This window comes from Tenrec ecaudatus, chromosome 1 (genome assembly GCF_050624435.1).
Source record: "Tenrec ecaudatus isolate mTenEca1 chromosome 1, mTenEca1.hap1, whole genome shotgun sequence".
Taxonomy (NCBI): Eukaryota; Metazoa; Chordata; class Mammalia; order Afrosoricida; family Tenrecidae; genus Tenrec; species Tenrec ecaudatus.
The window spans coordinates 311,751,325-311,807,448 of record NC_134530.1 but is presented as its reverse complement, the minus strand read 5'-3'; the positions used below and the strand labels follow the sequence as shown (position 1 = coordinate 311,807,448).

The 56,124-nt window shown below is 42.6% G+C and overlaps 1 protein-coding gene and 1 pseudogene across 1 annotated transcript; one reads left to right on the top strand and one right to left on the bottom strand.

The window, feature by feature from the left end:
- Positions 1 to 24,845: 24,845 nt before the first annotated feature.
- LOC142437635 (large ribosomal subunit protein uL30-like 1 pseudogene) lies at positions 24,846 to 25,588 on the top strand (annotated as a pseudogene).
- Positions 25,589 to 32,310: 6,722 nt separating this feature from the next.
- Positions 32,311 to 48,885, bottom strand: SLC17A2 (solute carrier family 17 member 2). Its single transcript, XM_075540730.1, has 11 exons — positions 48,858 to 48,885; positions 42,612 to 42,844; positions 40,292 to 40,525; positions 40,119 to 40,206; positions 38,362 to 38,448; positions 35,810 to 35,928; positions 35,567 to 35,728; positions 34,927 to 35,059; positions 34,691 to 34,838; positions 33,738 to 33,828; positions 32,311 to 32,445 (listed from the first exon to the last, which is right to left on the bottom strand). Exons 1-11 carry the CDS (start codon positions 48,883 to 48,885, stop codon positions 32,311 to 32,313), a joined length of 1,458 nt encoding a protein of 485 aa, XP_075396845.1.
- Between the last annotated feature and the right edge of the window lie 7,239 nt (positions 48,886 to 56,124).

Genomic DNA, 56,124 nt, shown 5'->3' with positions numbered 1-56,124 from the left:
CTACTTGAGTCCTTAATATCAGCTGCTCATTTTCCCCCTCCCTCCCCACTCCCCCTTCCCTCATGAACCCTTCATAATTCATAAGTTATTATTTTGTCACATGTTACACTGTCCGACGTTTTCCCCCACCCTCTTCTCTGCTGTCCATACCCCAGGGAGGAGACTATACATGTAGATTCTTGTAATCAGTTCTCCCTTTCTACCCCACATTCCCTCCACCCTCAGGCATCGCCACTCCCACCACTGGTCCTGAAGGAGTCATCTGTCCTGGATTCCCTATGTTTCCAGTTGCTATCTGTACCAATGTACATCATCCGGTCTAGCCAGATTTGTAAGGTAGAATTGGGATCATGATAGTGGGGGGAAGAAGCATTTAAGACTAGAGGAAAGTTATATGTTTCATCGTTGCTACCCTGCACCCTGACTGGCTCATCTCCTCCCCACAACCCTTCAGTAAGGGGGTGTCCAGTTGCCTACCGATGGGCTTTGAGTCTCCGCTCTGCACTCACACGCATTTACTTACAATTATATGATTTTTTGTTCCTTGATGCTTGATACCTGCTCCCTTCGACAGCTCGTGGTCACACAGGTTGGTGTATTTCTCTATGTGGACTTTGTTGCTTCTGAGCTAGATGGCCACTTGTTGATCTTCAAGCCTTTAATACCCCAGATGCTATATCTTTTGCTAGCCGGGCACCATCAGCTTTCTTCAGCACATTTGCTTATGCACACGTTTGTCTTCATTGCTCGTATCAGAAAGGTGGGCACCCACTGATATAATGTTTAGTTCTTTGATGTCTGATAAGTGGTCCCTTCTGCACCTCATGGTCAGAGCGGCTGGTGTGCTTCTTCCGTGTGGGCTTTGATGCTTCTCAGCTCAGTGGCTGCTTGTTTATCTTCCAGCCTTTAAGACCCCAGACGCTATATCTGGGCACTGTTAAGGCTTAATAGAATAAAATAATTTGTCTTAAGTGACTCCATTTTGAAAAGCTTAAGTGCCATCCCCCGTTCTAAGAGAGGTATGTTATTTAAGAAAAGCAAGTCACTGTGACCTTGCTTATATTCGCTTGTAAATGTAAGCAAGAAGTTTTGCAAGATCATCTGGTCCAAGATAAGCTGAGCAGGACATGCCGAACTACCCGCATCCCTGTTATCTTGTGTAAACACCCTTTCCCATTCCTTGCTCTACCCCCCTCGCCTTGCTGGTTTTAAGTGTATAAAAGGGAAAGAAAAATTTTGCCGGACGCTTCAGCTTTGGACCCTGTGTGGCCATGCTGTAGCCCAAATCAGAATTTGTCTATTTGTCTATTGTCTTTCTGTAATAAAGTTTTGCTTTGTTACTTTGCAGCTGCTTGTGGGTCAGTGGTCTATGTTGGGTGCGACTCCGTAACAGGCACCATCAGCTTTGATATCTGGGCACCATCAGCTTTCTTCACCACATTTGCTTATGTACATATTTTTCTTCAGCTATCGGGAAGGTGTTCATCCTGGAATGCCAATTTAATAGAACAACATGTTCTTGCATTGAGTAAGTGCTTGAGTGGAAGCCCAATGTCCACCTGCTGCCTTAGTACTAAATCTATAAATATATGCACATAGATTTCCCCACACTCTTATATAAATACATATACATATGTACATTCCAGTCGTTAGACCTCTATAAATACCCTTTGTCACCTAGTTATTTCCTCTTTTTTCTTTTACTTTCCTCTTGTCCCACTATCATGCTCAGCCTTCATTTGGGTTTCAGTAATTTTTCTCGGTTACCTTGCCCTTGCTGAATCCCTACCAGGCCTCTCACACCCTCCTTGCCACTGATTTTGGATCACTTGTTGCTCCCCTGTGCCTGGGTTGGTCAGCTCCACCTCCTTACCCCCCACCTCCCCCTCTCTCATGTCCCCCTGGAACCATTGGCCCTGTTGCTTTCTCGTCCAGGCTATTCATCCAACCTATCTTATCTAGATAGATCTGTAGAGGTAACAATATGCACCAAAAATCAAGTCATAGCAAGATAGGCGATGAGTGAGAACACAGCTATGACAACAAAAAAAGGAAACCAATTACCTGTACAAGAATAAATTAATTAAAAGAAAAATATTTTAAAGCAAGAAAAACCTGTAAGTAGGTCAAGGTCTGATTTTTTATCTCTAGGTGTGTCCTTCAGTCAGGTACCCTGGGGTACCATGCTCTAGTCCCAGAGTCTGTCCTTTGTACTCTCTCGGGGGCTCCCTGCTCTGCTCCCACGGTTGCTGTGCCGCACACATTTAATGGTTTGCTTCAGTGTCACAGGGTCAGTCTGGGCCAGTCCCAACACTGAGTCTCCAGTATTGTCCCCCTTAGGGCCCTGGGCCAGCAAGGGATGGCGTGTCTTGTAGCGGAATCAGCCATATTGTCCACTCTGTGCATTGGCTGTTCAGAGCAGGGATATCATCCTCCAAGCCTGATGGGCCAGGATGTGCTCCACTCTCTCTTGCTCCCCCTTCATTTGCTCCCATTTGCTCTGATCTGACATGCCCCTCTCCCCTAGCTGCAGCTTCAGTGCTGTCCTCTCAAGTAAATTCTTCTGGGGGGAGGGGCAGTTGCAGGGACTGTAACTCTTATGTGAGTAGAAAGACCCGTCTTTCTTCCACAGAGGAACTGGTGGCAACACGTAACCACTATGCACCAGAGCTTCTCAATATGACAAGACAATTCCACACAGAAAACAATGCTACACAATCATACAAGGTTTTATTGACCAGGCAAAAGGCATTCCATTACGTGGATCATAACAAACTATGGATAGCGTGGACTTCCACAGCACTTCATTGTGCCCATGCAGAACTTGTACCTATATCGAGAGGCAATTGTGTGAACAAAACAAGGATATGCTGCATGGTTTAAAATCAGGAAAGGTGTATGTCAAGGTTGCATCCTCTCACCACATGTTTTCAATGTATCTACTGAGCAAGTAATGAGAGAAGCTAGATCATATGTAGAAGAATACGGCATTAGGATTAGAAGAAGGCCTGTCAACAACCTGTGATATGCAGATAACACAACCTTGCTTGCTGAAAGTGAGGAGGACTTGAAGCAGTTGATGATAAAGATCAAGGATTGCAGCCCTCAGTATGGATTACAACTCAATGTAAAGACCAAAATCCTCACAACTGGACCAACAGGTAACATTGTGATTAATGAACAAAAGATTGAAGTTGTCAAGGATTTAATCTTGCTTGGACCCACAATCAATGCTCATAGAAGCAGCATACAAGAGATCAAAAGACATGTTACATTGGGTAAATCTGCGGTGCAAGACCTCTTTATATTACTGAAAAGAACGGATGTTACTTTGAGCACTAATGTGTGCCTGACCCAAGTCATGGTACTTTCTTTTTCTTTTTTTGGATAGAAGAATAGTTTTATTTTATTTTTTAATCGTTTTATTAGGGACACATACAACTCTTATCACAATCCATACATACATCAGTTGTGTAAAGCACATCTGTACATTCATTGTCCTGGATTCCCTATGTTTCCAGTTCCTATCTGCACCAGTGTACATCCTCTGATCTAGCCAGACTTGCAAGGTAGAATTTGGATCATGATAGTGGGGGAAATGGGGGGGTTGTGTGGTGGCAGAGGAAGCATCTAGGAACTAGAGGAAAGTTGTATTTTTTGTCATTGCTACATCACACCCTGACTGGCTCATCTCCTCCCCAAGACCCTTCTGTAAGGGGATGTCCAGTGGCCTAAAAATGGGCTTTTGGTCTCCACTCTGCACCCCACCCCCTCATTCACTATGGTAAGATTTTTTTTGTTCTGATGATGCCTTATACCTGATCTCTTCGACACCTCGTGATCGCACAGGCTGATGTGCTTCTTCCATGTGGGTTTTGTTGCTTCTGAGCTAGATGGCTGCTTGTTTACCTTCAAGCCTTTAAGACCTCAGATGCTATATCTTTTGATAGCCGGGCACTATCAACTTTCTTCACCACATTTGCTTATTCACCTGCTTTGTCTTCAGCGGTTGTGTCGGGAAGGTGAGCAATTGCCTCATATGCATGTGAAAATTGGACGTTGAATAAGGAAGACCAAAGAAGAATTGATGCACTTGAATTATGATGTTGGTAACAACTATTGAAAGCAATGGACTTTCAAAAGAGCAAATATGTTTTGGAAGTAGTACAGCCAGAAGGCTCCTTAGAGGCAAAGATGGTAAGACTTCATCTCACAGGCTTTGAACATGTTGTCAAGAGACATCAGTCCCTGGAGAATGACATTATGTTTGGTAAAGTGCAAGGGCAGGTGGGGGGGGGGGCGGGCAGGGAAGCAAGGCCCTCAATAAGATGGATTAACACAGTGGCTGCAACAACAGGCTCAAACCTAAGAACCATTGTGGGGTAGGCAGAGGATTACACAGTGTTCGACTCTGTTGTACATGGAGTTGCTATGAGTCAGACCTACTCAATGACACCTAACAACAGCACATTTCTTTTCCTGTAAACACCTTATTTTATGAAGTAGACCGGAACATTGCATATTATGTTAAATCTGTCATCTTAGGATGTCACATTAGATGAGATGAGATGGTCTATGGCCATACCACCCAGAATGCTCCCTATCTCGTCAGATGATATGAGATGTGAGTCCATTTATCCACGTCCACATTGATATTTTTATTTTTAGGATGTTTTGAAGTTGTTTTCCTATAGATTTTGCACATTTCTTGTTAAATTTACTCTCGTTTAATTTTCATTTATTGCTCTTGAAAATGAGATTATTTCCCAATGTATCTTCCAAATGGTTTTTATGCTGAAAAGGAGACAGCGAAATCAGGTTATATTAATTTCTCAAGAGATAGCATCAAATCAAGAGTAGGTTACAGAACTGTCACCAAGGATATGGCATACATCTTAACATAGACTTTAGTCAAACCCTGGAGTTTTTGCTTCTCAAAGTCAGCTATACATAGAAAATTTCCCAAAAGAAGCCGATGCCTAAGGCCAAAAGGTCTAATGGGTTATTGTTTGACCTGAAGGGAATTCAAGGGAACCAGTTCCTTTAAGACTCAAAAGGAGGGTTAGGGTTAGGGTTAGGGTTAGGGTTAGGGTTAGGGTTATGGCTAGGGCTAGGGCTAGGGCTAGGGCTAGGGCTAGGGCTAGGGCTAGGGCTAGGGCTAGGGCTAGGGTTAGGGTTAGGGTTAGGGTTAGGGTTAGGGCTAGGGCTAGGGCTAGGGCTAGGGCTAGGGCTAGGGTTAGGGTTAGGGTTAGGGTTAGGGTTAGGGTTAGGGCTAGGGCTAGGGCTAGGGCTAGGGCTAGGGCTAGGGCTAGGGTTAGGGTTAGGGTTAGGGTTAGGGTTAGGGTTAGGGTTAGGGTTAGGGTTAGGGTTAGGGCTAGGGTTAGGGTTAGGGTTAGGGTTAGGGTTAGGGTTAGGGCTAGGGCTAGGGCTAGGGCTAGGGCTAGGGCTAGGGTTAGGGTTAGGGTTAGGGTTAGGGTTAGGGTTAGGGCTAGGGCTAGGGCTAGGGCTAGGGCTAGGGCTAGGGCTAGGGCTAGGGCTAGGGCTAGGGCTAGGGCTAGGGCTAGGGTTAGGGTTAGGGTTAGGGTTAGGGCTAGGGCTAGGGCTAGGGCTAGGGTTAGGGTTAGGGTTAGGGTTAGGGTTAGGGTTAGGGCTAGGGCTAGGGCTAGGGCTAGGGCTAGGGCTAGGGCTAGGGCTAGGGCTAGGGCTAGGGCTAGGGTTAGGGTTAGGGTTAGGGTTAGGGCTAGGGCTAGGGCTAGGGTTAGGGTTAGGGTTAGGGTTAGGGTTAGGGTTAGGGTTAGGGTTAGGGCTAGGGCTAGGGCTAGGGCTAGGGCTAGGGCTAGGGCTAGGGCTAGGGCTAGGGCTAGGGCTAGGGCTAGGGCTAGGGCTAGGGCTAGGGTTAGGGTTAGGGTTAGGGTTAGGGCTAGGGCTAGGACAAAAAAAAAAAGAAAAACAAAAGAAGACTCAAAAGGATACGTAAGGACAGATAGCCTGGAGAGATCACCCCAGTTCCATGAACTCAGACATCTGAATTTCAAGAAGATACAAATGATTTTGTCACCTCTTACTCTCAAGATGATTCCTTCTATGGGAAAAACTTGAAACCATTGATTGTCTTCCATGTACACTAGCATTTCTGTCATATTTTCCTTTGTATGTCGTCACTACTTTGATTTGAGCTTTGTAAATTTTCTTACAATCTATTGATCAGGCATTCTTTGCTTCTTCCCCGTTTTTCTCCATTCCATCCCTACTTCCTTTCTTCCTTGCCATCTGCTTTGAAATTTCTGGGGACATGGAGAAATTTAAAGAAAATTTTCTTTCATTTTTATGCTTCTTCAAAGAATAATATTTTATCAAATATTTCTGATGATACTTATTTTTATATATCTGTACTAATTTTCTTCTGTTTGGTGTAGGGGGAATTAGTGCCTCTGTTAAATTTGGTGCTCTATCTTTGAAGGTATTCAGTTTTGTCCATGATTTTTCTTGCAAGTATTGAACTGTCCAATAGAACAGTATATTATACTCCTTCAACGCAAGAACACTTTGTTCTAATAACTCTGGTATTCCATGATGCTCACCTTCCTGCATGATCACCGAAGACAAAATGGGTGCATAAGCAAATGTGGGGAAGAAAGCTGATCATGCCGACTATCAAAAGATATAATCACTTAAACAAGTGACCATCTAGCTGAGAAGCAACAAAGACCACATGGAAGAAGCAGACCAGCCTGTGTGATCATGGGGTGTCGATGGGATCAGGTATCAGGCATCAAAGACTAAGAACAAAAAAGTCATCCCAATGTGAATGAGGGTGAGTTAGTTATTGTGCCAACATGGCCGATAAACACATGTGGGGTTAACTGAAGAGCTGAAGGATAAATGGCTCAGTGAGCCTCTCCTTTCTAGTTCTCGGGTCTCTTGCTTTGTGATGGTCGCACCAGGGTGCAGCTGCCTTAGCAGTTCCCTGATTCAGCTTTCAAAGCTGATTTCCTGCAAGACATCCCCAAGGAGAAGTCACATGGACCTACCCTGATGCAGTCCTGGGTGCTGGAGCAGCTGTGAGGAGACTCCTGCCAGCGCTAAGATATCTATACATTCATTGACTTGGCTTTCCTCCTGCAGTCGGCATTACGTCTGTTTTGTGAGATGGAGGACTTTGTTAATTGGTGTTGGACATATGGTTTAATCAATGCATTAATGTTGGACTTGTGGGCTTGGGAATCCTTTCCCAGAAATTGAGAGATAGCCTTAGCTGTTCTGAATTCCGTGAAAATGAGTGGAAAGGCAGAGCAAGTTGTACTAGCTCTTTCCACTGAGGGGCATTCTAACGCTGCAATTTAGGCAAAGGGTGCTTGCCAAAGGGAAATACTCAAGCAATTTCAGCCTAATGTGCTGGAAACATGTGTAACATTTTTATATTAGAAACATTTCCATATTGGTGAAATGCCACTCTTTTCTTTTTTCCTAAGCAGCAAATTTTCAGGCACATCATTCATCCTGTAGGCCTGCCTTGGGTTTTAATCTGGACGAAGAGATGGCTAAATGGACCCTGGTATCTGATGTAACCATGAGTTTCCATTATGTGTTGAATTACTGGTTATTTTCTTTTATAGTTTTTGAGTACAATTCATAGGACAATTTACTCCCAACAAAAATTGATGTTCAAATACATCTATTAAGTTTCATATTAAAATAGAACTTCCCCCAGAAATAATAATGGGATTAGTGATACCATGAGGGTAGGGGGAAGGCTGGGGGAAAAGAGGGGGATTGATTGCAATGATTGGTGTATAACCAACACACACACACACACACTCACACACACACACACCTGAGGGGGAGGAACAACAGAAACGTGGGTGAAGGGAGACAGTGGACACTGTAATATGAAAATAATTATAATTTACTAAGGGTTCACGAGGAGGGAGGGGTGGGAAAGGGAAGGGAAAAAGAGGAGCTAATACCAAGGGTTCAAGTAGAAAATGTTTTGAAAATGATGAGAGCAACACATGTATAAATACACTTGATACAATGGATGTATGGATTGTTTTAAGAGCTATAAGAGCCCCCAGGAAAATGATTTATTTAAAAAAAGAAAGGGCAAGCTTGGAGCTTCCTTTGTGAGTAAGTGTGGTGGAAAGTTTTGTCTTATCACAAAAACAAACAAAAGGAAGGAAGGAAGGAAGAAGAGGAAGGAAGGAAGGAAGGAAGGAAGGAAGGAAGGAAGGAAGGAAGGAAGGGAGATAGGAAGGTTGAATTTCTGGAGACGGATATCATGCTTGGTAAAGCTAAGGGTCAGCATAAAAGAAGACCACCCTCAACAAGATCAATGAACAGCATGGCTGCAACAGTGAGTTCACACATTTGTGAGTATGATGCAAAAATGAACCGTGCTCCCCTCTGCTGCACTTAGAGTTGCAATGACTCAGAACTGATTCAGTGCATCTAGTGACAGTAATTGGCATTAGAGAACAATGTAAAAATGATTCTCACCATAACTCATGTTTTCAGATAGTTGAAACCCTCTCTTGTACGTGCTTTATACATTTTATTTCCATAAATAATGTCTCCGCTTCCCATAGTTAATACCCTTTTTTGGCCTTTGGAAAAGGACACTCTGGCAAATGATTGCTCAGCCACACAATCAAGTCTCTCTTCATTACCCTATGGATCTAACTTCCCTGTATGCCCATTTCTCCTCTGGACTCCAAAGTCAAGAGTGTTGAAGTGTGTCTTCCTCCTCACTCAAACCACAAGGCGATCTGTAAAAAGAATTGATCCTGGACTTCTAATTGTTAGATGACGGTAGTGATCAAAGAAGCTTAAGATGGTCTAGATTGGTTAGGTTTCATAAAAGCAAGTTTTAAAGTATTCTTTTTGACCACACAAACGTTTATGAAACCAATGTTTATTACAATGATGGCATGGAATAATCTGCACAACCTGTTCGATAAGCGAGTGTCCAATCATCATCTTGCACAGATTTCTTATTCCTGGCAGACACAACATCCCAGGAACTAGATTCTGTTATCCTGGGAGATGATGTCAGGCAAAATCACATCAATCTCAATCGAGTGTACACTGGTCTGTTTAGGCATCAAATTGCCCTCTAATTTGCCGAAGGCTATGGATGACAGTGGGAGCCTGAAATCCATCTGCAAGGGACCCAGTATAGATTAAGCCTCTGGTGGATCCCCTTGGACCCCAGTCGAGGAGGAAATAAACCTTGCTATCAGTCAGAGATTATTGTAAACCTGATTATGACAGACGGGATTAGGTCATAATATGGTGCCTGGTCATTAGATCTCCCTCTTGACCCATTTGAATTCGTTCAACTTTTAAATATTTCCTGTTCTTTTTTTGATATAAGTTTTCTCTGGTTTATTTTAAGATTTTCATTGGTCTTTTCTTTTTCTTTGTTTCTTTCTATATATGTGCTGTTTTCCTTTTTTGTTGTTGTTGGGTTGGTTTTAATTGGGGGTGGGGTGTATTTTCCACTGCTTGAAGCATAGGATGGTCAGATGGACAGAGACAATGCTTGGTGTATGGCTTATCATGGATAGGGAGGAGGGGGTGGAGGAAAATGGGAAGGAAATATGAATACAAGGAAGGGGAGGATGCTCTAGAGCTGAGAGTGATGATGGATACACAACTCGTTTTAAATACGACTGAACTGTGAAAGTGTATGATATGTGATATATATCATAGGAAAACTATTGGAGAAAAAACATTTAGGGTGTCCTCTCTAAAATTATACATTTCTAAATTTTTAAAAATTATACTAACAAAAATAGTAATATCTTGAAACAATTTTTTAAAAAGAGTCAAGACCTAAGATGTAACCTGATAGTGAACAGACCAATAATTTCACCAATAAAGACCCATTTGGGACATTGTACTACTAGTGGACAGAGTCAGGCTTTGGCAGATCTGGGACTGATAGAGGCCCTGGTACCATCCTGCTCTGGGCTGTGACCTTTTCTCACAGAAGCCTGGCTGACTGATCTAGAAGGACATCTCAGAAAAGCTGACTGCCTGCAGGAGAACTTGAAACCAGAGGGAAACAGACTACTCTTCCCATACTAACATGTTTCAGGGTGAAATACAATGGTGGCCCGCTATGCTGAACTCTGATCAGACAATCCTGGAGTGAGTGGGAAAAAATTGTGGAGCAAAACTAAAAAAAAAAAAAAATTAGATTTACTAGCCTGCTAGAAACTGGTAGAACCTCTGAGATCATATAAGTTGTGGTCAATTAATGTGGCCCTTCTAGCCATGGTTCCTTATATGATTTTTATGATTCTGGACATTATATACCTGCAGATATAGTGTCATGTTGTAGGGCATTCTTTACTCTGATGATTGATAGGAGTTAGATGGGATTGAGGCCTGACTTTGGTGGAGGGTATAAACTAGGCCACACCCTTTGCTGCCTTGATGACATCATTAAGACTTTGCCTTAGTAGCAGGTGTGAAACAGGCCACAGCCTTTGATACACAATGGTGTCATCTTATAGTTCTATTCCTATCACCTCGCCTGGAAGGCCAGAATTCGATTTTCCTGCCTGAGGTTGGGTAGAATCAAGAAGACCTGCTATGGCTTTGGGACATTTTTGGCTTCTGGCTCTGCACCCCACATTTGGCTCGCCTCTACCTGACCCTCAGATTTTGGATGGAACAGTACCCACCACCACATGAGACACTTCCTTTGAGTTTTGTGAGTTTGTGTGGGATATTACAGCTAATCACAGAATGCAGGGATGTGAGAAAATATATTCAAGAGTAGAGTGGGGAGAAATTGAGCAGAGTAGCATCTTGGGAGGGATGGTCACTTGGTACCTCTTCAGTCTCCACCTCCTTGGGATTGGCCAGGTATGAATTCTTACAAAATAGATTATTGCCACAGGAAGGTACACTGGTGATGCAGTGGTTACACATGGGGCTGCTAACTGCAAGGTCAGCAGTTTGAAACCACCGGCCACTCCTAGGAGAAAGAAGAGGCGTCCCATGCCCATAAGAGGCAGTTAGCCCCTGGCCTATGGGGCTGCCATGAGTGGAACCAACTCCATGGCAGAGAGTTTGGTTTGATTTTTTTGTTTGTTTTGTTTGTATCAGAATGGTAGAACTCACCGTGACACCCATGATTGTGTTAGTCTGGATAGACTAGAGAAACAAATTCATAAACACGCATATGTATATAAGGGAGAGGTTTATATACAAGAGGAATTGAGAAAACATCCCACTCCCAACCCACTCCAGTCCAAGGCCATAAGTCTGATATTAGTCCAGATGTCCAATACCAATCTATAAAGTCCTCTTCAGACTCACAAAACACATGCAATGAAGCCAAATGCAGAATGATCACAAGCCAGTGGGTAGAAAGTCTTTGGGTCCGGTGGCGTTGTAAGCATCTCAGCTCCAGCAGGGGTCTCTCTGTGCCTTCTCCAGCTTCCGAGGTCTGGTTGCATCCACGTGGCTTGTCTTCTGCTAAGTCTCCCAGGGAGTAGCAGAGAGAGAAAGGCGTCTTCCGCCTCCAAGGAGGAAGTGCCAGATTTCCCAGAATTCTCAAGAGAAGGCCATGCCCACAGAGAAGTCTCATTGGCTATCTCCAGATTGACAGTCTAGACTCCACCCCTACACTCTTAACCCTTACCTTGACACCAGATTGGGTGACTACCACAATGACCCACTGGGAAATACCATTTCTGGAAAAGGGGACTAAACGGGAAACTGAGCAACCTCTGGTTTCTGAATGGGTAAAGAACACCCAGGGGTTGAAACAGCTGTTATGTTGCAATCCATGACCCAAGCAAGCGCTCTTCATGAGATACAGGATTGGTGAGAGGAGCTCTCACTCGTGAGGAATTGGCTCGTTGCATGCATATGAAAATATGGAATGATAAGGAAAGGGCAAGACACACAGTTCCTTGGTTTCTCTTATTAAAACTGCAATGGCAGAGAAAATAAATGGAGGGGTAAATTAGAGCACAGAATCAAGTCCAGAACCAGTTTGGCCAGACCTATGACCTCTACTTTCAGGCAAACTCAGAAAGGAAAAATTGTGTTAGTACAACAGGAAGTACCTGTCCAATTCCAGTCCAAGAGAGCGAAGAAAAACTAAGAAATCATTAAAGTCAGGGAGTATTATGTAAAGGAGTTGTTTCAGCTTATAAACCGGTCTCGTCAGCCTCCTGAAGCACCATGACTAAACTGGATTGTGTGCGTGGCTAAGTGAGGGACGTGTCTTTGGTTTGGAATGGTCCTGAATGCAGTCCTTAAAGGCAATACTAAATTCAGTGACAAGGCAGGCCAACCCAGAAGGGAAAGTCAGCCTGGTGGACTGGATTTAATGTGTGATGAGACTCATTTGCCCTGAGAAGGGAAACTGACCCTCTTCCTCCTTAAATGCTCTCTAGGACTCTCCGGAGAAAGCATCTAATGTGTTGCTGACAGAAGCAATACTGGAATGGATTTGTGGTCATTGGGATATCCATCCAATGAGTCTTCCTCTTACAAAAGTCATGGCAGACTCTGTAATTAAGGGAGCCCCTTCGACATGGGCACCACGCGTAACTTCACTACTGCTAGACAAAGTAACAGTCTGAGAAGCAGGATCAGATTTGTCAGCAAAGCCTCTTCTGCACGGGTTTTCCAGATGCAAGAAACATAAGGATAATTAACAGGAGGGCTGGGGAATGAAATTGATAGGAAATTGGGAAAGAACTTACCCCGTAGAAAAGAGATTTTTGGATAGCTACTAAGAAATGGGATGAATATAGTAGACATGGAAGGACTGATATCCAGGTTCTAATACAGCATGACAGGAGGTTGGATAGGCCAATGGAAACTTCTGATGGTCCTCCAATGTTAGGGATGTCTAAACAAGTCCATTCTATTCAGCCCAGCCAGGAGGTATTTAATGATGAGAATTTCCCCCTGGCAATGGGTGAAATAGAGACTCAGCTGGGTGATGAAGGTAAGGATTGACCAGGGGTCAAGTCAGAGGACTTGACTCGAAGCCATATGCAGATGTGTGGGTAAAAGAGCCTGGAGGTAGTGAAGTGATCTTCTCGGGGTTCCTAGACACAGGAGCCCAATACACTGTAATCTCCAAACCTGCCAATAAACTACTGAAGGGGCCTAAGGTTAGACTTGAGGCATATAGACATGCAACAGTTGATGGAACGATGGTGAAAATTTGAATGGGAATTTGAAATTTTAAACAGATCATGAATGAAGTAGTTGCCTCTCAATTATTAGCATAGATATTATGTCTAACTGGGGAACATCTCCTTTGCCTGATATTTTATGATTGAAGGAATGTAAATCTGCCCTTGGTCCAGGAGTGATTGGACATACTAAATAGAACCATTGCAATAGGCTGAACCCACTCAGATGATTAATCTGAAACAGATTCAATAGGATACCTAATGGACAAAAAGAGATTATCGCTTTGATGCAAGACATGATAAAGGCTGGACTGTTGGTACCAACAAATTCTCTGTACAACTGTCCCGTGTGGCCTGGGAAAAGGGCAGATGGCTCCCAGAGATTGACAGTAGATTACTGAGGCCTAAACAAATGATGGCACCTATAGCTTCGGCTGTTCCAGACATGGTTTCAACAGTGTGGAAAATACAGCAAGACTGGCACTTAGGGATTGATCTTGCAAACGCCCTTTCCTCCATCCCTATCTCAGAAGAGTCCGTCACAGTTTGCTTTCACTTGGTAAGGAGGACAATATACTTTTACCACATTGGCTCAGGTTTAACTACATAAATTCTTCAGCCTTTTGTCATAGTTTGGTTAGCAGAGACTTGGACTTGGCGCAGATCTCAAGTATAGTGATACGGCGCAGATCTCAAGTATAGTGATATGGCGCAGATCTCAAGTATAGTGATACGGTACATTGATGGTATGATGTCAATATCAAACACAGAAGAACAAGCTGGAGCAGATTTGAAAACTAGTGGTTCGCATGACCAAGAAAGGTGGGTTAATGAATCGGCAAAAGGCTAGGACCCTAATCCAAAGGGTGATGTTCTCGAAATGACATGGACAGGACAACTCGTGGCGTTCCACAGGCAACCCAGAAGAAGATACTGTCACTACCTACCCCCAAGACAAAGCAGGAGGCCTAGCCTTTGGTTGACCTATTTGGATTTTTGGAGGGCGCATATTCTACACCGGAGAACATTGCTATCTTTTATCCCTAAAACCACTAAGAAGAAACCCGCCTTTGAATGGGAACTTGGCCAATAGCAGACTGGGGGATTTGGGCAATAGCAGACTATCTGAGCTACAGAACGTAGTCTCACTCCCCTTGCCTTTAGGCCCTGACAGTAAACATTCAGACATGATCCCGGATGTGTCTGACACATGTGCTGCTGCAGACTGGAGTGTATGAAAAAAGCCCGAGAATGTTGTCCAATGATGACCGTGGGATTCTGGACTAGGAAGTTTCCAGAAGCTGCAACACGATACACATCATTTCCAAAGCAATTACTCACCCTGTTGCTTGATATTGATTGAGACTGCCTCACTAACAGAAAGGCATAAATCATGAGACCAGAGACACTCATAATGTCTTGGGTGATCTCAGAGAAACACTTAAATAAGGAAAGTTGTACCCCACATTGCTCCATAATACAATGGAAATGTTTCCTATAGGAACAATCTACAGGGGGAATACAGGGTGGTAGTGACCATATCCACAGCCAGGCAGCCTCCTTCCCCATTGGTCCTGTCCTGGGTCCACCCGAGAAGTGGACAGAGCCTGCTGCCATGTGGACTGTGCAATATGAACAACTTTCTGCGGAGCAGCATGGTTGCTTGGTTCACAGATGGCAGGTCCAGAGTACATAGACAACATGGGACATGGAGAGCCGCTGCCTTAAGACCAACAGAGGGGAAGACCTTAAAACAAGAAGGCAAGAGCCGGTCAGCTCAATGGAATGAGTGCATTCCCTTTGCCTAGCTGTGATGGAAGACTTGGACACTGGAGAGAGTCCATAGATTTTTACCAATTTGTGGGCAGTGGCCGATGATCCGGCTAGATGGTGAGGCAAATGGCCAGTGTAAAACTGAACTATTAAAGGAACACCTGTATGGGGCAAAGGCCTAAGGAAAACACTGGGAATTTAAAGTTGCATCAGAGTAGAACATGCGGATACCCATCAGAACCCACTTCCTGGATCAGACGGGGATTGGAACCAGCAAGTGAACACGTGAGTACACTCCCTTGAGGTAGCCAATTGGGTCCATTAGTTGAGTGGACATGAGGGACAATGCACAGATGGGCTGAATATAGATACATCCCTCTTACATTCTTTGAGGCCCAAAATGCCACTGAGGACTGTTCTGTCTGCCAGCAGGAAAGACAGAGGTTGCAGATGGCTGTGAGGCAGATTCCCTGGGGGAAAGGCTCTGCACGTAGCTGGAGTGTCAGTTATATCAGACCAGGTGGCTACAAATGGGTCCTCACAGGAATAGACACTCTGGGCTTAGTTTTGCATATGCGGTAGCACATGCAGCTGCCGAAGACACTATTAAGGGGTTAGAGCAAAAAAATACGGTATCAGTTTGGGGTCACCAGGTTATACCTCCTCAGCCTAAGGAGCACACTTCATAGCCCACAGGGTGCAGCAGTGGGCCCAGAAACATCATATAGCAATAGAGATACCGTATGTTGGCCAACCCTCAGCAATGGTTTGAGATAGAATTGGGATGGGCATTTGGAACATTTGTTATCCAAAATGGGAGGAGATAAAGGCTTTCATGCCTTCAGGAGTGTGTGCTCCCATGCACCCTAAGGTATAGACTCCTATGGTTCTCAGGGGAGTCTAGAGAAGGGGGAAGGGAATGAGGAAATATGCTGGTGCTACTGTACAGTTCTTCCCCATATTTCCTGGAAATAAATTTTTTTCCCTGCCAGATGCTATTGTCCCAGAGTCAGGGATACAGTATCTAGGGTCAGGAGCACGAGCGATCCCTCCATAAGAGACTGTAACCATAGCCCTGAAGCTGTCGTGAGAATTTCCAAAGGATGGGCTGGATTGTACCTTCTTTTCATCTGGCAAAACAAGGGATTGTGAATAATGTCGTGTTGCCAAGTAGCTGAGAGAGTGCACTAGGCTTGTACCTATGTAACACCACCCAGGATGAATGAGAATGGACCGAGATGCACTTGCTTTCATTGGTCTTGCTACCAGAAATTTTAACTGGTACAGCAGCCCAATCTTAGGTCCATTCCCAAAATAGAAATATTTTGGGAGTAAAAATAAAGGACAAATAGAAGGAAGGATAATGAACAGCTTGTGGGAAAGGGATGAATTAATGGGTTATGCATCAGAGGAATAGCTAACATTATGCAAGCAAAGGTATATGCTGCTGTCAGTTCAAATATAAATGGGTTAATGGCCAGAAGCGCCCGGGGGTAGCCTGCCTTGTGGTCAATTAATGTGGCCCTTTTAGCCCTGGCTCTGTATATATTAGGGTTTTGGACTACATACACAGATACATATACAGTCTCATTTTGGAGGGGAATCTCTACTCTGATGGACAGAAGTTGGGTGGGATTGAGACCTGGCCTGGGTGGAGGCGGTCGGCAGAGCCACATCCTTAATTTCCTTGAGGGCGTCTTGAAGATCAAACTTTAGTTCTGGGTGTGAGCCAGCTGACACCCTGGGTTTTCCTTGGATCTATAATGGTGCCATCTTTCCATTCGACTCACATAGCCTCACCTGAAAATCCAGGCTGCTGTTTTCTGGAATGAGCTTCGGTAGAAGCAAGAAGACCTACTGTGACTTTTGGACAGTCCTAGTTTTCCTTTGAAACTGCATTTGGCTTACTTCTGCCCGACCCTCTGATTTTTGACTAAATAGCATCTCCCACCATGTGAAACACTTCCTTAAAGCTCTGTGAGTTTCTGTGGGCTGTCGCAGCAACTGGAAGAACCCAGGGATTTGAGGGAATGCCCTCAAGGGAGGAGTGGGGTGGGGACTGGAGCAGAGTGGCATCTTGGGAGATTTGGACATTTGGGACATCTTCAGTCGGCAACTCCTTGGAACTAGACTGGCATTAATACCAACTCTTTCAAGCCTGGAGTTGAACCAGGGAACAAAGGATCACTTTCAGCCAAGCAATGGACAGGCCTATACAGTGAGTAATAACACCAATAGACTCCCTATAACAATCAACCTTAAGACACCAAATGGGGCAACCTTAAGACACCAAACGGGGCAACATTTGTCCCAAAACAGAATTCAGAAGGGAGGAATGGGCAGCAAAGAGGAATAAACAGAAGCAAGGAACCTGGTGAGGAAGTGGAAATATTACTATTATATTGTAAGGATTGCAACCAATGTCACAAACCACATGTATGTGAAATGTTGAATGAAACACTAACTTGCTCTGTACATCTTCATGTAGGACGTTGGAGAAGGAGGAAGAGGAAGAGGGGAAGAAGAAGAACCGAACTGAAGAAAATAAAAATAATTTAAAAATAAAAGATTGTCAGACAGGGCAAGATATGACAAAATAATGATTTGTAAATTATCATGGGTTCATGAGGGAGCGGAGAGCGGGGAGGGAGGGGAAAATGAGGAACTGATGTCAGGGGCTTAAATGGAGAGCAAATGTTTTGAGAATGACGAGAGTAATGAATGTACAAATGTGCTTTACACAATTGATGTATGTGTGGATTGTGATAAGAGTTGTATGCATCCCTAATAAAACTATTTTAAAAAATTAAAGGATTGTTATCACTCTCCAGGAAATTAAATTGAGGTAAAACAAAAGTGTAGCTCTTCAATCATAGTAAGACGTGACAAGGCCTATATAAGGTGACTGATCCTGTTGGGAATATTTGTAAAAGGTTTCCTTGGGATGCTGATATTTGCATTAGAGCTTTCCAGGTTGGGAAAAAAAAACTTGTATCATGAAAAATACATATGGAAGAATATGCACTTTGGGAATCAGAGATTATGTATTAGGAGTAAAGCTGTGATACCTACAAAGAATTAGAATTTGCAGATGCTTCTAGATACTGATGTTTGGAGGAACAATGACAGTTGTTGTGCCATAGAGTCAATCCCAATCCATGGTGGCCACTAATGTGACAGCGTAGAGGGCTCCATAGTGAAGTATTTTTTCGGCTGGTGCTGCTGTGCGTGTTTGTCCCGGAAAAGGAGGAGTCTGAGAAAGAGGCAGCCTCTGAAGAAGACATCGCAATGCATAAATAGATGTAGAAATAAAGAGAACAGTTGGCAAAGGGTATGAAATTCTCGTGAAGCTCTGAAGCAATGACCCAAGAATTGGGTCAGCAGCAGAGGCTAATTTGGGGCCAAATTATATCATAAAAGTAAAAACAGGATAGAGCGTCTCTAGCAGTGAAGCAGACAGCAGAGTGCAGCCAGGGTCCTCCTTCCTGGCATCAGAAACACCAGAGAACCAGGAGACATGGTGGATATGATTGATCCAAGTCTAGAGCCTGTTTGCTTCAGTGTAACCCAGCAGTTGCTCATGGAGACCCATCACTCTAAAATGTTGGTCCTGTGTTTTGTTGAGGCATCCAAAAAACTGACAATCTAACCTGTCATTCACTTTAGGAGAGAACTACAAGATCATAAGAAGTTAACCTAATTATTCATGCATATACAAACACTTGGAGAGCCTAGCAGCTCCAGCTGTTTTTATCCAGTTGTGTTTTTAAAGCTTTAAATTAATCAGTCATGTTCTAAAGTTCAAAACCACCAGAAGCTCCTTGGAAGAAAGATGGAGCTTTCTACTCCCACAAACAGTAAGTCTCAGAAACCCACTTGGATCAGTTCTACCCTGCTTTAATGGTGTTGTCTGAGTCAGCAGTGACTCCATGGCAGTGAGTTTGACTTGTTTGCATTTTAATCAGCTTTCATTGCGAGTTAAATGCCAAATAATAACTTTCTGTCTTGTAAGTAAGGACCCCTGAAGGCACACTGGTTAATGGGTCATCGGTTCAAATTCTCCAGCTGTTTCCCAGGAGAAAGATGTGACAGACTGCTTGCAGAGACTGGAGAAACCCTATGGAGTAGTTCTACTCTGTCCGATAGAGTACTGACTCAACAGCAATAGGATTTTGTAATTTCCTCCATTTTCACTAAGGGAAAGCTTAAGTCTGAATAAATATTTCCCCAGCTATTTCATATACAGCTCACAAGTGCTCTTTAAACACTGTATATAAGTTAAGAAGGCTCTTCATAGCCTACATACTGTGATAAATCAAATGTTAGCAATTTCCACAAATATGTTGAAATATGCCTGTGTTAGGCCGGGTTCCCTACAGATCCCAAACCAGTGAAGCTTAAATGTGTAATTATATAAAGAAAGGGCTCACACAGTTGTAGAACAGGGACCAAGGTATCCACTGGTCATGCTCCAAAATTCAGGCTCAGAGCCAGGAAGGGGGGGTATACACCTAGGTGGGCGGTACACCTGGACTGGCCCCATCTAGGCCAGGTGAGCTTAATTCAGCCAATGGGGTCAACCAGTACCGTTGACCACGCCTCCCAGCAAAGGGCCTGAAAAATCGATTTCTCAAGCAGCTCTTTGGCGGCCTTTTGGTAGTCTTCTCAGGCCTCAGTTTCTCCACGTGCAGTGTGAAGTTCCCTGAGGGTGCCTGTGTAAAATCTAAACCTCCTTCTATATTTTATAAAACTCACCTGGACCACAAACCAGGCTTTGGAGTGAATTCTTTCTTGTGTGAAGCCAAGGACCAATGAAGTTTCCACTGGAGAAACCTAACAGAAGCAGCTAAGTTCAGCCTAGTTTAATGCCTCCCCTGATTTATGTACTTTCAGTGACTGATAGACCCCAGGCCAATGGATACAAAAATCTAATGATTCCAAGGTCAGCAATCCACTAATGTCTCCTGGGATAGTCAGGCAATCTGGCAGGAGTAGACGGCAGAGATGCAGGATCCAAACCCAGCAGAAGAGAAGCTTTGCCATAGAGTCTGCTTAAAAAGGCACAGGGCACACCCTCAAGAAGTCTATTCCAATTGCAACAAGACTGTGACCAGATCTAGGGGGCTGCACTCCGGGACTTCAGGGGAGATGGTCACTGAGTAACACATACCAGAGGGACTGTGCAGAAATCAGCACAGGAGAGTTACTCAGAGGGAAATTCCACACTGCCGGTTGCAAGAGAAACATCATAAAGGTACAGAGGCACAGATCCACTAGGTTTAAGGGCCTGGGGGCTTTTGGCTTACCACAGTGGATGCCGATTAGGGTTTGACCTTAACCCCAGTACTGTCTTGGCTGGAGCTGGGATAATTTGGAGTCCACACAGGGGCTTTATCTCAACACAGCCAAAGCTTGTCACTGCTTCAGGGCAGGGATTAAACCGCTCCAGCCCCACATTCAGGGATTGGGGTTCACCTATATTGTTACTTTTGTTTCCTTCACTTCTCTCCCCCCACAGTCTCAGCAGGCTTAGCTCTTTGTTTTCCCCCCTTTTCTTTTTCTTTTCTTTTCCATTTTCTCTCACACATCACTGCCAACTTCCCAACCACTCCCCTTAGCCAAGGGCATTTATGCCTTCTCTCTACCTAGCTGGGAGTGCTCCACCCTCTCCAGCTTAACGCAAGGCTGGGGGAAGGCCTTCCCACCTTCCACCAGGGGATATCCTGCCCAACTTCTTCCCAGGGGGGTAAATCCTGCCTGGGAGAGCCTATCTGTCCTCTCTGGTCCCATGTGACTGCGGGAACTTACTCCCACCAGCTGTAGTGCTTCACACAGCCTAAGGCAACTCATTCAAGGCTTGCCAACATTCCATGCTGCTGCGGGAACATCTGCCCAACCTCCTCAGCAATCTACCTGACCAGGGAAATGCTGCCCACCATTCGAGGTGTTCTATACCAAAGCAATAAGCCACCAGCCTTCTGTGGCACTCCTGTTTCAGTGGGCACTCCAGCACACCCTCTGCAGTGTTCCAAGCTGCTGTGGGCCACACCATCATGGCTTCTTGTGAGATCACCCAGTACAGCACCATCTTTGTGGGTCCACAACAACCCACCCAGCTGAGAGGTCCATCCAATTTACCCTCCAAATAACATAATACTGATTGGCTAGGGAAAGAGTGAAACCACAGGAGGAATAATTGGTAGGCCAATTCCACAGTGAAATTAGCCGCAGGCAGTTCGAAGAAGCATTCCTATGAGTCACCCAGAGAGAGGTAGTGCTCTTTGACTCCCTGGCTGGAAAATTGCACCTGGCTCCTCTAAACAATGCAACGCAAACTGCAACCAGCCCCAAAGACCTCAATGATAAGAAGGAGAAAAATAAGGCAATAGCAGAAGATGTCCTGAACCTAACGACATAAATAGAAAAAGCAGACATTGATCTGCCACAGAAAGAAAATTTCAGAATGCTGCTTGAAGTCATACAGGATATTGGGAAACAATACAGAAAATGGATAAAATGATAGAGGAGATAAAGTTCATACACCAAATACAAGAGCTTAGGGAGGAGATAACAAAAACCGGTAGCAGACTTATGGACTTCGCCAATCGACTGGAGAACCAGTGACCTAGAGGACAGCCAAGCAGACTTTAGGAAACATGAACAAAAAAGTAATAAGATCATCAGAGAAACTGAAGAAAGCCTAAGAGTTATGTCTGATGCTATGAAGAGGCATAACAACAGAATAATTGGATTACTGGAGGTAGACATAACAAAAAGTCATCTGCAAGAGTGGCAAGATACAAGAGCAACAAACAGAAGTCTATCGGGCTGCTCTACACATCAGACAAGATCACAGAAGAGACGATTAAAAAGGTAGTACCGTTTACAAGAGTCAAGCACAAATAGAAATATATAGAGATATACCTGACTGAAAAAAACAAAAGATTTGTATGAGGAAAACTATAAAACACTACTACAAGAAACCAAGAGTTATACCAACTAATGGAAGAACATCCCATGCTCGTGGATTGGAAGACTCAATATAGTAAAGATGTCAGTTCTGCCCAAGGCACTATATACTATATAAGTTCAATACTATCCCCATACGAATACCACCATCCTTCTTCAAAGAATTGGAAAAACTGATTACCAACTTCATATGGAGGGGGGAAAGCCCAGAATTAGCAGAGAACTCCTCAAGAAGAAGGACACAGTGGGAGGGCTTGCTCTATCTGACTTTAGCACATACTACAAAGTCACAGTAGTCAAAACAATGTGGTACTGGTATAATGACAGATATTCAGACTCATTGAAAAGAGCTGAAGACCCAGAAATAAAAACATCAGCATACAGGCAACTGATCTTTGATAAGAGCCAAAAAAATATCAAATGAGAAGTAGATGCCCTCTTCAATAAATGGTGCTGGAAAAAATGGATATCTACCTGCAGAAAAATGAAACAAGACCCTTACCTCATTCAATGCACAAGAATAAACTGAAGGTAGATCACATACCTTGAGATAAAACCCCAAACAATTAGGGCCATTAATGAGGGAATTGGGACAAACCTGAGAACCTTGGCTCATGGAATGCATAGGCAATCTGAAATAGGGAAGGATACAAATACAGAGGAGTCACAAATAGACAAGTGGTATATCCTGACTATAAGATACCTGTGTACATTGAAAAAATTCACCAAGAGAGTAATAAGAGAGTCCACTGACCGGGAAAACATCTTTAACAATGACACATCAGACAAAGGCCTTATTACTAAAATCTATAATACTTTGCAAGCTTACAATAAGAGAAAAACTAACTGCCCACTGAGGAGATGGGCAAAGGACCTGAACCGAAATTTCACAAGGGCAGAAATCCGAATGGCCGATAATCATGTTAGAAAGTGTTCCTGATCATTAGCCATAAGATAAATGCAAACTAAAACAACTATGAGATATCATCTAACACCCTCAAAGGGAGCCCAATTCAAAAAATCAGAAAGCAACAAGTGTTGGAGGGGCTGTGGGGAGATAGGAACTCTCATCCACTGCTGGTGGACCTGTAGGTATGTATAGCCACTATGGAAATCGATTTGATGATTTCTACTGGGCATATACCCAGAAGAGGCAAGAAACAAACTACGGCCAGACATCTGTGCCCCATTGTTCATTCTGGCACAGTTCACAATCTCAAGGAGTTGGAAACAAACCAAATTTCCACCAGCAGATGAATGGAATAAAAAACTGTGGTACATACATACAATGGAGTATTATGCATTGCTAAAAAGCAATGATGGACGCATGAAGCATATTGCCACATGGGAAGAACTGGAGGAAATTTTGCTAAGTGAAGTAAGCCAAGCATAAAAGGACAAGTACAACATGAGTCTGCTGAGGTACATTTATAAAAAAAAAAAGAAAAATGCAAAATGGGCACAAGGAAAAAGCTACTGTATACAAACACTCCTGGGGTGTGGTCCAGGTAGTATGGCAGGGGCCAGAACAAATCCAGGAGTACATATGGTAGTCAACTAAAAATGAGGGATGGGGGAGAAAAGGGAGAAGAAAAAGGAGATGTGTGGCAGGGGAATAGGGCACTGACCCACCCAAGATGATGGTATTGTTTGTGTCTCCACAGGGAAAGAGGGACCAGACTTAAATCCAGTGTTCTGGGATGCGAATGCAGCATGCTGGCATGGAGAGAGGAGTCACTGGAGGGGCCTTAGTGCTCGGCCCCCATGCCAGTTACGAGGACAACTGCCCCTCCCCCCAGAAGAGTTTACTTTAGAGGTTGGCACTGAAGCTGCAGCTAGGGGAGAGGGCCATGTCTGAGCAGAACACATAGGAGCAAATGAATGGGAAGGAAGAGAGTGTAGCACATCCTGGCCCACCAGGCCTGGAGAATGATATCCCTGCTCTAAACAACCAGTGCATAGAGTGGATCCTATGGTTGATCCCATTAAGAGACATGAAGTCCCTCTCTGACCCATGGCCCTACGGGGGACAACACTGGAGACTCGGTGTCGGGATTGGCTTGGGGACAACACTGGAGACTCGGTGTCGGGATTGGCTTGGGGACAACACTGGAGACTCAGTGTCAGGACAGGTCTGGACTGGCTCTGCGACACCGAGACAAAACACTAAAGGCATGTGGCAGAGCAACGGGGGAGCAGAACAAAGAGCTCCTAAGGAGTGCAAAGGATAAACTTGGGGACCAGAGCGTGGCACTCCATCGGACTTGACTGGAGGACACGCCTAGAGGTCAAAAATCAGACCTTCATCTATTTACAGTTTTTTCTTTCTTTTTGAAATTTTAAAACTTTTTCTTTTTTAAAATTAATTTATTCTTTTGAGGGTCATTGGTTTTCTTTTTTGGTATCATCATTGTGTTCTCTTTTGTCGCTTTGTCTTGCTATGCTTTGTTTTTTGGTGCATATTATTATTTCTGCAGATCTACCTAGATAAGATAGGCTGGATGAACAGTCTGGAGGAGAAAACAAGGGGATCCCTACTGGGCATATACCCAGAAGAGGCAAGAAGCAAACCACAGCCAGACATCTGTGCCCCATTGTTCTCACAGCACAGTTCACAAATGCAAGGAGTTAGGAACAACCCAAATTTCCAACAACAGATGAATGGATTAAAAAACTATGACAATAATTTATGAATTATGGAGTGTTCATGGGGCAGGGAGCGGGGAGAGAGAAGGGAAAATGAGCAGCCGATATTAAGGGTTCAAGTAGAAGGCAAATGCTTTGAGAATGATGATGGCAACAAAGGTACAAATGTGCTTGACACAATGGATGTACGTATGGATTGTGATAAGAATTGTATGAGCCCCCAATAAAATGATATATTAAAAAAATTACCAAAAAACCCAAATCTATGGTACAGGCCTCAACGTTGGAAAGATGGAGGAAGAAGAGCCAAGGAAAAAGATCCCTTTGGTGCCAGAAAATCTCCTGAAAAAAAGGAAGGCTTACCAGGTTCTCAAAGCCACCCAGGAGCTTTTGGAAAAGAAGAAGCAGAGGGAAGGGAAAGACTTGAGGTTCAAGCGACTGGAATCATTCCTGCTTGATTCCCGGCAACAGCAGCGGGACAGGGTCTGCATCAGACAACTGGAGGGGAAAGCACATGTCTTGGAATTGGCTGCCCAATGGACATTCCCTGGCCTTTGCTGTACGCATCTAAAGGATCAAGAGGGTGAGTTTTCTGATGAAGAAGACCATTGCGAGACTTCATCTGAAGAAGATCTTCAGCGGTGTCTTTGTCAAAGTGACACCATGACCCTGAAAATGCTGCTTATGGTGGAGCCCCATGTGACGTGGGGCTTTCCAAACCTGACATCTGTCCGGGAACTCATCCTGAAACACGGGCAAGCCTAGGTTAAGAAAAAGACCATCGCACTGACCGACAACACAGTGACTGAGGAGCACCTGGGGATGTTTGGTGTCATTTGCTTGGAAGACCTCATTCCTGAAATAGCCTTCCCAGGGAAGTATTTGCAGGTGGTCTCTCAGTTCTTGCACCCGTTCCATCTCTCTGTGGCCCGTCATGCTACCAAGAACAGAGTGGGCTTCCTCAAGGAGATGGGCTCACCTGGCTATCGTGGAGAACCATCAACCAACTCATCTGGCAGCTGAACTAGACACAGACTATCTGAAAGCAAAGTGCCTGGGTGGAGGCTCGAGCTTATGTTTCCTGAATAGACACCCCTGGTCTTCAAGGAAATTCCTTTCCCCTGTCTTCAGCAACTGCAGGGGAGAGACAATGGGTAGGGTGCATGGCAAGCACCTCTCTTAGCCCAAGGAGAAATCCCAGTGGTTTTTGCTTGACCACGGCTCCTCCTGAAATCAGTGAAGAACTGACAGCTGGCCTTGAGGAGGAGGGAGTTCTGCAGTGCCTTATCTTCTGTCGGGAGTTAATGTTGGTGAATACCCAAGCTCGGTGATCGGGCTCCCCAGGCCTCTGTAGCAGTGGAGCAAGCTCAGGGACATACTTGACTTGAGGGTGCTTAGGGCCTGGTCTTAGAAAGAACTTGAAATACAATGACAAGTTCAAACAAACAATGGTACATACATACAATGGCTAAAAAGCAGTGATGAATGCACGGAGCACATTGCCGCATGGAACAACTAGAGGAAATCATGCTAAGCAAAGTAAGCCAAGCACAAAAGGACAAGTACAACATGAGTCTGCAGAGGTAAGCTTAAAAAAATGCAAAAGGGTCATAGGGAAAAAGCTACTGTATACAAACAGTAGAGGGTGAGGTCCACGTAGTCTGGTAGGGGCCAGACCAAATCCAGGTATACATATGGTAGCCAACTAAAAAGGATGAGGGAAAAGGAAATTAGTATTGAGGGAGCAGGGCAATAACCCACCCAGGGGGAGGGTATTGTTTATACCTTCACAGGGAAAGAGGGACCAGACATCAACCCAGTTCTCCAAGATGTGAATGCAACATACTAGCATAAAGCAGGGAACCACTAGAGAGGTCTGAAGGGCCGGACCCAATCCAAACTATGTGGACAGCCTCCCCTCCCCCGAGAAGAATTTACTTCAGAGGATAGCACTGAAGCTACAGCTCAGGTAGAGGGACATGTCTGATCAGAGCACACAGGAGCAAAAGAAGGGTGAGGAAGAGAGAGTGGAGCACATCCTGGCCCACCAAGCCTTGAGGAAAATATCCCCACTCATAGTGGCCAATGCACAGAGAGAACCATATGGTCGGTGCCACAACATCCCTCATTGACCCATAGCCCTACAGGGGACAACACTGGAGACACAGTGTGGTCATTGCACCTGATCTGACCCCACCACACCAACGCAAAACACTAATGGGTACACAACAGAACAGCAAGGGGAGCAGAGCAAGGAAGCCCTGAGGGAATATCAAAAATAGACTTGGAAGCCAGGGCATGGCACCCCATCAGACTCAACCAGTAAGCATTCCTACAGGTCAACAAATAGACCTTGAGCTATTTACAGGCTTTCTTTTCTTTTTTTTAAATAATTTTGTTGTGTTGTTTTGTTTTCTTTTGTGACTTTGTTTTGCGCTGTCTTGTTTTGGTGCCTATGATTATCTCTGCAGGTCTATCTGGATAAGATAGGTGGGATAAACAATCTGGAGGAGAAAACAATGGCACCAATGGTTCCGATGGGGACATGGGAGAAGGGGAGGTGGGGAAAAGAAGCAGTGTTAACAAACCCAGGGAGAAATGATCCAAAATCAGTGGCAAGGAGAGTATAAGAGGCCTGGTAGGGCTTGATCAAGGGCAATGTAACCGAGAGGAATTACTGAAACCCAAATGAAGGCTGAACATGATAGTTGGACAAGAGGAAAGTAAAAGGAAACAGAGGAAAGAACTAGGAGGCAATGGCCATTTATAGAGGTCTAAATACAGGCATGTATAAATGTAAATATAGTTAAATATAATGATAGGGAAATATATCTATGTACATATATTTATTTATAGGTTTAGTATTAAGGTAGCAGATGGACATTGGACCTCCACTCAAGTACTCCTTCAGTGCAAGAACATTTTGTTCTATTAAACTGGCTTTCCATGATGCTCACCTTCCCGACAAGATCACAGAAGACAAAGCAGGTGCATAAGCAAATGTGGTGAACAAAGTGGATGGTGGCCGGCTATCAAAAAGATGGACAAAAGGGTCTGGGGTCTTAAAGGATTGAAGATAAACAGGCTGCCATCCAGCTCAGAAGCAACAAAGCCCACATGGAAGAAGCACACCAGCCTGTGTGATCATAAAGTGTCAATGGGATCAGGTAACTAGCATCAAAGAACAAAAAAATCATGCCATTGTGAATAAGAGGGAGTGCAGATTGGTGACCCAAAGCCCATATGTAGGCAACCGGACATCCCCTTACAGAGGGTCACAGAAAGGAGACTATCCAGTCAGGGTGCAGTGTAGCAACGATGAAACATACAACGTTCCACTAGTTCTTAAATGCTTCATTCCTCCCCCGCTCTATTATGATCCCAATTCTACCTTACAAATCCAGCTAGACCAGAGGATGGACACTGGTACAGATAGGAACTGGAAACACAGGGAATCCAGGACAGATGATCCCTTCAAGACCAGTGGTGAGAGTGGCGATACCAGGCGGGTGGAGGGAAGGTGGGTAGAAAGGGGAAATGATTACAAGGATCTACATATAACCTTCTCCCTTAGGGATAGACAACAGAAAAGTGGGTAAAGGGAGATGTCTGACAGTGTAAGCCTTGACAAAATAATAATAATTTATAAATTATCAAGGGTGAGGGAGGGAGGGCAGTGGAGGGAGGGGGAAATGAGGAGCTGATACCAAGGGCTCAAGTAGAAAGAAAATGTTTTGAGAATGATGATGGCAACAAATGTACAAATGTGCTTGACACAAAGGATGTATGTAGAGATAGTGATAAGAGTTGTATAAGCCCCCAATAAAATTATTTAAAACAAAAAAGAAAAGAAATTAAATTCTTCTCAGAAACTGTTTAAGGCTACATAGTTTTATAAACCAATGCTATAACACTTTCAAATAATAAGAGTAATGATTTTTAAAATCCCATTGTAGTTCATTTTTTCAAGTATGTACTGAAGAATAAAAGTGCCCTCTTCTTTTTTCTTGAAATCCGTATAAACCTCATCTTCAGACATGACAAACACACACACATACACAGCAACCCTCATAAGCTAATATGAAAGTCAACATCTGAAATATACTGTTGGCAAATTAAATTCTGTTCTATATGAAAAGAATACACAAAGAAAAGTAATTACCCATAATTAAGAAATGCATTGATAAAATTCATAGTATTAACAGTGAAGAGAGAAAAAGCAAATCATTGCATCATTAGATAGATGTTAATAAGCTAGTTGAGAAAAACTCACTAATTTGCATGATCATTAATGTCAGACGGAATTCTTTGGAATGTGACTTTTGGGTTAGAGATGCTTCTTAGCAGCTCACAGTCGTACCGAGCCTCTGATGCCATCAGAAGAGGTGGGTGGTAATTATTCCTGAAACTATCAACTAGAAAAAGTCAAACAGAGCCTCTGAGATTTGGCCATTAACTCATAGATACAAGCTGACAGCAATTCCAGTCAGGCAGCTGCTCAGAGAACCTGGAGTAGTGGACAGTTGTTAATCTTTGTCATGGCAACCATGCTAGTCATGATTTATTGGAAGCCTGAAACTTGTCAGTGTTAGTGTTTGGGAATTTGCTTATCCATTATACGACTCCTCTTTTTCATTTAAAAATATTATTGGTTTATTTTTTCTTTCTACAAACTCTGCTTCCTCTCTAGAATTAAATACCTAGACAGCAGAGGAAGACTATTGATTCTTAATATCACCCTTGACTGGACACTGCTTTTCTTAAAAGAAAACAAAAACTCCATCAACTGATAGGGACCCCATTTATAGAAGAGGACTGGAACTGTACTCCCCATCCCCTTGAGTCAATTCCAACCCATAAAAGACTCGACGGGACATGATAGAACTGCCCATAAGGTTTTCTAGCAGAATGTCACATCGCTCTCCCTTGACGTGACTGGTAGATTTGTAGAACCACTGCACTACCAGGACTCATTACCACTGTACTACATAAGGTTTGCAATTTACATAATCTTTCAGAAGCCGATTGCCAGGACTTTCTTCCCAGGTGCCGCTGGGTAGATTCAAACTGTCAACCTTACTTGCACCCCCCCAAAGACTCGGCTTTGAGTACAATCTAAAGCTTACCTCTTGACTTGAATTCAGAGATGTTCTACATCTGCTAAACTCGTGCCAAGAATCTAGACCCATTGTTCTACTGGGTCCTTAGGTGTAATAAAAATCTCCTTTCCCCTGGAAAAGCTGCAGCAGATTCAGCGTCATTTCTGTGAGTGGAGAGAACCTGTTGTCAGTTGCTGTCAAGTCCATGCCAACTCATGGTGACTCCATATGTGCAGCATAGAACTGCTTCAAGGGGTTTCCAGGCTGCGGCCTCTCAGGAGGATTTCGCCAGGCCTGTCTTAAGAGGTGCATGTAAGTGGGCTTCCACCACAAACCCTTTCACTAGCGCTCAAGGGCTGAGCTATTTGTTCCACCTGGGGCCTAGAAGATGTATTTCCCATTTTAGGTGCCGGAGTTCATTCCTGTTGAGGTTGATGAGGACCGAAAGACAGGGCTTTCTCCCGTTAAAGAGTTATGGTCTTGGAAACTCACAGGGGCCAGTTTTTCCCATCCTATAGGGTTGCTATGAGTTGGAATTGACTCAATGAATGTGAGAATTTGAGAACTTTGGGGAAATGAGAAAACTACGAGGAAGGTCAAATGATCTTTTTTGTCCTTCAAAGAAATGTTTGTGTGGGGTAAGCTCCGCAAGTTACCTAAGCAAGGGGGAAGGAGACTCCAACTCCTCCAACTTCTCCACCTGGGGCGTGGAGGTGCCTATCTGCCCAGTGATGGATCTTGGGACAGCGGGGTCAGACATGCCGCCACCTCCCATCACATCCATCTTATTCTGCCATCAACCTCCCCTCCACAGCGCTCTCCTTCTCCGCTGGGTCCAGTAACTCACGGCAACAGCCACACAAAACACACAAACAATACTCAAAATCATGGGGTTTATTAGGGAAGCTAACGGGTTACAAAATATTAAGGACATTTTGTAGTTTGGTATTTGTTCTTGTGTCTGTAGGACCTCTTCTCGGCCATCTTAGAAGACATGCTTCTCTCTGGTTCTTAGCCTTTGGCCAGGCTGTCCCCCTGACCTCTGCCCTACTCAGGCAATATTAAAAATCTCCAATAAGGTTGATAAATAACCACAGGATTGCACTCTGTGAGCCAGTCTCCTGCCCAAAGACAATCAGCTTTCCGCAGTCTGTGGGCCAGGAAGCCTGCTGCTCTGTCTCAGTCTTGGCATGACCCTTCTATTCTGTCTCATGGTCTGGGCACTGCAGCCTCTGTTGCTTCCATCAGTCAGGCAGGGATCTTGCACTTGATCTTCTGATAGCTTTTCTTATTGCTGGTCATGGGATGCCTTCCACCTGCTTCCGACTTTTACATTCGACAGACTGGCGAAACGGCCTCATCACCAAGTCAGAGTCTTGTACGCTTACTTACAGGTTCCTTACAAAGAATATGGTTAGAAGAGCGATACCACGTGATTTCACTTCTCCATCCTCGTCAAGGGAACTCCTCAGGTATGTGTGAAGACTTCTTAGGTGGTGTCCCATGTTATTCACACTTCAGTATTCCTCTCCCATGACTAAATATCCATTTCACCTGAAAATCTTGTTGCCATCTCTCTCTCCTCTTTATTGCATCGTGTAACCTATCTCACAGTCCCTTCGGGAAGTGTCCGCATTTCCTCCTATCACATTAATATTTTTTTAGAGTACAAGCTTTCCGATTGTCTGTTGTTTGTTTGTTGTGATGGGCTTATTTGTTACTAAAGACTCCAAGCCCATTTTAGTTTTACTTTCCCTATAATTTTGTGCTGTTTTGTTTTCTAGTTCTCATTTATTTCCTCTTTTCCTAGTCATTTTCATGCTATTAATTTTCTGGAATTTAGCTAAAACAAGCCAATATCTGTGTTGCCTAGTGGAAATAATTCTAACCTCAATAATTTGAAAAGCCTACGTGTACTGCCACTGAATGGACTCCAATTCCTACTGACCCTGTAGGACAGAGTGGAACTGTTTCACAAGGTGTCCGATACTATAAATCCCTACAGAACCAGACTGCCTCATCTTTTTCACATGGAGTCCCTGCTGGGTTTGAACCATCGGCGTGCAATTGGGAGCCCAATACTTGACTCACTGTATTTCCAGGACACCTTAATTTGAAAAAGTATGCTTAATTTTTGTCTGTCAATTTTTATATAATTTGATCACAGAAATAAACACCCAAGTCTCCCTACATATGTTTTTGAGAAATCACTCTTGACATGCCAGTTACATGGAATTTAGCCTTAAATTACTTTTCTGAGCTCAACGGCATGTGGCCGACTCCTTTGTGTGTCTAAAGCCATCCCTATACTGATGTTCATATAGACTTTGTTCATCTTATTTCTAAAGAGGAAAACTCAAAAGAAACAGGAATTTACTTTTCAAGTTTGTCCAGTCGTTCCCAACCTTGGCGGCATTTTAGAAATCCTAAAACTTCATGTGATTAGATCCCATCACAAAGCAATTCAGTCATAATCTGTGGCATGGGACTATGCATCAGTATATTTTAGAGAAATCTAACACAAAAGCAGAGTTGAGGACTTCAGGATCTATGGCCAATTCTGTGACAAAAAAATTGGCACTTATCATAGTGGGAAAAAAATGCTGAAAGTTAATGATCAGTTCTGCCCATCAGTTTAGCATGTGATATCTTCACAAGCGGGTAAGGTTCTCCTCTTTGGCCCAGCCCTGGATTTTCGCTTGTCCAAACACGAGGTAAAAGACCAGGCCAAACATGTTGACAGCAGCTGACAGGAAAAAGACATTCTTCCATCCAGAGGCAGCATTCTAGACACACACACACACAAAAAAAAACATAGAATCACTAGTTTTCATCACTAGTTTGGGAAATTCTTCATTTTGTATCCTGCAACAGCCAACCACAAAGAACAGAGGAAACATTACGCACTAGCCTGTTAAGATCTAAAGTCATCAAAGATAGTTGCATGAAACTCTTGGAATCAAAATGGCTCTAAAATGGTCCATTGGGTTCGGAATTAGGTTAGATTTTCCTTCAAACCCACACCAATTAACTCCCATTATTGTTTTCCTGAAAATCGGCATCTCATCCTTCCTGGCAATATTAAATTATTCTTATATCTAAAATGACATCTTTCAGAGCTCATGTGTGCATTTGCTCTGACTTTGTTTGGTTTAGCTTTGGTTTGGTAATTAGCATCAATCAGAACAACGCCGTAGAGCAGTGGTTCTCAACCTTCCTAATGCGGCAACCCTTTAATACAGTTCCTCGTGTTGTGAGGAACCATAAAATTATATCTGTTGCTACTTCATAACTGTACTTTTGTTACTGTTATGAATCAGGCAACCCCTGTGAAAGGGTCATTCCAACGCCAAAGGGGTCACGACCCACAGGTGGAGAACCGCTGCTAGAGGAAGAAATCAAAACAACGGAGTTCATCTCCATTGAAGCATTACAATCACAGTGGATTACTGAGAATTTGGTAAAAAATTAACTCCAAAGTCAGAGCACAGAAGGCTACACACTAAAAACAAAACTTTTCCATTTTTAGTCGACAGTCCTTTCACCCCAATGTGGTTCGGTCTTTCATCTGTCCCACCAGTCTACACTTCTGAGCCAGGCTCATGCTTCATGAGCCCAACAGTGTCCCAAACCTATTCTCTTTTCACCTGTGGATTAATTGCCTTTAAACTGGCCCCTGGACACTCTGTTTCCTTTTTAAAAAATCAATTTATAACTAATCTGAGCAGATTCTTCACGACATTCTCCTTCTGCCTTTATCACTTGGCATCCATGGACATGTATAATGGCTCATTGAACTGTCGCCACAACTATTAACTCTTTCCCCCATTTGTCTCTCTAGGATGGCATACATGGCTTCTCCTCTACCCAAAAGATTCATTTCCATCAATCTAACAATTATTCACTTGTGGAAATTCAGTTTACATTTTTCTTCACCTTGGAAACTTGATCTCCTACAGTTTGATATTGGTGCCCCTATGAATAAAACAATTGGGTTGCATCCAGGATGATTTTCCCCATCAGACCCTATAGTTCTGGACCATATCATGCATCCTCAGGACAATAAACTGGACTCAACCTGACTGATAATGAATCCAGTAGCAGTGGATGAGATGATTCCTGCAATGAGTCCAAATCCCCTTGAGATTCCCATAAGGAAGCTTGAATATCTGTGGAGAGAGAAGTTTTATGTAATAAGATGCCATCTTCATGGTATCTGCAGCAATGCAGTATCAAGGTAGTTGGCTTCATGACAAAGTCATTTTACCTAATACAGTTTTTCATTCACTTGAAGATATTCAAGGAGCCCTGGAGGCCCAGTGGGCTAAGCATTGGGCTGGTGATCAAAAGGTTCAAACCCACCAGCTGCTCTGGGGGAGAAAGATGAGGTAGTCTTCTTTTATAAAGATTTATGGCTTTGGAAACCGTGTCCTATAGGGTCTCCAGGAATTGAAATCAACTCAAAGGCAATGGATTTGGGTTGTGTTATTGTGCTTTTGTTGGTAGAGCTGAAATCATCCATCCAATGAGTCAACAACCAGAGAACAATTCCGTTTCCTCAAGGGAGACAGACGGCTTACGCAGAACTTAGCCTCGAACTGCCTAACTGCATATTCTGGCTCTGCCCCTGTGTCACCTTAAGCAAGCAACTTAACCTTCTGGTACCTCAGTCTTCTCCGATGTAACATGGAACTGACAATACAGCCTATTTCTTGGAGTTATAAGGATTAAATATGTCAATGCATATGAATCCTTTAGAGCATGATTTGGCTTTATGGTGCTGAGTGCATACACCTTGGAAGCTTTCTGAAAACATGGGGACCTTTTCATCTACATGATGACTAGCCGAGCCTGGGAGGTGTTGTTCTAAAGAAGATACCTTAGGTTATGATCACATACTGACATCGCTGTGTACTCAGCAAGCGGCCATCATTCAGTAGACGCCAATAACAGGAAGGAGTCACAGAAAGAAGATTGTGCTCTAAGACCTTTTAAAGAGTCTGGAGGATGAAGAAACAGTTAAAGTCTTACCTGGGGGCAATATCTAAGGTGTTGATGATAAACCCTGAGTCACACAGGTTGCTGGTTCCAGGAATAAGTATCAGCAAAATAATGGTTGTAATGTTACTCGAAGCCACAAAGGGCAGGGCCATGGCACACAGCGATGGAAGGAGGAGCCCTGGGCAATGAGGACATGCCATCAGGAACCCGCTTTGCCCACCCGTAGAAAAGGGAATTGATTACCAGGCACATGGGCCGGTCCTTACCTAGGGATGAAAAAAGTTTTCGCACGGTGATTAATCTGAGAAGATTCCTGGACAGAAGGAAATCTGCCAGCTGACCTCCGAGAATTGTACAGCTTGAGGCAGCAATAAAAGGCAGAGAGGACAGAACCCCATTCTGAAGGAAAGAAAATTACACAGTGAGGAATTGCACCCAGAGCACCAAAGGGTCACCATTACACAGACCTGTCATGGGGCCGTCCCTGATATTCTGAGTCACTTTAGGGAATTTACATCCTCTTCCACACTTAAAGGTCTCAAGTAAGAGGACCAGCACCTGAGTCACACTGGTTCCCCAGGAAAAGCAATATTTATCCCTAAGGGAAATTGAAGAACCATCCAGCATGGCAGCGTAGCATAGCAATTAAGAACACAGGTATTGGAGTGGTTTTACAATTTTAAAAGTATGCAAACTTGGGCAAGTCATCTTATCCCTATGTGCACATTACTATACCGATGCAATTGGAATCATCTCAGTGCCTCTCTCAAGGTCGCTGGGAGGGTTAGCTGAGTGGTTCTGGGCAAAGCACAGAAAACAGTGGCCAGAATATGGTAGGTAATACAGAGCTGTGTCTCCCGATTGCTATTATTTTCATTTTCATAGACATATAAGAAGCATACTTACATCTTTAATGTTAACATGTAGCACGGAGCTGATGTACGTTGGTAGGTATGTTATGATTATGGTGCATAACCAGAAATGGCTGAAAAACCCCATGAAAATGGCCCAAAGTGGTAGGCATCTGACCATAGCCTTTATCGGGACAGATCGTCTAGGAGAACTGGGCTGAGAGGAAATAACTAATCAACGTAAGTATTAGAACAGGCCAGGGCCACCGCTCCTGGAAGACTGTATAGTGCACTGTACCTGTTGAGCTAGAGAAGATGTGATATGTTTCTGTTCCCTGGAACTAATGCACGGGTGATGCATGGGGTCGTCATAGATCAGTGTGAACCACAGGAGACAGCAGACACAGCCAGTGCTACCTGGGAAGCAGAGATCCAATGAGTTTTCAGGCGAATTTGTGTTCTGGGATGAAAGTTATCCTCTAAAGTGTCATGCTTGTCCCCACCTACATCATCAATTCATGGTGACCCCGCCATAAGAACGTGCATTTTCCCGTTACTACCTTTCAACTCTTCAACAAAGCTCCCCATGCTATTAAAGCTTCTTGGATATCTCTCAAATCTAAAGTCTTCATTTGTCAGTGTTACCACCCTCTGGGAATAGCAGGAGCCTAACATATCACTGCTTCTTATAATGAAAACTGAAGACACATTCAAGATGTGTTTTACCAACTTTGATATTTCGACTGTGTACCGTGACTAGGCCAGGCAATTCCAATGTAGTAGTAGAGGCTCTCCAGATGCTTAGAGTAGGGAGTAAGTATGATTCATCAAAAGTCAGAACTATTTGTGCAGTTCTCATTTTTGCTCTGGGCCCAGTTACAGCGCTGCCTAGAGCCACCAGGACTATATCAAATCAAATTGTGTTAGACTAGAATAAGAAAACTATCAATCCCCAGCATTCTTCATCATCTTCCATTAAACAAAGGACATATTCTTTCATATGGGAAGGATGTGGGGAGTGCAGGCATCAAAGGATGTAGGCATCAAAATGGATCTCTGAAACTTGTCTTACTGAATGAGCATGATTGAAATTTTTGCTTGTGGCTAACCCTCATTACTTTCTCTTTTTTATTTATTGGGATTGATACATTTATTAAATCATTCCATAGTTCAGTCATGTCCAGCAGAATTGTACATTTGCTACAACAATCAGTTTCCAAACAATTCTTTTTCTAGATGGACCTCTTGACATCATCACCCCACACCCAGATCTGTGTTCCGCTCCCACCATAACTCTTATTCCACTTGCTAAATCTATAGATTCATCGGTCCTGGTTTTTATATACCAAAAATTAAAAACAAGCCTCATTGCTTTCTTCAACAGTGTTCAGACACTTAAGTTTTTAACCTGTATAAATGAATATCTTGGGTATTTTAGCCTCAAAAGATTTATATATATATGTTATTTCTCAACAAGCTGATAATGGTCCCTCTAAAATGGACCAGGGATATATGTAACTTTACAAATAAAAATGAATTTTGAGGTCACACGTAATCATAAACCCTAATCAAAGAACAATTAGTTCTTATGATATGAACCTGCTCAATACTTGCTCTTATGAAGTGATCAGTGAAGAATGAGTGCTATAACCAAGTGTGGTGAAGAAATCACAGGGTGTCTGATTATCTTAAAGAATAGCTTCTTGGGTCTTAAAGGCTTTTCTTAAAACAAGCACCCATCTAAGTGAGGCGTCAGGAGCACACCAGCCTGTGTGATCCAAGGATTATACATAATAAAATCCAAGATCAGAGGAGGGAATCATATTAGAGTTTAAAATCCGAGCACCTGGTTTTCAGTAGTCTACGGATGACACTGAAAGCCCAAATCCATTTGAGAGTACCCATGTGGATTAGGCCTCCATGGGAGTACCTGAGACCCTTGACTAGGGATGTGAATAGTCTTACCCTCACACAGAATGCATTGGAAAGTGGATTGCAGCAGATAAAGTTAGGTTAAAATTGAACATATTATCATTCGTTTTCTCTTTTGACCAATAGGTAATTTGTCTTTGTTTCTATTATCTTCTGCTTTCTTTTGGATTGAAGTTTTCTCATGTGTTATCTGTTGGGGGTGGGGGTGGGGGTTTGCATGCTTTTCTTTATAAGAAATCCAGGAGAGGGAATCCATAGACAAAGTAAGTAGCTTAATAGTTCCTTAGCGTTATGACAGAGGAGGTTGAAGGGTAATGGGAACCAGAATGAAGAAAACGTTAGAACACTGATGGTGGTGGTGATTGCACAATTCTCTTAAATATATTTAAACCACTGAATTATGGATCACTACAAACAAAAGAATGGATAAATAATATGAAAGACTGCTCAGTAGTCAATCCCAATTCATGGGCCATGTTTTCCTACTTTCTGCTTTACAACCTCTTTTTGGTTTTCTTTTGCAAGGAGCTATTGTACATATTGTTCATTGGAAAGAAATATTATTAATTTTTAAATTATTTATTAGAAACCTACAAAAATCATATCTATGTTCCAAGATCTACTTTGCATTCTACTCCTGCCACCCCAAGGGAATCTTTCCTGATTTATATCCCATCCCCAACCCTCAGTCCTTCAGGCAAGACCCCCTCTGAATTCTGAAGAGAAATGCCTATGACCTCTATTTTAGTCTTCTTTGTATCCTAGGTATTTAGTTTTATGTCTCAAACCCTACCAACTCCTGTTTTAATAACACCAGGTCATTTTCCTCGTGTCTTTCTTTATCTTGAAAGAAAAAAAAAACTCCAAAAAAAACGGATGTCTGATAAGCGAAAGCATTAGAATTTGAGACAGACTCACCAAAAATATAGAAGATAAAAGGCCAGCCCAAGGCCTGGCTAATTAGTCCCCCCACACAGAGGATGATGAAGGATCCAAATGCTACCCCTGAGAAGAAGGGAGAGGAAACAAAAGTACGCCAACATCAAACCTGAGACAGAGTGAACATTGCCCCAACAGTGAAGTTGTACACTTACAATGACCTAGTGGTTAGAGATTTTCTTCTTGCTCACTAATATCCCCCAGTAAAGTCATATAGAGTCATTAGAAGTAATAACCAATATCCCTCAACTCTTCAATGGCTCCCCACACCGATGTGATCACATTCAAATCTCTTAGTTTGCCATGCATTACAGAGTAGAATTGGTCCTTAGGGTTTGCTTGTCTGTAATCTTTATGGAAACAGATCAGCAGGCCGTCTTCCACAGGACTTCTGAGTGGGTTAGTAGTAAAAGGCAAGACGTCTGCATTTGTATCTCTGTAACAACAGCCCAGATGATTAGAATTCCCTTATGATTAGAATGACATTTGGGCAGAATGCAGTGTGAGTTTAAGGGAAAGAAAGGAAAAGCCAAACATCAAACCAGATTCGCATATATAGGGTCAATTCTGATTCATAACAACCCTATAGGACAAGGTGGAACTGTCCCGGTGAGTCTCTGAGACGGCAACTCCTTACAGGAGTAGAAAGCCTTGTCTTTCTCCCATGGAATTTGGCTGGTGGTTTCAATGCTGACCTTGTGCTTAGCCGCTCAGCATGTAATTACTGCACCACCAGGGGTCCTGGGAAAGGAAAGACTCATAGAAATTAATACAAGACAATCCCAGCCACCACGAAGCTGTCATTTCAGTTGGAGAGGAAAGTGTGACTGAATTCATTTTAGAAATATAACACATGTAGACCTTGACTTGTGAGCACATTCTACAGACTCACACAAAAGGAAATGTGTTTTGCATAGCAACATGGCACACAAATGCACACAAACATTTGTACACGCAACCACACATACCCATGCTTCAAACAAAAAGCTTGTGTATAGAACATGGAATGAGAAACTTGATGAAGCCTTAGCTCTGTTCTTCAAGTATGCACTCTCAGGACCACCAGACAGTAACATTGTGGAGTCCTGAATGTCATCACAAATGGCGGAAAAGCATCCAGAATGGTAATGGAGAGAATGTCCCCAAGGGCCCAACTTCCTGGTTTCAAATACTAGTCTCACCGACTATTGTCTATTTGAAGCTGGGCAATTCACTTCATCTGTACATACTTTACGTTCCTCCTCTGTAAAATCAGATTTTTTTAAGTGCCGACCTCAGCAGCTTGTTGTGAAGACTACTTCAAATGATAAAGAGATCAGAACAGCAAAGAGTTCAGACCAAAACTAATTTTTCAAAATCTATTTTCCAACTCGATGTCTTCCCTTACTACTCTGAATTTGGATAATCTGAATTCTCACACCCATGTCCTTGCTAAAACAACTTTCACAAAGTTTGCTTAACCTTTAACCATTTGTGCAGATGCTTACAGTTCTCAACTGTTTCTTACAAGTCTTTTCCGACTACTCTAGCTCACAAAGCAGCCTCACAAAGGTGGTCTTCCCTGCGTCTGCATCTCAGTGGCTTACAGTCCAGATGTATTTTCCTTATTAGTTATATAAGGGCATTGTTGAACTTTTTGCATAGCATTTTTCTCCCTCTACCCCAAACTACCCAATTCAGAGAAAGAAAGTTATGGTAGGGATGAAGCAGCCTGCAAAGCTGTGACTCTTCCTTACCTGACCCTGCAATGCTGGTGAGCTTGCTCCGTTCCAGTGGGGGAGCCCATTTTGCCCAAATTGTAAACTGACCTGTCCATGCCATTCCCTGAAATGAAAATTAATAAGAATTTTCATCTCTAGTCAAATTCGGGAATGTGTATCGTTCTCAGAACGAGAAAGTTTCTGGGTACCTGAGCCATGCCTTGAACTGTGCGAACCACAATAACCAAAATCACTCCAAAGTTGGCTGCCAGTGGTGTAAAGATGGTAAGAAGAGAAGAGATCAGCAAACCAGCACCAAGCATATGCTTTGCTCCAAAGATTCCTGCTAAATATCCACTTGGAATCAGAGTCAATAGTATTCCGTAGTTGATGGAGCTGAAGATGATGCCCTGCGTTTCTGGGTTCCATTCATATACAGAGGGCTGGGGAGAAATATAGAGAAAGCATGCATTGGCTAAGAAGCCCTTTTATGAAAATTCGCATTACAGCCAAGAGTTGTTTGCAGTTGATATGACCCAGTGAAAAAACACCTGGTTTTGCTTTACTATATTTTCAACCTATGTTAAAATCCTTTATTTTCAAAACAACCTCTGATTTACACCCCTCAGAGGGAGTGAAAAACGGAGGACATGAAGAAGAAAACAGACAAAATAGATGGATCATAAAAATGAAAAACTCACTGCAATTGAGTCCATTCCAATTCATGGTGACCCTATAGAGCAGGGTAGAAAGAACTGCCCCTGTGAGTTTCTGAGGTGGTAAGTCTTTATGGGAGTAAAAAGTCTCATCTTTCTCCCTCAACTAGCTGGTAGTTTTGAACTGCTGACCTTGTGGTTAACAGCCCAATGTGTAACCACTACACCACCAGAACTCAAGAGATGCATAATAGTAAGAAACAAACAGGAACTTCTGAGAGATGGTTCATCTATGAAAAAAGTTTCTTTTAACTACTCCCCTTCTTGCAAAAATTGGGTGACATGTTGACTCTCATTGTGAAGAATAATGAAAACACAATTTTACTCACTGAACAGTAACCAAAATAAGTCCTTAATTTAAAAAAAATGCATTTGTGAATTCTGGTTTGTCCTGGCAGAGCCAACTTTCTAAAGCACACATTCTGAAAGAGTCAGACCACATTCTTTTTATGATATGACCCAATAAATGAGCTTTGGTAGCCCATTACATATATGTCATCAATGCTGGAAGTTAATATCGAGAACCAAAAATTATATAAATGAAAAATCTATTTTAACTGCTCACAGTAACTACAAATAATACAAAGTATGTGGATCATGTTAGATTGAAGGCTTTATGAAAATTAAGTAAAACACATCAGAACATTGAGAAAAGAGAACAATAATTTTGGAAGATTCAAAGACGAAAGTAGCATTTGAACTGTCCTTTAAATATGACTACACTGTAGATAAAGGAAAAAAATTCTAATTGGAGAAGACAATGTACTGGGTATTTAACCTTTGAAGTAATGCCAACAGATCAGAAACTAATAGGGACTCTCACTTGGCCAGAGGAAAATTTTTGGGGGGTCATTGAGAACAGAAGTGACTATACTGGGAAATGGAGTCAGATTCTGGAGAAGGAGTTTGGCGACTGGAAGATGTTCCAGATTTCTGAGCTCAGGAGTATGGATGTGTAGAATGGATGATGAAAAAAAAACAGAAGATAAGGAGGTCATTATAAATGAATTGGATCAAAGACAATAAAAACATAAATTATGGATATAACACTGGAAATATTAAAAAATGGTGGTATGAAGAGTAGTGTTTGAAAGGGATAATTATAACTCATGCAAATATAAAATAAATATTTTAAAGAATTTTAAACGTTCTCTAATGAATGGGTAAACCACTAAGATGTTATAGTGGTTCAAAGGAAACTTCGAAGAACCAAGCACATGTGAACTGTTAGGTAACTCTGAAACTGATCTTAAATAATGGGGGGGATCAGCAAGGGGGTGGACTATCAACTGATTTATCAAAGAAAAAATTCATTTACAAGGCTATCGACATTCATTTGCACTCTTCTTAGTTATACACAGTCAGCAAAATTGTGTAATAGCTCAAAGACAATGAAGGCACAGAGTCTCCCACAGAATCAGATAACCCAGCAGGATGTGCTTCAACGTCAAGCTTTCTACAATAAATTGTTAAAATTAAAAAAAAAGAGTTATATGAGCCCCTAATAAAATGATTTAAAAACTGAAAAAAAAAGAAAATATCCAGCAATCTGTTTGAATTTTTTAAAACGTTTTCTGAATTTTTAATAAAATGTCCTAGAAGCCCCCTACCTTATGAACATAAAAATCGTAGGAGAAAATTATTTTTAATCACAGATATAAGCAATTTCTCAAAGAAAAATAAACTCACTTATTTTGGGCTTGTCATTAAAAAATTCATGCTTTTATTCTCTGCAGAAAAGATTTGAACCTTCCCTTTGAAATATGTTTTCCCTTATTTCCCTATTTTTCCCTTCTTCTTACATAAAACTTACCCCTGTGTGAAATTCCTCGAAGGATTTGCTGGAGTTCTTTTGGGTGTCTGCAGAAAGTCCCACTGTGGAGATGGTAGAAGCATTGGGCTGTTCGGTGTAGACCCTGGCATGTTCGGTGCTGTTTACCATGGCAATTATAGCGATGCTCAGACTCACACGCTGCGTTATCATGGTAAAGTTTGAGAAGTGCATGATGATAGCCAGGCCATAGCGTAATGAACACAGACATGTACCTACAGGACAAAACACAGGAATATTCCATGAACCTCTTGACGAAGACCACTTCTTTCTATTTCTTCCACCACAGCTAAATCCAAAAGAAGATCAAAAGATGCGGTCCCACAGTCTTTTTTTCATCAAAATGACTGTGGATTTCCTTTATCACATATTTTTTGTTGGCTTCAAAACAAAAGAATATAGGGCTCAAAGTTATAAAAACTTCTTAAACATCACCAGACACCTTCAGGGACTGAGTGTCTGGATCTAGGAGCTCAAAGCCAGGGTTTCAGGGGACATTTAGGTCTATTGGCAGAACATCACCCACAAAGACCACGTTCTACATCCTATTTTGGTGAATAGCAACTTGGGACTTAAACCTGTAGGAGTGGCCAAATCTCTTGGTCTCTCCCCATTGAGAGGAAAGAAGAGTCAAGCAACAAAAGATGCAGGGAAATAAATAGTCCAATTGAACACTAGGGCCATGAAAATATAAGTCTCCACAATCCTGAGACTGGAAGAACTAGAGAGTGCCCATTTACTCACTGCTCTGAGAGGGATCACCTTAGAAGGGTCTTGGTAGAGTGAGAGAAAAACTGGAACAAAACTCAAAATCATAAATAAGATCGGGCTTACTGGTCAGATAGACACTAGTGGAACCCCAAGATTGTGCTCATCAGTCACCCTTCCCACAGGTCTAGAAATGATCTCACCCCAATGGCTCCATTTTCAGCCAAACAACGGACAGACCTACGATGGAAACAATAACACTAGGAAAGGATGTACACTTTAGAATAATCAGCCATTTGAGATCAAAAGGGCAGCTTTTATCAAAATGCCAAATTCAGAGGGTGATCAAATGAGGAATGGAAGCAGGGCCCCTCAGAGGAAGTGAACTAGGTAATGTTACAGAGTCGGGCTTACAATCAACGACACGAACGAAAAGAATAAATACGGATTGTTGAATAAAAACTGATCTGCTCCATAAAGCCTCATCCCATTCACACCAAAAAGTGAGAAAAACAAAAACAACCACAAAGTAAAGTAAACAGGGAATAGGGTAGCAGAGTTAATCGTGAAGCCTAAGCCTCCCTGCTGCAAGTTAGGTCCCACTCATTATGTATATTCATTTATCACAAAGTGTGAAATTTGATCATTAGATTCTTCAGATTATGCTAATCACACACCCAAATATTCTCTTTTAAAACAGCTGAAAGAACGTTCTTGAAGAAGTACTTTTCACTAATTCCTTAGTATAGTATCCATTTGAACATCTCCTACTTGCATTTCACAAAGCCCTGTGTTCATATTTGCTCAGTTGTGTTTGTCTTTCTTTCTTTCTTTGCTTGTTTTAAAATGAATACAGAGATTAATTTTGCTACGTTTGTAGTTCATATGATACTGATTGAGTAATCAATATGTTGCAATAGCAAAGTGAAGAAATAAAATTCCCCACACAATAAAACAGTGGATGAAGAGTGATAGGACTCCCATTTAAATAATGGATCCAGTTTCTTATATTTGGTGGAACTGGGACCAAAGAAAAACACAGAGAGGTTCTGTAAAGACACACATAAAAATATAATGGGATAAATAAACTTTCAATGACCAATGAGACCCAAGGATAGGACTGGCCACCTGTGGGAGCAAATTGTCTTGAGATGAACTCTGGACAAGAATATGTACTGAAGTCTCTGAACACAGAAATATTGGTGCTAATTCTCTGAAGGCAGAGACCCCGGAGCAGAATGCTGTCCTGGGCTTCTGAGTAACAGTGTGCATTGTTGGGACAGTTTGAACCTCATTTCCTTCTCCAAATAAGACAAGGCAGTCACCATATTCCATGGGTTAAGCAAGACCCTTGGGAAAATGCTGACAGCTGGAAGGCTATGAACGCCTGACCTTGAACTAAGACAAAGTAAATACTTTCTCGTGTTCCCTGGTAGACTACTGAAGCACAGCATTCTCCAGGCACTCACACTCCTCTCCGTACTAGACTGTGATATTATTGCATCCGTGTTTGCCTTCAAAATATATTGTCAACAGATCCTCTGTGTGCGAACCTGTCAAAGTATATTGTCAACAAGCCCTGTGCATGAGAACTTGTCACTGAATTCAGGATATGTGGCAAGAACTGTATATAAGCCTTCCTTGAATACAGTTCTGGGCCTTAGAATGTCTATACTTTTTGAGTACCCTATGCTTTCCCTGTTCTCTTATCTCTTACTCTATCTTTCTCAATTTTAACCGGGCCCCTCTTGACCCCTGTTCAACTTGTGAGAGAGCTGGATCTCATTGAATCTCATAGCTTCCTACAAAAAAAAAAAATTATTGCCTTGGTTTGGAGAATTTCCAAACTTAGGGAAAATAGCTTATTACTTAACCAAGATATTTCAAGTAAGGATTCATACATAGTTTGGGATCTGTTTAAAATGACTTTTTAAAGACTCAATCCATTCTTTAGACCTCAGGATGTACTGATGACTTGGCTTAATTTTTGTTACATAACTTGGTGGATTTCCTATTGAGGTAAGTGTAAAAAGAACAATTGGCAATAGGGAAAAAGCCACCAAATGTATAAAATCTCAGGGTGAGATCCAGGCACTTGAGCAGGAGTCAGACCCAACCCACAGATGCAGATGGCAGCCAATTGAAATGGAGTGGAAAAGAATTAAAAAAAAAAAAAAAAGAACATTGATATAGTTAAAGTTCATTGTGCCATCCTGGCTGATAAACACATTGATATTGTTAATGTTTATTGTGCCAACATGACTGATAAACACATGTGGGGTTAATTGAAAGGTGGAGAGATAAATGGCTCTGTGAGCCTTGCCTTTCTAATTCTTGGGTCTCTTGCTTTGTGATGATCAGACCAGGGTGCAGCTGCCTTAACAGTTCCCTGCTTCAGCTTGCAAGGCTGACTTCCTGCAAGACATCCCCATGAAGAAGCCACATGGACCTACCCCGATGCAGCCCTGGGTGCTGAAGCACCCGTGTGGAGACCCCTACCAGCACTAAGATGCTTACACATTCACTGATTCAACTTTCCTCCTGCAGTCAGCATCATAGTGTGTGTATTGTGAAATGGAAGAGGACTTTGTGGATTTGTGTTGGACATATGGGTTAATGTTGAACTTGTGGGCTTGAGCAGCACTGGGTTGGGATGTTTTCTTGATGTGCACTTTCCCTTTATATAAAACTCTCTCTTATACATATGAGTTTCTGTGGATTTGTTTCTCTAAAGCACCCAGACTCACACAAACGTGGACAGTGGGGTGTGTTAGTCTGGGTAGATTAGAGAAACAAATTCAGAGAGACCTGTATGTGTATAAGAAAGAAGTTTTTTTTATAAGAGTAACTGAATATAGAGAAAGCCTCCAAGCCCAGTCCAGATCAAGTCCATAAGTCCAATATTAGTCCATAGGACCAATCTATAAAGTCCTCTTCAGACTCATGAAACACATGCAATGATGCAGAATGCAGGATGATCACAAGCCAGTGGGTAGAAAGTCGTTGGATCCAGTGGCGTTGTAAGCATCTCAGCTCTGGCAGGGGTCTCCATGTGACTTCTCCAGTTCCCAGGACACCGGCTCTATCAGCATAGTGCCTTGTGTCTTGTCAGTAGAGGGTCTCTAAGGAAGTGAGCTGTGAGGGAGTCTCCAAGGGATTGGGAAGAGAGGGACTGTCCTGTTTCCAAGGAGGAAATACAGGAGTCCCCAGAATTCTCAGGAGAAGGCCAGGCCCACACAGGGGCCTTATAGGCTATGACCCAATTAACAGACCAGACTCCACCCCTTCACTCTTAATCCTCTCAAGTCCCAAATTGACACCAGTTTATGTAACTGCCACATGGGGGGGGGGGGAGACAGGGTACTAACCCCCACAGGGGGAGGGTATTGTTTATATCTTCACAGGAAAGGGAGAGAGGGACCAGACCTCAACCTGGTGTGTCAATCCTGGAAGGCAACATACTAGCATGAAGCATAGAACTAACAGAAAGGTCTGCCAGGTTGGTCCCAATCCCAGCTATGTTGACCCCGTCCCCAGAAGAATGCACTACAGAGGGCAGCACTGAAGATAGATCCCAGGGAAAGTGGCTGGTTTGCCCCCAAACACATGGGAGCAAACTAAGAGGGAAAGAGAAGGCGAGAGAGTGAACTGCATCTACCCCCACCATGCCTGAAAGATGACATTCCTGCTTGGAGCAGCCAAAGCACAGAGAGGACCGTAGGGCTGACTCCACCAAAATAACAACACCCCCTCTCTGATCCACAGCACTACGGGGGATAGCACTGGAGACACGGTGCAGGAATTGTGCCCAGTCTGACGCCCTGCACCACCACCACCACCACTGGGGCAAAACACAAAGGGAGCACACAGAGCAGCAAGTGAAGCAAAGCAGAGAAGTCCCTGAGGAATCTGTGAGCAGGGCGTGGCACCTCCCCAGACTCAATTGGAAAACATTCATAAGGGTCAGCAAACATACCTGGGACTATTTATAAGCTTTCCCCCCCCCCATGTCTATCTATATAAGATTGGCATGATCAATAATCCCAAGGAGAAAACAAACCGGCCGAGGGTTCCAGAGGGGAAGGGTGGAGGTAGCCAACAAATCCAGGGACAAGGGAACACTAAGAGATCTAAAATCAATGGCGAGGAGGGCATAGAATGTCTGGTGGGGTTCAATCAAGTGCAATGTAGCCAAGAGGAATTACTGAGAGCCAAATGAAGATCAGACATGATAGTGGGACAAGAGGAAAGTAAAAGGAAATACAAGACAGAACTAGGAGGCAAAAGACAATTATAGATGTATAAATATAGTTATGTACATATGTAAATTAATTAATATATAATGACAGAGATATAGGTCTATGTACATATATTTAAATGTTAAATATTAAAGTAGCAGATGAGCATTGGGTCTCTACTCAAGTGCTCCTTCAACTCTAGAACACTTTCTTGAAATAACCTGGCATTCTGTGATGCTCATCTTCCCGACACGATTGCTGAAGACAAAATGGGTGCATAAGCAAATGTTGTGAAGAAAACTGATGGTGTCCACCTATAAAAAGATAGCTAGAGCCTTAAAGGCTAGAAGTTAAACAAGCGGCCATCCAGCAGGGAAGCAATAAAGCCCACATGGAAGAAGCACACCAGCCTGTGTGATCATGACGTGTCCAGGGGATCAGGTATCAGGTACCAGAAAGCCCAAAACAATTTTATCAATGTGAATGAGGGTGGTCCAGGTGAAGACCCAAAACCCATCTGTAGACAATTGGACATCCCCTCACAAAAGGGTCACAGGAAGGAATGAGTCAGCGAGGATTCAACAGTCGAAACATACAGCATTCCTCTCGTTCTTTCATGACTCGAGTTCTACCTTACAAATCCGGCTAGCCTGGAGCATGTACACTGGTACAAATAAGAGCCCTTGACACATAGAATTCAGGACAGATAAGCCCCTCGGGAACAGTAATGGGAGTAGTGATGCCATGAGGGTAGGGAGAGAGTGGGGGAGAAGAGGAAGAAAGGTGGAACCGATTGCGATGATCCATGTATAACGGCCCACCAGGGGAACAGACAGCAGAAATATGGGTGAAGGGAGACAGCAAATGGTGTAAGATATGAATAATTTATAATTTATCAAGGGTTTACAAGGTTGAGAGGGGGAGGGAAAAAGAGGAGCTGATACCAAGGGTTTAAGTAGAAAGAAAATGTTTTGAAAAGGATGATGGCAACATATGTGCTTGATACAATTAATGTATGGATTGTCCTAAGAGCTGTAAGAGCCCCCAATAAAATGATTTAAAGGAAAAATATTGGTGGATCTCCTAAAGAAAAGGCAACAGGAAACTACAATCTGCCAAGATGGGGGATTAAGGTTGTCTGATGTTAAACTGAGAGAATCTCTACCGTGTCACCATGGCACGCTGTGAGGAAAGAAGAGTGGGAATTAGTAAAGAACATCAACGATAGATTCATCGAAATAGAACATTGAAAGTAATCTGCAAACAAAAGAGCTGGTCTTACCTTTTCTGGTAGAAGGTGTCTCACCCATTTGGCTTCTCTGGGAAATGGTAGCACACTTTGTGGTGGAATTTCTCTCTAGCCTGAATCTCTTTTACCACGACTGTTTTTTATCTATGGAGAGAACATTATCCAAACAATGACACACAATTTTCTCATATTAATGCTGCCTCCTCTCAGCAAGCTATATATTATTTGCATTTTTTACTATCTATTTCTTTACAGCTATACTTTCAAAAAGTGATCCCCGGTGGTGTAGTGGTTAAACACGGGGCTGTGATCTACAAGGTCAGCAATTCGCAGCTACCAGTTTTCTATGTTCTTAAAGGGTTACAGCTTCAGAAACTCTCACAGGGCAGTTCTACCCTGTCCTATAGCATCACTATGATTCTGCATTGACTGGATGGCAGTGAGTTTGGTTTTGGGTTTATGCTATCAGAAGACTTCTACACAACAAATGGGGCTTACACCGTACAAATATGGCTTATAGTCAATCGTATAGTATCCAAACATTTATTTCCTCATTCTTACTGACTGATGCTCTAAGAATGCAATGAGACATTGTTAGGTGCTTTACAAAACCATGGAGAATCATACAAATGGAAGACTCTTATACCAAGGTTTGTATATAACAGATACAGATCAGAATAGGAGAAAGTTCAATTACACTCAAGAGCTGACAAGGAATGTTCTGGAGCAGTCTTTGCTTTCATTTCTCATCATTTTTCCACCCCATCTGTGCAACCCAAACAATATTCTGTGGTGTCTTCTTTGAAGAGGAAGAATGGCATTGCATAATGCATACCCATGTTTTTTTAATTAATAAATCATTTTATTGGGGCTCATACAACTCTTATCACAATCCATACATCAATTGAGCAAAGCACCTTTATACATTCGTTGAACTCGTCATTCTCAAAATTCACCTTCCACTTGGGTTCCTGGAATCAGCTCGGTTTCCCTTTTTTCCCCTCCCCTTCCCTTCCCACTCCCCCCTTCCCCATGGTCCCTTACTAGTTTATAAATAATTATTTTATCTTATCTTACACTGCCTGGCATCTCCCCTCACCCACCTTCCCATTGCCCATCTCCCAGAGAGGAGGTTACAAATAGATCTCCAAGATCGGTTCTCCCTTTCTACACCCCCTTCCATCCTGGTGTCGCTACTCCTACCGCTGGTGTTGAGGGGTTCGTTCGTCCTAGATTCCCTGTGTTTCCAGATCCCTACTGCACTGCTGTACATCCTCTGGTATAACCAGGTCTGCAAGGTAGAATTGGGGTCATGATAATTGGGAGGGGAGGAAGCATTCAGGAACTAGAGGAAGGTTTTGAGTTTCATTGTTGCTACACTGAACCCTGAGTGACTCATCTCCTCCCCACTACCCCTCTGGAAGGGATGTCCAGCTGTCTACAGATGGGTATTGGGTCCCCATCACGCACTTCCCCTCACTCACAGTGATGTGATTCCCACCACCACCCCTCCTTTGTTGTTCGAGACCTGGTCTCCTCTGCCCTTCACGATCACCCATGTTGGTGTGCTGCTTCCGTGTGGGCTTTGTTGCTTCTGGGCTAGATGGCCGCTTGTTTGCTTTCAAGCCTTTAAGTCCTCAGACACTATATCTCTCAGTAGGAGGGCACCATCAGCCTTCCTCACCACACTTACTTATGCACACCTTCGTCTTCAGCGTTTATGTGAGGAAGGTGATCACACAATGATTGTTTTTGTTCCTTGGTATCTGCTACATGGTCTATTCAACACCTTGTATTCACTTAGGCCGTGTGCTTCTTCTCTGTGGGCTTTGTTGCTTCTGAGCTACATGGCCGCTTGTTTGCCTTCAAGCCTTTAAGACCCCAGGCGCTATATCTTTTTGATAGCCGGGCACCATCATCTTTCTTCACCACGTTTGCTTACACACACGTCTGTCTTCAGTGATCATGTTGGGAAGGTGGGTATCATGCAATGACTGTTTAGCAGGGCAAGGTGCTATTGTATTGGGGGAGTATGCGTGAGGAGGCCCAATGTCCATCTGCTACCCTACTACTGAACCTATAAATATATGCACATAAGTCTATTGCCCCCATAATCATAAATATATTTACATATGTACATGTCTGTACTTAGGCTTCTCTGGCATACACATGTTTTAAAAATTATTTTATTGGCATAAACTTTACATATCATACAATTTAATCATTCAGTCATATTAATATTTGTACCATCATCACGACAATCAAACAAAAAGAAGATGCACAGATTGAGGTCAGGTGAGTAAGCTGCATGGGACAAGAGAGGCATGCTATTTTTTTTTTTTTTTTTTTTGCAAATCTGGCACACTGAGATGGCAGTGTGAGCACGTGCATTTTCGTGGTGGCTAAACCAGTAAACCATCTGCCACAAATCATCTTTTCAGAACCTCTAAAGAGGAAGCTTGATTAATTGTGTGACCAGGTGGAATGAATTTCAAATGTACTACGAGTCGACATTTTCAGCCGTTCGGAAAGTTGATGGACATCCAGAACAAGGTTTGTGGTCAATCAACATTTTAACATTTTTGACATGAGAAAACCACTTGTACACTTGAGTTTTTCCCATAGTGCTGTCCTTGTAGGCTGTGTTCAACATCTCAACAATTTCTTTGGCATTTTTCCCTGAGGAGTGAAACAAAATTTCACAGCCCCAAGCTGTTCTCTTAAATCAGCCATCACAAAAACACGAGATTCAAGAGAAACTGCTTTCATGAAAAAATGCACTGTGACCAGAGAGAACCTTCCCAGGTGACACCACTGGGTGCACTAACTCAGTGCAGGTTGCTTGATGCTTGTCTAGCTGTGGGGGGAAAGTACATACTATGAAAGTTCTGCTCTGTCCAGCATGATTCCTGTTTGGGGGTTATCCCCTTGTATTATATGTTTATTTCAATGTTTAATATGATTTAACTTAAAGTTTTAGGTACTTATTCTTGTCTTTACTACACACAATTTGGACACTTTATTAGACTTAAAGTCTTTAAATCGCTTATAAAATCATGTTCAAGATATGAAAAAATAATAATATATAAATTATCAAGGGCTCATGAGGGAGGGGGGAGTGGGGAGGGAGGGGGAAAAAAGAGGACCTGATGCAAAGGGCTTAAGTGGAGAGCAAATGCTTTGAAAATGATTAGTACAGATGTGCTTTATACAATTTATGTATGTATATGTATGGATTGTGATAAGAGCTGTATGAACCCCTAATAAAATGTTTTAAAAAGTCATGTTCAATGGAGCATTCTACAGTTACAGATATCGCTAGCAATGTTGACAGGAAATCTATGACTCCAATACAGACAGGTTGACTTTGGTACTTGTACACTAATCAAACTCCCTTTGAGGATACATGACAGTTATTTAATTTAAAAACAACCCTCGGCTTAGTAATAGCATTAATTTCACAGCTATTTCTAACTGGAAGCACTTGCAACTTTCTACACATTAGTGCTATATTTCTACTTTGTCATTTAAAATTTTGCCCTCTTTCTGCACATAGATGTAACATTAAAGTTCTGTATCCTCAGTGATGTTCATAATCTATGTTCTTGGGGTGGAGGATTATAAAAAGAGATGCACGTAAAGAATTTCCTCCAAATTTATTCTTTACACTATGTGTTATGACAGCATATTAGAAATAATTAATCTAATAGGGGTTTGATGAATCAATTTGGATTGATTCTTACAACAAGAGCTATGAAAATAATGCTCTCAAAGGTGCTGGATAACACTGGGGAAACGCTCATATTCTAGTATGCTAAGCAGGCTCTTTAGCTGTGTTTATACATGTTCACACACACATACAGAGTCACACAGTGAGTGCCGTGGCTACTGTGGGGTTATAGTAAATGATGATCAGTTTATTCTTTAAGAGCAAATATTTTGAGAAGGATGAGGGCAATGAATGTACAAATGTGCTTTGCACAATTGATGTATCCATGGATTGTGATAAGAGTTGTATGAACCCCTAGTAAAATGATTCAAAAAAAGAGAGAGAGATTTTTCCATTTTATCAGGTATTTTTTTTCAATTCACATATAAAACATTGAATCATTGTTTTGAACTCAGGCATGTTACAGAGTAGAATGACGCTGTAGAGTCATCTAATCTGTGTGCTGTATAGTGAAGACTTTCCAGGTCTTTCATGCAATGAGTAGACAAACATTCCCCCCAAAAAATCAAAGTGTATCTAAAAATAATAATTAGGCCTCATCAGCATGACCAGGGTAGTTTTCTGCTTGCCAAGCGTCTGTAAAATTCTGAGAATACGTCTCTCTGTCCAAATTGTGAAATCTTGTTGATTACAATGAACTCCAATGTAGGCCAAATTGCTGGCAAGAGCAGGTCAGTGTCAGGAAGGTGTTGTGTTGCTTTGCTTTGGAAAACTTCCAAACCTTCTTAATATCTGCTTGGTTTTAGGAATTCAGCTGACCAATCTTCAGCTGCCAGCTGAAACCTTCTATAATGGACACCCAATGGGTCCAGAGTTTGATCTACTTTCTGTTGGATTTTCCCTTGTGTTTTAATCACAGGTAAGTCTATGATCTTGGGCAGAAGGGGCAAGGAGTAAATACAGTATTTAAAACAAGATTATAAGATAGTAGCAGACTCTTATTGGGAAATTATAGAAGCATGCCCAAGAGGGTCATTTAGAGAACAAAATTATTGAGCGGTTGTACAATAAAATAGGAATGGCCTATTTTATGAATGAAAGACTCACTAGGAGAAACTAATGAACACTGAAGCAACAATGTAGGCCAAGAGTTGGTCTTATGGCAATGGATCATGTGATGGCCTGGCATCATTCACTTGAATTTAAGAAAGTAAAAGGTGATATTGAAGTGAGGTCTCTATTAACTATATTTCTTTCCTCATTGTGACCAGAGATTGAAACCTTAGGTGTAGCCATAAATCCATTTTTGTGCCAAACAATCAAGGAAACAGATCTTGCATCTCTGATTTATGGATATTTCTTTGAGTTCATGGGTCAGCTGCGGGCAGTACAGAAAATGAGACTGCTCACCAGGTGCGGGAAAGGTTGACTGGGGAAGTGTTGCATGCATTATCTAAGTTCAAGGGGACTGGAACCCCAAATGATGAGTTTCCACTGTGAAATCCTCTCTATTAGTGAACTCCTGGGTTGAGGAGAGGTTCGCAGAGATGACCTTGTCCAAGGTTCTGCAGGTACCGTCCAGACAGAGGACAGCTTTTCCAAGCAACTACCCACTGGGAGTATATAAGGCAATTTGGGGACGGGGCTTTGTAATGACCTCACCTAAGAAGGCTCCACACTCACCCCTGCAGCTGCTAGTGCTGCAAAACTTTTTCATACTTGTAGGACCATCAAGAGCTGAGGGAGCAAAACTCCTGTCCACTTTGGGTTGACTTCGACTTAGGGCTTCCACCCACAACTGAAGGATGTTTGTGGCACATTGCTTAGTTCACTGGAGTATTATTAACTAATAAAACCCATGACTTGGTCTCCAGTCCTTATGGACTAAGGGCAGGTTCAATAATTTAACAAGATAAGGTGAGTCATTCTCAAAGGGCTTCATAAATCATGAATTTTTCAACATGCAGACAGTCCCTATATATCTCACTCACTGCCATGGAGTTGATTCTAACTCACAGGGAAAGAGAAATGGTAAATGGTAAAGTTGATGTGAAATGTGAGTCAGCCAACAAGACTGGGATTTGAAGAGATTAATACCTAAGACAAGTGTGGGACCAATTAAAAGATTTGTTTGTTATTTTGTAATTGAAATATGAGTTGGTTGAGGATGCTGTTCAGTTTCTCAAGTAACTTGAGTACCTGGGAACCCATTAGGGATATCAAGCTTCCGTTTAATGTCTTTCTCAGAGTTAAAAAACAAACAAACAAACAAACCCCAAAACGAACCCTACTGCAGTAGATTGGTGCCAACTCATAGAGATCCCATACCGCAGCGGTTCTCAACCTGTAGGTTGCAACCCCTTTGGAGGTGCAACGACCCTTTCATGGGGGTCACCCAATTCATAACAGTAGCAAAATTAGTTATGAAGTAGCAACAAAAATAGTTTGATGGTTGGGATGTCACCACAACCTGAGGGACTGTATTAAAGGGTCGCAGCATTAAGAAGGTTGAGAACCACTGTTATATAGGGTTTCCAAGACCAGCATGGTGTGTTTCTGAAAAGTGACCTAAGTGCCTTGGTCACCATTTGCATCTGGAAACCTGATGGGAAGGAGGAGGGTCCTGGTGAAGTTCTGTTTTGTGATCCTCTTATATGCTCACTGTGATTTAGTATATGGGTGACCTTGATTTATATTTTGAGTATCTGTGAGGCAAGACATTCCCAGAGATTTTAACCCTGAAGACTACAACTCTTAGGCTATAGCCAAAGAGTGAGCAAAAATGTACAAATAGGGCTATTTGTCAGCTGGGGCATTCAGTGCTAAAGTGACTGCCTAATAGTTGACCAATTCTGCTGATGCTCGAGTCCTGTCCTTTATCAGAGATTAAGGGATGGAAAAAAGTAACGTTTCACTGAGCTCCATTTCAAGAGAGCCCAGTATGTGACCAGAAATTAGTTTCTTTCATAAGCCCATGGGCAATTTATGACCAGGATAGGTGGTCTGGAGATGGCAGGAAGCACGAGGGAAGGTTGCTAAGACTTCTTTGAAGGAGACTGCAAGCACTAATCTGAGTGCCTATTAATTCTAATTCGGACTGATCTAGAGCCTTTTCAGGGAGGGGTATCATTGAAAATGGGCTGCATTGTAAGTAGTAGCATCTGTGAAATTAAGTAAAATTTGTAAACGAGGAATATGTTATCTTAAGAAACTGAAAGAATAAAAAACATTGTACTTGTATATCCTTAATTTCTAGGAAACCTGGTGGTGTGGTGGGTTACATTTTTGACTGCTAACCACGAAGTCAACAAATCAAAATATCCAGCCACTCCATGGGGAAAAGACGAGGCTTTCTACTCCCATAAAGAGTTACAGTCTTGAAAACCCACAGGGGCAGTTCTACCTTGTCCTGTCGAGTCACGACAAGTTGGAATTGACTCGAAGGCAGTGTGTTGTTGTTTTTATCCTTAGTTTTTGTGTTAAGCCACCTTTGAGGGTGTCATCAATGCAATGTCCTAGTCACAAACCTGGGAAAAGGTCATTGCAGTTAAGATGATGTCTGTAAAGACTGTGTGTAATGGAAAGGTTGCTGATGTAGCTGATGGGTAGTGTACAAAGGTGCATTGTGTC

Bases quoted from the DNA above. Each gene is read 5' to 3' on its own strand.
- SLC17A2 (XM_075540730.1), bottom strand. From the start codon at position 48,885: ATGGGTGAGACACCTTCTACCAGAAAAG. The intron at 40,526-42,611 runs GTAAGTTTTATG...ATTTCTCCCCAG, and splicing joins TCGAGGAATTTCACACAGGG to CCCTCTGTATATGAATGGAA. The intron at 33,829-34,690 runs GTAAGACTTTAA...CTCTCTCCACAG, and splicing joins ACCTTAGATATTGCCCCCAG to ATATTCAAGCTTCCTTATGG.